Consider the following 72,089-nt stretch of genomic DNA (forward strand, 5'->3'; position numbering starts at 1 on the left):
GTTGCATCTTGGCCCTGTCCCTGGCCAGATTTGTATAGTCGTCTCTAAGAAGTCGGAGGCGGTGCATTGCCTCCGAAGTGGCATTTGTCAATATCTCCTTCTCCGAGGCCAGCAACTCAGCCTCAACCCTATCGACCTCAGCCCTAATCTTCTTCTTTTTCCCTGAAATAATCAACAGCAATTCCCCTCTAAGAACAGTTTTGTAAGCTTCCCACTGGGAACATTGTGAGTCCACCGTGCCCACGTTATCTTGGAAGTACCTGTCAGCAATCCGTACAATCTCCTTCTTAGTGTTCGAGTCCCTTAGTCGCCAAGCACTTATCGGGGCGATCCTAGCCACATCCCCCCACCAAGCTCCAAGCCAAGCCAGACCGGCGAGTGATCAGAGACTCCTCTAGCCAAATGTCGCACCTCCCGGACCCATACCGCCTGTGACGCTGGCAGCAAGACATAATCTAGCCTCGAGAGGGAATTATGAGCCGCAGAGGCATGCGTGTAGTGATGTTCACCAGGATTTTTCAACCTCCACCCATCAACCAGGACAGTAGTTTCCACAAAATCAGACAACCACCTGTGGGACGGCAGCAGGGCCCGGGCTGGGTGTCTGTCCATGCCCCCATTCATCACCGCCTTAAAGTCACCCCCCACAATCAGCACCCCAACAGGCAACGTCAAAAAAATCTTGCACAGATCACGAAAGGTGTCGGTCTGAAGAGCCGGTGGAACATAAACAGAGAGAAAGGTAACGGTTCTCCCCTCCCACAGCCCCGAAATGACAACATATCTTCCTCTATTGTCGGCCCATGTGGCCTGTATTGCTAGAGGAAAGGAGTTCTTGACCAGAATCCCCACCCCTCTCGATCCGGTAGTGAAGCCAGCATGTGCCGCCAGTTTGTACCCCCCTTTGTGTAGTGCCATACAACGCTTACCCATGAGATGCGTCTCCTGTAGTAAGACCACATCCGGTGAGTGCCTCCGGATCAACTGACCAACCATACCTCTTTATATCTTATCCCCCAGCCCATTCACATTCCAACTGATCGCGGAAATCCCCAAACCCCGCCTACCAATAGACATTGTAATAGTACGACATTTCCAAAGCAAATGACGGCACCCAATGCAAAAGAAAAAACACACAATAAAAACTAAACAATCCCAATACTGAAACCCCCGCCCCCCCCTCCCTGCACCCCTGCGTGTAGCTTACGCTCATCCCCAACTAGCAGTGTGCCTGTCGCCCCCAACTAGTCTACAAATAACTAAAAGTAGAAAACAGAGGAGGGCCTATCAACTGGCCCACCACCCCTCCCCCCCCCCGACTCAATGAGGATATCCCTGCATATACCAATTCACAACAATAAGCATTATAAACGCATCCAGGCAGGGAAACCCATTACGGGCCCCCCTTGGACCGAAGTTCAAACCCCACAAGCTACTGCCCCCGATCGATCCCACACTCAGCAACATCATTGTTCATCCGCCTCCCCTTGGTCTCGAGTCTCAGAGTCCGGCCGCTGGACGCCGTCCAACCAGTCCACCGCCACTTCAGGCTTATCGAAAAACCAGGCTTTCCCGTTAAGCTCCACTCCCAGGCGGGCCGGAAACATCATAGCACACCTTATACCCTTGTCCCTCAGTTTCTTTTTAACCGCCAAAAACCGCTGTTGTTGCTTCTGCACCGCCTGGGTAAAGTCTGGGAAGAACAAAAGGGTCGCATTCTCGAACTCCAAAGGATCCGCAGCCCGAGCCGCCTGGAGGATCACATCCTGGTCTCGGAAATTAAGGACCCGAGTGATCATTGGGCGGGGGTTTGCTCCCGGCCGAGGCCTACCTCCCGGGTCCCTATGGGCCGGTTCAACCGTGAAAAAGTTGCTGAGACCCTTAGGCTTAAGATGGTTAAGGATAAGATTTTCGACAAACAGATCCGTCGTCTGACCCTCCAACTTCTCCGGCACTCCCAGGATGCTGATGTTGTTGCGTCTTGCCCGCCCTTCATATTCCTCGAGCCACCGGTCAGTAGATTCCCTGGAGGCCTTAAGATCACTCACTTCCTGCTGCAACAAATTGACGTCATCTATGAGGCTAGTTGTTTTGACCTCCAGCAATTGACTTTCTCGCTTGCTTTTTTTTTTTTTTTTTAGTTTTTGGAAACTTGTATTTCTCTTTTACTTATGGACTAAGTGCTTCCCATTAAATCACTCGCTTGACTTCTAGGTTTTCAACACAGGCTATAGAAACACTTGTCTTAAAGTTCAGCAGTTTTTAAAGATTCCATTCCATGAGTTCTCACTTTCTCCCAAACTGGCCTGCAAAGAGGTGCTCCCTCCTCCGTTTATCTTCTTGAAATCGGTTCCATTGCGTGCATTCCCCAACATACACAATATATAAGGAGGAGAAACAAGCTCAGTGTGAGGAAATGTTCCAGGGGGTGTGGGTGTCTGTTGCGAGCAGCAGAGAAAAGGTTCGATCAAGACACCAGCAACACCACTAAATTTACTAACCGACAAGGAAGGAAGGACAAGGTCTACTTTCATTTGTGAGAGATGCATAAATTAAAGGTGGCAGAGAGTACAGAGTAGCAAGTCACCACCATTAACAGTTTGTGGTGCCTCAATAACATGATGCAAGCACTGGTCTTCTGCTACTGATCCCCATGTGGTGCCACTGTGGGTTAGCCATTGGAAAAGATTTCCCAAGAGCAGCTTTCAGGAGGCAAAGTAATCTCAATTCTCACTACAAAAACTCCCCAGCTACTGCTCTGTCCTGCCCACAGCACACCTTTGCTGACCTAAACTTAATTTTATTGCATGAGAAAAAAAGTTTAGTTCTAAGGCAACACCAAAAACTAGAAGCCAGTGGGACTAAACAAAAAAAAAGTTACATCATGTATTGAGACCTTGGACTGTAGCTAGATAGCGTAAGTAAAGGACATCCGTGTTCAAGGAGGCCGAAAGAATGAGTCTCTCTGCTTGTAGCCTGGGTGCTCTGCAGCGCTCCCTCCTGTTCCCTTCACTTCCTGCTCTCCCAGCTCCATCTGTACAAGTCATGTTGCGGTCTTCAGTCATGGAGCATGCCGTGCCAGTCTGTCAGTTTAGCGGATAGTGTAGCGGACATATGGCACCTCCACATCCGCTTTTGTGAGATCTGCTCTGATCAGCCCCATTTCAATCGTGACATTGTCCAGTTTGCAGTCCAAGACCTCGATTTTCTGGCCCAGGGAGGTTCGTACCCCAGTTATGGCCACCATAAGGTCCTTCAGCGTCTGCTCTTCCCCTGCAGGAGGGTCGTCGGAACTTCCGCTCGAGCCCCTCCTCGAATCGATTGGAGACCCTTTAGGCAGCGTGTAACGATCCAATTTATTGGACTGGATTAGCCTGGCACCTCTAGTTGACTTAGAGATTTATCCGACTCTGCCTTCGCCGCCATCTCGTCCCCTAAAGAACTGCGCTTCGTCCGGCAGGCAATTGCGATAGGGCGCAGGCGACAGACCTCTTCGCGAACCAGTCAAACGGTGCCAAGGATGTCCGAAATCCCCTGTGAGCCCCAGGCACACAGCTCCAGAAGTCTACACAGTCTAGGAGCCTCACCGTGGCCACCCAGGCCTGCTGTTCCATCCTTGGGTCCACCCGGTTCCGCAGGGCAGCCACGGCTCTCCTCTCTTACCCCAGGTACACGGCACACCGTCAGGCAGGCCGCCGTGGCAGGCAATAGTATATTCAAGCATCACCTCTTCTTATTGGGGTGCTTCCAGGAGCCTCAGTCCCACCGCCACAGAAGCCTGCACAGCCTAGGATCCTCACCGCAACCACCCGGGCCTGTTGTTACGACCTTGGGTCCACCCGGCACCGCTGGGCAGTCACGGCTCTCCTCACCACCCCCGGGGACACAACATACCGTCAGGCAGGCTGCTGTGGCAGGCAAAAAATAGTCAAGCGCAACTCTTCTTATGGTGGTGCTTCCGGCAAGTCCACTGCACAGGGGCGCCGAGGGGCAACCCCAGTATATTCCCAACACTGAGCGGCTCCCCCGAGGCTACCGCTCCTCTGTCACTGTGGTTTATATGTACACCAGCGTGTGCAAGTAGCGGGGCCCTCCTCTTCTCCCGAGGCAGACACCTCCCTGGCTGAATGGCCGCCGGGTCTCCCCCTCGACCGGCAGGCAGAACAAGGAAGCAGCGAGACGTCCACCGTAGGGCGCCCTCACCCGCAGATCGGCAGGCAAGGAGCGGAGCGCCCGCCACAACTCCATTCCGCGTCCCCCATAACTTCCGAACCGGGCCGACTCGAGCCGGCCCCGGCAGCCGAGGTTTATGCACTTGAGCCAGGGACCGTAATTAATCGAGGCCCCGGCTTCCGATCTCAGTGGGCCGCAAGTCTACGGGCGGTGTAACTCAGCCGCCAAAGCCCCAAAACGATCCGGGGTTGCGGTCGAGGTCGCCGCATCAGTTCCCCCACCCGAGGGTGGGACGGGGCCAAGGATAATTCACAGGATGGCGAGTAAGGTGGACGAGGTCGGCTGGAGCCGACCTCTAGGCGGCCATCTTGGTCGCTGGCGCGGCTCCTGCTCTATACTTGCTCTTCTTAAACAATCTTTGCTCCTCATGTAACAAAGCCGCAAATAAAGCTTCCGGGTACAGACAGGTTTTAGAGCGCAGCTGATACGATAAAAACATCAGTGCTGAGCCACTTGCAGCAATAACAGAAGCTTTCAATAAGCATTGGCAACATTCCAGTAAGAGGTAAGGCACTACTTGATGGGAGGGATACACATGCATGTATGATTCAATATCTGGGGACTTCCTCTTCATAGAAACATCACTGCAGCCTCTGTAACTGATTATCAAAGCATCCACCAACCTCAAACTATCAGCATAAAGATTACACGGAAGAGAACTCGTGCTTCAATCTTGCGGAGCACGTGCAGTACCCTGCTCTCAGTGAAGAACTGCAGCAGAGTAGCCTTGAAGCGCTATGTGCCCTCTGCAGTGCCAGGAGATCTGTTACCAGGATTCCCGGATTTGTAATACGATGTACTATTAACTACAGCCGCAGCCTCCCCGGAGGCTGCAAGGAAACCAAGACATGTGTCTTTTATTCAGTACCAATAAATTCAGAGAGTGACAGAGATAGAGCGCAAGAGAGAGTGCAGAGAGGTCTCGGAAGGCTTGTTTCCCTATTTTCAAACTAGGCGAGCGAACAACTTGGACCCTACCGTTGTGACTGCTTAGTTGAGGTGAAATGATCCTGACTCCACCATCATGCACAAGCTTTATACAACTGACCTTGTAGGAAGGCAATCCACGTCTCAAAGCTGAGAAACAGACCACCAAAACACAGCTGGGCTGGGAAACAGACCACAAAAACACAGCTGGGCTGAGAAACAGACTACAAAAACACAGCTGGGATGAGAAACAGACCACCAAAACACAGCTGGGCTGAGAAACAGACCACAAAAACACAGCTGGGCTGAGAAACAGACTACAAAAACACAGCTGGGCTGAGAAACAGACCACCAAAACACAGCTGGGCTGAGAAACAGACTACAAAAACACAGCTGGGCTGAGAAACAGACCACAAAAACACAGCTGGGCTGAGAAACAGACCACCAAAACACAGCTGGGCTGAGAAACAGACTACAAAAACACAGCTGGGCTGAGAAACAGACCACCAAAACACAGCTGGGCTGAGAAACAGACCACAAAAACACAGCTGGGCTAAATTTAAGAATCCAGTACAGGAATTTGCTCACTTTGGATTTCAACAGCACGGTACATTTTGCCCAGCGACAAGTAATGGTGGCCCTTTTGTAACTACTACAAACACCATAAACCCGTGGCTGGTACATGTGTGTTGACAGAATTCTGGGTCCGTTTGTAGGTTTTTTGGTGCAGCTGATGATTAAACTTTCAGTGGCTGTCGGTCTTCTTCGGGCGTCTTAGGCGTCACATCTCTCTCTGACTGAAGCTCTTTACCTACGTGGCAAAGTGCAATAGTGAAACGCCGACCCTGCACATGGCTTCATTATGATAAGTAAACGCTGGTCTGCAGCATGGAAGTTTCCATCCGCAATGACTCTGAGTGACACACATACTACACTTTGATCATCAGCACATCTAATTAATGGTTGCCGGCTATACCACTACCATGCAGACTCTGTAGGCACGGTTTTTGAACAGAAAACTACCATGATTAGAAACCTATGCAAGTGCATGCCATTGAATGCCTGACACATGTGTTGCATCCTGCTTTCATTTCTTCTCTGTCCTTCTTTAGTGTTTGTCATTACTTGCTCAGCAGGCATCTATGATGTCACTTAGTGTTCCAATTGTGTATGCTTGAAAGCAGGGACAGTTACATCAGAGGCTGAGCTGGAGTCCATCTGCTCCAGGTGGGGTTTCAATTATTGGATCTACTTTATTCTATTTTATCTACCTGACCTGAACCTTATCTTCAATAAACCTAATCTGTTTCATATACTGGACTTAAGGACTTCAATTTGTTACAACATGTTAGCGCCTAGTAGCGCTGCTCTAAGCACAATGCAAGTTGTAGCACCAAGTATAATGTGCTGCATTGCTAAATACGTATAAGGTCCCAAAGGCGAGACCTGTTAGCTATGCCAATGTTTTTTTTTAAACGATATTGGGGCAGCCCTCACACTCCGTAGCGCACACACATGGCGCTGCCTCTCCTCAGGTTTCAGCCAGCTCTCCTGCAGCTGCCCAACACCCACCTTCACCTCTTTCATATCGAGGGGCAGGTGAAAGAGGAAGGATCGGGGAACCTCCCGAGGGGCGGGCACAATGCATTAAACTAGAAAGTACACACACAAGACTTTTGCATGCATAGCAGGTATTTTGTTTAATCTATATTGAGTTCATTAACTGTTCAAAAATATTTTGTTACTTTGAGCGTGTTTCACATGGTAAACATGCCCCCCTCCCCCTTGTATGGAAGCTGCGGGAAGCGGGCACTGTGGTAATCATGGAAATCTCCTTGGATGCCTCCTCATTGTTGTCCCCCCTCCATGCCCTTCGTGTGGCTTGCGTTTTTTAACCCCATCGCTGTAGAGGTTATTCCCCTGCTGTGCTGGGGGGGGGGGGGGGGGGAGGGTGCGCGCACAGCGCCCACATGCTCATGACGAGCTCAGCTCGTCATGAGGCACGGCGCTCCTGTGCTCATGACGAGCTGAGCTCGTCACAGGTGCATTGGCTCCCGTGGAACGCTCAGCACAGCGGGGGAATTCTCCCCGCACCTGAGAGTTCCACAGGCCATGACGAGCTGAGCTCGTCATGAGCACCCGAGCGCCGTGGCTCATGACGAGCTCAGCTCGTCATGAGCATGGGAGGGGTTAACAGACACTGTGCCAGCTTCATGGTTCCTTAACATATCAGAGTTGGAAGTTACACTATTTACTACTGAATGTTAGTTATAACTAAAACAATAAAAGCGTGTATGTTGTACACACATGAGCTTGCCGAATGTGCCGGCTTCCACCCAGAATCCCTCAGCCTCAATATTTTGGCAAAGCAACCCCCCCTCAAGGCTGTGATTTAAAACTACGTTCCACTTAATGGTTTTTCTAACGTGCGCCCGAGAGTTTCTTGGCACAGTAGAACATATGTTTATTACACCACCATCACTAATTGCTAGTGTGTGCCTACATTGGCTAAATAATACAATCATGCCATGATCTATCTCTCCCAAACCACCATTAGAGTGTCTGAAAGAGTCCAGTTTGAAAACAAACTTGGTGCTTTTTAAGTTCTTCCAAATCCCCTGTGCAGCTACAGGAATTTACCGAAGCATCTCTGCTGTGAAAGGTCATTCCGGGGTCCTTAAAGCAGTGGTTAACTTGTAAAGGACTACGTGCCAGTGCCCAAGTGTTAACACTGAACAATGTTGGGGATTACAAATAGCAAAGATTGCTCGTCTTGATTTCGCCTCATGGTTCTTCCATCCACCATCTGAAACTCCCTGTCCCTTTATTTTGCTCTTATACGTTCTTTTTCCTCCCTGTTTTCTGACTTAGTCATTGAGTTTCCAAATTTCTCTTCCTCTTTCTTTCCCCCTTTTGTGTTTTCTTTGCTCTTGCTCAGGGTCGAGGATGGATGAGCAAAAACAAGTGCCGGTCCAGAAAAAAAACATTGAAAATGTAATAGGTCTTGGTTTGGATTAAGGTAAATCCATTTGCTTTGCTAATGGGATTGTATAGCAAAGCAAATGGCTTTAACTTAATAAAAGGCGAGACCTATTGCATTTTTAATGCTAGTTTCATAAGATCCCGGATAGTCCATGATTTGCTTCTTTGTAGATAGTGGCACCTCAGGTGATTAGATTCTTGCGTTTTTAAAACCCTTCGCTGCGGGGGTTATTCCCTTGCTGTGCTGGGAGGGGAGGGGGGGGGGTGCACGCATAGCACCCACATGCTCATGACACAGGTGCACTGGCTCCTATGAAACGCACAGGACAGCAGGGGAATTCTCCCCGCACCTGAGCGTTCCATGGGCCATGACGAGCTGAGCTCGTCATGAGCACCCGAGCGCCGTGGCTCATGACGAGCTCAGCTCGTCATGAGCAGCTTCATGGTTCCTTAACATATCAGAGTTGGAAGTTACACTATTTACTACTGAATGTTAGTTATAACTAAAACAATAAAAGCGTGTACGACATACTGTATTTTTAATGCTTGTTTCATAAGATCCCGGATAGTCCATGATTTGCTTCTTTGTAGATAGTGGCACCTCAGGTGGTTAGATTCTTATGGAGATAAGTGGTTTGAAAGAGCTATGTGTACAATACAGCTCTTCTTTTTCAGTTTTTTCAACAGTAAAGACGTTATTGCTGATTGATAAAAAAACATTGCAAACAAAAAATTGCAAGATTAGAAATGGAAAAAAAGAAAACACAAACTCATGCTATAATGAGCATTAATAAATACAGGTATCCAAAGGTTTAGTTACACGTGGTTTTAAAAATTGGCTAGGGGAATGTTGGTGTGTGCAGGACCTTCAGTCCCACAAAAGATGATGGGAGGAATGCTTGCAAAAAGTCTAACCACTGGCAATCGGTTGAGGTAGCATTCAATCCCATCGTTTTTTGCCTATGGTGCTACTCTAGTTGTTGCGCTGCTTCCTCACCCGCACTCCGACACCAGCAGTGAACACTGGCCGTGGGAGAGATGTTTGCAGTGGCATATCGCACACTACCCAGTGCTATCAGTGGGGAAAAGCCTGTCGCGGGCAAGTCGCGTGGCTGGCTGTGCGCTTTGTGAGACACGGAGAGAGCGCATCGGCAGGCCACCATCGCACACTATTTTACTTTATAGCAGCCATCCTGCTGGGGCTACCATCTATATCGTCATTCATCTCCCTGGGTCCATGTTGGGAGGCAAAGTGTCCTCCTCAGAACTTCTTCACAGAGTATCTTGCTCATTCCTTTGAGAAGACTTATAGCTTTCAAATCTAAGATGGAGATCTATAGAGGCTTGAAGGAAGATGCCCAATTTAAGATGGCGAATTAAATACTTATTTCCCTATATAAGGAGCAACAATGCTGGTTACTCATTGAGTTGCAACGCTTCGAGTATCTCAGTCGTAGGGCTCTCGCTCTTCCTCGAGCTGGGTCGTGATTCCTGATCACTTACTCTGCTTCCTTTTCCAGTGTACTACTCCGATGCTTGGCCATCCTCCAGCCTGCATCCAATTCTTGTCTTTGGAGGCTTTTCACACCAGGGCTTTTTCTTCCTATTCCTGTGGCCTTTTATGTAGGACACTTTTCTGCCTGGTGCTACCCTGTGTCGGCGGCAATGTGACTACTGGTAGGGGTCGCCCAGATCTCTGGCAGACATGGACTATGAAGTCCTGGAGGTTAAGGTCAAGAAGAACACAAATGCCTGGAACATAGCATCTAATCCCTGAACCTGACACCAGTCAAAGGCACACCTGGACCCTGCTACTCGCAGAAACAGTCCATCCCAAACTGCCAGACGATGCACAGTCGAGAAGGGAACACAAGCAGCCCCAGACCGGTTTCTGCCTGGTTAGGCTTGGTCAGTAAAGTATAGCTTGGATCCTATGGCACATTGAGCAAAGCTCCAACATCTGGGGATACCCAGTTATGTAGCTTACATTTAGTCTCCATTTTAGCTTTTCGATTCAACTTAGCATTGTTTTCAAATGATGGTTTGCACATATTTTTCCTAATATCAAAATGTGCCAAGTAAGCATTTATTTCTGATCGCCATTGTCACCCTGTAGTCTGCACATTTAGTTACAGGGTTGCAAACTGAGAACATGATGCCCCATTTTATTTTTCTTAATTGGTTGTTTATTGGAGACAACTATTTCTCCCCAGACAAAGTAAGATGCTTCTCTGCACCTTTGGCACAGTGGGATAAGCTTGCAGTTATATTATTTGAACAGCATCCATGTTAAAATCGGTGAGAGGTTCACTTGCTGCGGAGTCATTATGGAACGCTGCTATAAGCTGTGACTGAGATGCAGTTCCACTGTCCCTGAACTTTCATCCTGAGAAGGAAGACAATCGCTCAGAAGAAGTGTGCAGGCCAGTACACTTGGATGGGTGCATTCATTAGTGCACAGAGGCTGGCTTCCTGACATACAGTACAAAGGTTTGGGGTTAGGTCATTTCACGAGACCTGTCAGAAGTGTACTTCCGACATGCTCTCTATTTAGCATAGGGAAATTATTGATATCTTAGTAACATTATGAAAATTAACATAGTTGAATTGTTCTTGTTTTTCACCATTCTAATAATGCTTATAATGATGTGTCTCATCTTTCTGATGATCGAAGTTCATGTTTTACTTACAAAGAGCTTTTCAACAAACATTTGAAAATGCAATACCATATATTTTCTTTATGATTAACTTAGGCATGTAAAAGTGACAAACAAAAGGGTTAGATTTGTTTCCTCAATTTTCTTGGGAATCAGAGTGGTCATGTTGGAGGTTATCAGTAACATCTATAACTCTGAAAGTTTAGGGGTTTGGATATAATACTTTTAGGTAGCCAAAATACAAACAATTACTGATTTTATGTGAAAACTCAGTCTCTGTATTATGAAGTTTTGATGTTTTATATACAGTCCCACTAAATTAGTAGGAACCATATAAACCCTAGCCACCTACGCTGTAACATCAGTCATACAAAAGATGTGCAGGACCAGCGTCATGAATTTGATAAAGTGCCCTGTAAGCTGTGGGCACCATTATTCAAACATGCTAACACTGCTTCTTTACATTTCCTCATGCCCAGGCAGTTAACAATTTGTTTCAGAAAGATTCTTGGAGGTGATTTAATTTATAACAGATCCATGAAATAAAAGTCAGGGCTTCAAAACCATTGATGTAAATACTGAAAATTGATTTACATCCGACTTCCTTTCTGCCGGCTCTAAATTCTAATAATCGAAATAGCAGAAAACAAAGTCGGGCTAATTTACACTTTTTCAGTAATGGTAAGCTTAGATATTTTTGTGGCTGGATAAAAGTATAAGAATTGTAAGAGGTGCCGTGAATTCTTACTTGCACCTGTGCGTTGTTACCAGATTTAATTAGGGCGAGCTATTTTTAGGTCCTACTCGCCCTTTCTTTGGCATAGAAGGAAGACTGACATTTGAAATCTGTCTCTGAAAGCAGAGCAAATGTGACAAGATAGCAAAATTTAAAGGTATCTTTATTTCTCATAAAGTGATTGAGCAATAAAAATGCCTTTGAATCTTATTAACTTGTCACATTTGATCACGGAGGTCAAGTGCAAAAAAATTAAGTCAAGTAGATTTTTGAAGTTACTAGACCTGCAGGTCTAGGGAGAATATTTTGATTTTTCGAGCCCCGATTGCATTAGAGGGAGTCTAGAAGATGTCAGTTTTGAGTCTAGGAAAGGCTAAAGGGCAAGAAAGCTTTTTTCTCAGGTGCAGGAATGAATTTGCATTAGAACATCACCCACTTGAAACTTGATTTTAGGGTACAAACCACTGATAAGAGGAGTGGGCCTTGCAGGTAGTTTTAGGGATAATATTTTTGTTTGCAGCACATTATCTGGAGGTAACTCCCACCACAATTACCTTCATCCCAGATAAATGGTGCGCTGATGCACTAAACGTTGCTTTGGTAAGGACTTTTGGTAGAATGCTTCCAACAAAATATATATTCATTATTAATGCACCATTTGATCCATTTAAAGTTATGGAAATGTTAACTGGTCTATTTATTCTTTAAATACTCATGTTTGCCTATGTTCTTCGCCTTTGGAATCTTGATATCTTCACTATTTAAATACGGGCAATGGTGCCTGTTCTCTGAATAGCAGTATGCCTACCCATTACACTTTAATTATTTGAAGTGGGCGCACAAGTTATACATGGCCTACCAAGCCTCGATGGCACCCTCTATGGTTCCAAATCACCCATACAATATAAACATGAGAATTAAAGTCACTATTAGAAATTGCTAATTTTGTAACTCAATCTTGTGACACATAGATCCACAACTCCAGTTATTTAGGTGTTGGGGTATCTTAGTACTGATTGTACCTGTTGCACAATGAAGTAACATTACAGGCCGCCGGTTAGTTTATTTATTTTAGAGGTTTTATATAGCGCTGGCTGGACCCGGGGGTATCAGAGCGCTTTACATTTTAGAGACAAGAAAGGTCATTAATACAGGGGACATACATAGCATCAATGGATGTAAACAACATAAAAGTCTCCGCCTGACAGATTTCAAAAAGATAAATATGGGAAATAAGCACAACAAAATGTATAAAATGTGATAAATCAAAAATATCAAAAGGCACAAATTGAGAAAAAAAATAACAAAAGCCGTAAAATTGCAGGGTCAGGATAGGGAGGTTAGTGGTCCATTAGGTTGGTAAGGAAGAGAAGCGGGAGGGGCAGAAATGAGGGGGGTGGGTTGAAGGGGATGCGGGCTGAGGCTGGAAGGGGGGGCAAGGAGGAGGGAAGGGGGGAGCAAGGAGGAGGGAAGGGGGGGAGCAAGGAGGAGTGAAGGTGGTAAACAGGGAGGGGGAAGCGATGTGGAGAAAGGGCGAGTAAGGCTAAAAACAAGGGAGGGCGAATGCATCTAGGGTCGGACAGATGCAGTCAGTGGAAAAGAACAGATATGTATTAGGGTCCCCAGTATTTATTGAGGAGATGTAGTTTGAGTTCTTTTTTGAAACTGGAGTAGGAAGGGTTGCAGCGAAGGTCAGTTGGAAGGGCATTCCAAATGCAAGGAGCGTTGCCAGAAAAGGATCGAGACTGGGTGGTTTTCTTTTTTAGAAGGGGGGGGATAAGAAGGAGGGTGTTAGTACTTCTCAAGGAACGGGAGCAACCAGCTTTCATGAGTTTGCTAGCGAGGTAGGTCGGTGTATTCTGATGGAGAATTTTGTGTGTAATGCAGGCTGTTTTGTAAATGGATCTACCTTCAATGGGGAGCCATTTAAGGGTTTTAAGGGCAGGGGATATGTGGTCAAATCGCTTGCAGTCTGCGGTAAGCCTAGCTGCAAAGTTAAGCACAGATTTAAGAGGTGCTAGGTGGATCTTGGGAATTCCAGTGAGAATGGCATTGCCATAGTCGATGCGAGAAAGAACAAGGGATTGGACTGCTAGTTTGAAATCATCGATCGGGATGAAGGGCTTGATTTTCTTAAGGTGGCGGAGAGTGAAGAGGGCTCCTTTGGCAGATTTATTAATGTGTACCTTGAGGGTTAGGAGGTTGTCAAGGGAGATCCCTAGAGATTTGACTGAGGAGGACAAAGATAAGGAGCAGTTGAGGGCGTTAAGGTCAGAGATCCACTTCTGAATGGGGAGCTGGTTATTTTTAGGGGAAACAAGAATGATTTCAGTTTTTTTAGGGTTGAGTTTGAGGTGGTTACTGTGGAACCAGGATTGGATCTTGATGAGTGTTGAGTTGAAGGATGTCAGCATGAGTTTTAATCTTATAATAGAGTTGGGTGTCGTCAGCATAGAGATGGTAGTTGATTCCGACTTGTTTAAGAATGAGTGTGAGGGGTTCCATGAAAAGGTTAAAGAGAGTGGGAGAGAGGATGGATCCTTGCGGAACTCCTAAGGAGATGGAGGTAGGGTTAGATGGGCAATTTTGGATTTTGATTTGTCGAGAACGGTGTTGTAGGTATGAGACAAACCATTTGTGTGTCGTACCATTCAGGCCGAATCGATCTCTAAGAACATTTAGTAGAGCAGAGTGGTTAACAGTATCAAACGCTGCAGAGAGATCAAGGAGGATCAGCAGGCTAGATTCACCATTGTCAAGTGAGTGGTGGATGTCGTCAACAAGGTTTAGCATGGCGGTTTCAGTGCTGCATCCTTTCCTAAAGCCAGATTGGAAGGGGTCTAGTAAGTTGAAGTGTTCAATGTGTCTATCTAGTTGGAGAAGGACACATATTTGCAGGGCTTTAGAAAGAAGGGGAAGGTTGGAGATGGGACGAAGGTTATTGAGGTCGTTTGGGTCTGCCAAAGGGTTTTTGATAATGGGGGTGACTTGGCCTAGTTGCAATGAAGTGGGGACACAGCCGGTGGCAAGGGAGCTGTTGATAATGGAGGTCCAGGAAGGGGTGATGATGTGTTTGAGGTTTTGGACAAGTTTGGAGGGGAGAGGGTCTTTGGTGTGGGAGGAGGGCTTGAGTTTTGGAGATGATGTTAAAGACGTCTCTTTCAGTGACTGGCTGGAAGTTAAGCCACGTGGCATTTTTAGTAAGAGAGTTAGGATGATTGGAGTCAAGGAAATTGGAGGGCATGGGGCGGTGAGGGAGATCAGAGTTTAGAAGGGCAGAAGTGGGTGTAGGGGGAGTTATGGTGGAGGGTGTGATATTAAGAGATGTTCGGATTGGTGGGAGGGATCACAGTAGAGAGGAAGGATTGCTCAATAAATTTAATTTTGTCTGAAAAAAATAGCTATTTCTTCACACCTAGTCGTCGAGGCCAGTGGGACAGGGGAGGGCGGGGAGCAGTTTGATTGCGCACAATGTTGAATAGTTCTCTTGGCCTATTCTGAGCTCGATCTAGTTGTGATCTAAAGGAAGTTTTTGTCTACAGATGTGTTTTTTATAGGACGATCTAGCAAGTCTGAGATGGGTCAGGTTAGAGGGAGAGGGGTGCCGTCTCCATAATCTTTCAGTCAGAGTCTACGTCTTTCATTATTCAGGTCTGTGTTAAACCATGATTTGGAGGGGATATTTCTTTGTTTTTTGAGTTTGAGAGGGGCAAGAAGGTCAAGGGTAGCAGTGACAGCTTTGTTATATTGTTCGGTTAGTTCATTCGTGTTAAGGGAGGGTGGGATAGCGAGAAGCTGGGCATGAAGTTTGGATTCAAGTAAATCGGGAGGGATAAGACAGATTTCGGATCAGTTTCATGGGTTTAATAGTTTTGGAAGGGGGGGGGGCAGAGGTGGTTATGGTGAACAGGATAAGGTGATGGTCGGACCAGTCAATGGGAATGATGTTAGACAGGAGGGCTAGATCTTTGCTGGTTATGATAGCGTCGAGGGTGGCTCCTTTGGAATGGGTTGGCGACAGACAGATTTGTTTGAGGTCATTAATTTCGAGAAGGTCAGAGAGGAGGGAGATTGAGGGATCTTTAGTATCATTGCAATGGAGATTAAAGTCTCCCAGGAAGATGTTTTTAGATTTGGAAATTGAGGTTTGGGTAAGAAGGTTAGATAGCTCATCAATGAATGGGTAGGGATTTCCAGGCGGATTATATAAATTGTGAAGGCGGATGGGGGGAACCCTGTATTTTGAGTTCGGCTACGAGGTATTCAAAGGAGGCATATTCGGCGTTATTGATAAGGGAGAGCTGTAATTAGTCTTTAAAGTTGATAGCTACACCACCGCCTTTTCGGATGGGTCTATCTTTCCTAATGATGGAGTAGCCCGGGGGTGAGCGCATGTCAAGAATGCTTGTGGAGTGGTCATTAAGCCAGGATTCTGTAAGGAACGCAATGTCGATGGATTCGCTAAGGATGGTTTCAGAGATTTCTATGGCATGTCGGGCAGCGGAGCGGCAGTTAACAAGCATGCAGGTGAGGGGTTTGGGAGATGGGAGGGCATGGATGGAGGTGAGGAGAGGAGGGGGTCTAGGCGAGACAGGTAAAAGGGGAATACGGCTAGTCCCCAGTATGACGGGGATGTTTGAGAAGGGGGAGGCGTGTTAACGGTTGAAGAGTATGGAGGGTAGGAATTTTGAAGGTCGGAGATCTCCCGGAGAGAGAGGGTGCAGGTGGTGCGGAGTGGTCTTTGAGCCCGGCAAAGCAAGGGAGTTGTTTTCCACGGTTTGGAGGTGGTGGGGTTTATTAGACCAGGGTTAGCGGTGTTTCTTTGGGGAGGGGGAAATCGCTGGATTTGAGGTTGAGGAAATCGTTCCTAAGACGAGAGAGATCTCTGGTAAGAGTGGAGATGTTAAGTTCGATGTTGCAAAGGGAGTTTGAGATAAGAGTGAGGGGGTATCTAGAGTGTGGGGGGGGGGGAAGAGGACAAATGGGGTTCGGAGTTAGCTGCAGAGGGGGGTCTGCTCTGAGGAGGTAGTGAGCAGATGCAGGCAGGCAGGCAGGCCTGTTCTGAGGAGGGGATGAGCCGAGACAGGCAGGAGAGCAGGGAGGGCTGTAGTTAAAAGGGAGAAGGAGTGGCATGTCGGGGTAGAGGGGAGAGGAGACCTCTGTGGAAGAGAAGTTTGGGGATAGCAAGGAGGTACAGTTGCGGATTGGTGTAGGAGTGAGGGGGGAGCTAATGGGAAGAGTATAGTTCAGGGAGGGAGAGGAAGAGTTGGGAGAAGAAGGGTGTGGGGTAGTGTGATTCAGAGGGTGTGAGGCTGAATTGGGAGGAGAGGAATAAGGGGGGATGGAGGAGGAAGGGAAGGGGAATCTGGGTGAGGAGTATTGTGATTCTGCGTGAGTGAGGAGGAGTTGGGAGAGGAGGAGTGAGGGGGTGTTGGAGGAGGAATGGAAGGAGAGACTGTAAAAGAGGGCCAGGAGGGTGGAGTAATAGGGAGGGGAATGGGTGGGCTGGCTGGGAGCAAGGGGTTGAGGGGAGGATCAAGGGGACAGGGGAGGTCAGTGAGGGGAGAGGGGAGGTCATAGTGAGGAAAGAGGGGATAGGTGACAACGTATGCATAGTGTCATTGGATGTTGAAAGGTCAGGGGCGGGAGAGGTGGGCTCGTGGGGCGAGAGGAGGTGGAGGGTATGGGGGGCTGTTGGTGGAATTGGAAAGTTGGATGGCCAAGGATCTGAAATGGAGTTTGAAGGTGTTAAGATGGGGTACGGACGCTTGGATGAGGATGTTACCAGTTTTGAAAATGGAGATGTTGATTTCCCCACAAAAGGTTGGAGAGGGAGTGGTGGAAAGTTTGTCGCCATGGGGTATTTTGGAGGTTTTAGTGACTGGGAGATGTTGTGTTAAGATTCTTTTCCATTTAGAGGGGCGTTTGGAGTAGAAGATGCAATTCGTTTTAATGGGGGCAGTAGGGCTGTAATAGTTGTCAATAATAAGTGTTTCCGGATTTCGAATGAGGAGGTTGTGTTTGAGTTTTTTTCTAGCGTGTTTAGAAAGATTGGGGGGGTACGGAATGGACCAGGATTTGGGACAATGATTAGATAGAGAGAGATCCTGGAAGGGGGAAGGGATATTGAGGAGGCATAGTGTGCAAAGGAAAAAGTAGGGGAGAGGAGAGTCAGATAATCAGATAAGGCTTCAAAATACTCCATCACTAGAATTTTAATTTGCCTCCACCAGTATTTCCTTGTTTCAGCAGAGTGGACACTGAAAATCTGGAGTTTCTACCAAACTCTAGCTTGCAAGCGTTGTGCTTTTTTCTGGACATTCGTTATGTAGTTATATTGCGTTATTCTCCATTTCAAACTAACAAACAGGATGCAGAAATACAACCATCGGGAAAATACTTAATTTTCCAGCACTGGCAATTCCCTAATGTGGCATTACCACGCCAAAAAACGCAGCACTCGTGATGACCGCCAGGGCATTTTTAGTGTTCTCATAATACTTTCTGGGATGGCAAGGGATGTGTGACCGCTTCCTTTCTGGGCCCCCTCCCTCAGTGAGATGCATGCGGGCAGCATGTCACCACAGGGCACCAGTTCCCTATCTTTAATCACCCAACAGGATAATTGCTACATCACCTACTGGTACCCTCGATGCTCCTAGTCCCACTTTTGTTCATCCCCAGTCTTTATGGTGGGCTTAACCTTCAAGACAGGGAACTTTGGCTGAACATTGTTGGAATGCAAGCCTATCCATCCTAATTGAATGCCACAAATAAGTCTGGACTTTCCAGCATTCTTCTGAACATATCTAAACTCGCCAGAATAGGATTTGCCAAATCCGGCAGAATGAAAGGGACTGATTAGTAAAATACGAGGGAGGGACAGAATGAATTATCGATTTTTTTTTAAAAAGCATGGTTTAATTTGCAATAAAGTTGAAGTGCAGTGGTCCAAAGTTTTGCTTAAGAGTTTGCTGCCAAATGCTAGGGTTCTGAAAGAATAAATCTACCCTTTTCTTCCACCTCCCAAGTCAAGTATCTTTCAGCTCCCTCTTTCTTTTTTACTTTTCCTCCTTGCTTTCTTCACTTTCAGTCTTTTTTCCATTATTTTTTCCATTATTTTTTTCCCTGTCCTTTTCTTTCTCATTCTTTCTTCTGGTCTACATTACTCCCTCTTGCTTGCAGTCAAAGTCTGATTGTATATAATCTAGGTATTCTCTTTACGTTTCTCTTCATACTACTTACTATGAGGTTCACCAATGCCATTTTAATTTGCACATCAGAGAGTATATCTTGCTTTCTCTGGGACGACACATTGGCTTTGCTACAAGCCAGGATAAAATTGCTCCTTACACATAAAACAGTCTATGGTAGTGGCTAGGAGTATGCCTTTGAAAGCAAGATTAGAGTTCTTTCGACTAGGTCACTTCAATTCAGTGGTGAAAGATTTCTTGCAGCCCTAATCATTGGTAGTGTTAGGCCACAAGAAAGGTGGTTCACGCATCGGGCATATTTGCTATGGAACATACTGCCTGAAGATGTAATGACGACAAACTCCCTTTGCCATTTAAACGGGGGGGGGGAACTCTCGTGATTTCACTTAACCAACCCGTCCACAGGCACCTGGATACCCATATTTGTTGAATAACAGACTTCAGTGCATGATTTTCTGAACTGCAACTGCCTAAGTGAAGTGTTGCATCACCTTGGAAACACACGTTTGAGCAGACATGTCTTTCAGTGATAACAGTTTGCGGCACTCTCTCACCAAAGTTAGATTCAACATTCACCAAACCCTGTAATGACAAAAACCCGCGAGCTGAAACCCAGATGGCTGCTCTGCATATCATCATCAATAGACCACCCACTGCTATTGGCCAGAAACCTATCCTCTAGGTGGATTTCCCCTATATGTTAGTTGGCAGAGGTGTCCGTGGAGTAAGTCAGGGCAATAGCAACCTGATCTGCAGCCAATGACTTCTGATCTTTACAGAGATGGTAAAAGTAACAAAAAAAAAAAAATTCAGAGGTAGACGGTCTTCCGCATAGCTGAATGAGTAGGACTTCCACTGCAGCCCCACCCTTTCAACTTCCAAACGTAGTAGGCCAGATTGAGGAGTTTGTTTCTCCACTCTGCCTCAGTTAAATCACAGACGGAACCTGCATTGCTCTCATACCAGTGCAACCCCTAGAGTCTGAAATTAATGGACCCCTAGAGGGCATTTAAGCCTCCACCAGTATAACCAATGCCTGCTGTACTCAAATCCCTCTAGGTAGAGGTGAAATCCCAGGGAAACAGACATCGTAAATGTATTCCTTTAGTCAACGAAGACATTGATGTAGCAAGAAGCTTGGCATCAAACGAGTAAGTAAACCGTTGGAGAAAAAAAAAACCACACTGCACATCCCATATGACCTGGAATACTCAGAATTGCATCTCTTGGGATCAACCCATCTGGGAACATACCAGTATAGCCTGTTCGACGGGTCATGTGGCAATTGTTGGTAGCTATATATATATATATATATATATATATATATATATACATACATACATACATACATACATATACACATAGCTACCAAAGATTTTAACTTCACAACCTTTATTTTGTGGGACTCTGCTTCTGCCCACAGGCAGGCGGAGAGACAAGTTTGCTTTTTCATTTTAGACCTTACAGAAGTATACCACTATGCATTGATCACCAGATTCAAAACTGTTAAATTGTACCCGTGTTAGAATTATCAGTCAGTCCAGTGAATGTCCCAAGATAAACCCAGCAACAAACTTGATAGCCTTTGAAGTTTGAGTGTGCTCAGGGGATCAGTATGGATACTCAATAAGGCGCTTATACAAATATAGCCCCCTGTAAATTTATGCTATAAGAAACAATGTACAGACATGTTGAAATTTCACTAGAGCAAGAGCACAGTCCAAGACATGAATGTATTGTTTTTCCACTCGTCTTTCACACTTTCTTGGCAGATACGCCTTGACAAATGATTGAGAACACATCCTTTACACTACTTTACTGGCTAAAAAGCCTAAGGCTTTAGGGTCTCTCGAATTTGCAACAAGGTCCTACAACAATAAGTACACAGTAAAAGATTTGTGGTCTCATGCAGTCGGTTGCATTACAAATGTTGAAATCTGCGTTGGGTCAGGACTGGCTTAAACTGTTAACTGGTATTACTCTTAAACACACACACACCACAACAAACAAGACGTATGTTGGGAAACACTGTCAATACAGTCAATTTGTGGAAATGTTCCGAGTCTGGCTTACAAAAGGGTCTGTGGAACAAATACAACATGGTTGACTCAATTTGTGTTTTCTAAAGTCTCGACTTAACGAATGCCATTTGCCCTCCCGATAGAGCGTTCATATTCCTTAGCAGGTGATACTAGAGTGGTTCAACAATATTTCAGCAGACCGGTGGAAGGAGCATACCTTCTGCAAAGAACCTTAAGGCATGGTCTGCACAGATTCTGAGATATTAACGGGAGCAGATGTCCACATTTTAATGCCCCTCTCAGCATCCCATAATGTTATAAAATACGAACACACACCAGGTCATCAAACAATAACGTTTACTGGTATTTTACCTTTGAATAAGTTACATATAGTCTAAACACTGTAAAAACAACCTTTGATGGGAGCAACAATTATACAAATCTACTACAAAAGTTTCATATACAAAAACACTTTCTTTAATAATAGTTTAGCGTACACCATCAAGTCTTATTGTTTTGCTAGGCTACATTCTGTAGAACGCGAAGTTGACTTCTTTTATTTCAAAGAACAATACATTTGCCTTAGGAAGGCACTTGAAACAGCAAATTACTGAAAATACAAAATACTAGATGGGATCAGTATAAAAAAAAATATAGCACATAATAGATGTATGATTTGATTTTGCTCTTCAAGCAGATGCCAGCTTGAAACGGGCATCTGATGATTTAAAATGTATTTGTACCTGAAGTAACAAAACAAACATTAGCTGATGTACCGAGCGTAAATAGAACCTAATTCAGGTGCTCTAGTTCACAAATTAAATTTGTGTATACAGTATGGCTACTCTAAAACATGTTGTAAGGAAGGACAGGCTCGGACATTCCCATGGCATGGTTTAGTTACATACGTTTCAGCACAATGTAAACTTTAAGTCATTTAATATGCTTCTTACTTGCACCAAATAGTTTACTGAACTGTACTTTAACCCTTGAAGTGGCATTTTCCGGAATACAGAAAATGTGCCCAAGGGTGTAAAGTAATGCACTCCATAAAATGGATAGACTACCGAGTAGTAAATACTTCAACATCTTCAAGTCAGCTAGAAAGTCATGTTGATGGCCTGGATGAAATCTCTGGGCAATGTGCACCAAGGAGAAAACTACCGCCTAAGGATCCTTCATGGAAATCAAAGAGCCATATATTTAGGGTAAATACTTCATTTAACTGGTAGTCCTGGACACTGTGGAAGGGACTTCTCTATAAGAAATGTATACAACCATATTTCATATTATACAATGTTCTGCGCCTCTTCTGAACAGTTTTAATTTTGCACACTGATCAGAATTCCGTACTGCCTAGTTGCGCTTTTGTAATATCACCAATTACATGACTTAAGCACACTTGGAGTGGTTAACTTGGAATTTTTAACATGCCTTTTCTTATTCTTAAGAGATTGCAGTCATCACTCAAATTAGTTATGCAGCATGGATTCTTGCCGCATAAGTTGTATACCTCACCATTGAATCAGAAAAGGTACGAGACAAACTACTGGATTTATATTTTATGGTTACAACGGTTTCTGAAAATTGAATCTGATCAGTCACTTCCGTTGGTACTATACAAACCAACTGAACTGCCTGGTCCAGAGAAATGCATGGGTCCGAATGGCTGCACACAAGTATCAAGCAGAAAATTCAACACATCACATCAATAGATCCACCCACATCCCACGATCAGAGAGATGCAGATACTAGGATGAGAGTAAGGTTATCACTGCAATTATTTTTCTTGTTGAACATCACATATACTGTGATTAGCAAAGAGAGATTCTGTGAACAAGAGCCAAGTTGGCGCCGTTTGACTTTAGTTTACAAATGAAAAATTGTTGTCTGTCCCTCGTCCTCAAAAACTATGCTGCAACAGGCGGCACAAGTCAGTTAAATGTCGTCTAAAAAAATATTTAACAATTTTTGTTTAATATAGACCATAACCAGAGACTGGGCATTGGTGCAAGCCACTGCAAAACACCCGTTGGACTGCATCTCCGCAAGCTCTGTACGAGAGCCATAAGCCAGCTAAATGGCCTTCTTAGCAGTAAGGCCTCCACTTGGAGGTCACGAAACACTGGCTTGACACTTAGAAGTAGGTAGGTGGAGAAGGCATGTTTGAAAGGGCAGAATCCCATAGGGCACGTTTACCAACAGGTCGACTAACTGCTGACCTCCAGTTCCATAAGCCAAACATTTAGGATTAGAAGGAGATTGTTATAAGTATAAGGGAATAGATTAAATAGATTTACCATACATCAATGGGTTATCTGCTTGACTGTCTAGCTGCAAAGTTGCTCTGCATGAAACCACCAGACAGATACATATTGATGACTTAATTCACATATGTAGACACTGGTCTCGCATTGGCAACCCCAAGGAAAAGGCGTTACATTTTGAAGACAATGTAATCGGAAGATAAAGTATGTTAAGGCACCACAATCGACCATTTGCTATTCAGTTAAATGCTTGGCAAAACTGTGCATGTTTACCTTAAAAAAATAAAAATAAAGACTAGAATGTTAGCAGTCAATAAAAAAATAGTTGTATACAAATAAATACCACTTACAGTACGTATTTCATTTCAAGGGAGCCGTTTACAAACTAACCCAGACTAAGTGTATGCATGTTTTTCTCGGAGGCAAAGGATCCTGCACAATGGATAGCTCAAAACATGTAATCAAGTGAAGAAGCAAACAAAATTTCAAGTTTTGATGTGAGTCTAAGTGCTTGTAAATTTTTTCCAATGTGGGGCTGGACGTCAAGGCGAGCCATGTGCCCGAATATGCAGTGCAGGCAACATCTCGCTAACCTGATTCGGCGTCTGTGGCTACACCTTCAAGGAGTAACCAATTTGCTGAGAATAGCAACACAGCCCAGCAATGACCACAACGATGGTGGAGGAAAACAAGCCATTGCCCTTACATTAGGCCATACAAATTCACTTGGAGACCAAACGCCAGTCAGTTTGTGGCCGCGTATGCATACAAGAAATCAAATCAACAAACAAGACCCAGAAAAATGTACTCTAGGTTCAAATTCACCGCTCTCCCTTTGAAGGATTCAAGTAAACCTTTCTTTCAACCAATGCAGATAACAAAATTAACTAACCAACGGTTTAAATGGAGATTATTGAAATGAGTGGCTGGTCCCAAAACAACCATGATAGGTTAATAACGAATAAATGGCAATGTATACTCATAACTGGTCACAACCACAACTGTAGTCTTGAAAGCAGCCTTTATTTACCCTTGCCAGTACTAGGGTATGTCTTGGTGAAAGGGCTTTCTATCATATTTGTGGTCATCTGCACATAGTGCAACGAACTTGTTGTGCTCTGCAAAGTCTGTACTCCAGTTGACCCCGCAAAACGTTCAAGCTCCGACAGGTTCTCCAAGTGTTCCATAAGACAGCAGCTTCTCTCCATACGTCCATTATTAAAAACTTCTTTATATTAGATATGTCTTTAAATAACAAAATATAAATAAATAGCTTTATGGCATGGAAGGAAGCTGCAATGGTTTACTTCTGGATCCTACACCTTGCTACTTCTTGCAGGTCCTCGTCATCATTCATCCACAAATGCTGCTGCTGCTATGGAAGCCCGCATGCCTCCCCGTGCCGATGCTTTCAGATCTTCAATTTCAGAATTCAACTTACTGATCACCCATTCCATCGCATCACGACCCTGAAACAAGGAGGTACATGGTACATTAGATATCTTCTACAAGCAAATGGAATCTTCTATGCCTTGTGGCCACAAAGTCGACGATGGTCAAGACCACCATATTTAGACCAAAAAGTTGCCCATTTTTTGTTTTAAAAAACCACACAAAACAACAAGACAAAACCCCCCCAAAACACAAACAGACAATGTTAAAAGATCCGATATATTTATTTACACAGGCAGACTGGAGGTAAACTTTGCAGTCACGTTTGTATGCATGATGCAAATAGTGCGAAAGTCATACAAAACATTAAGGAGGGTTGAAGTCAATTATAAGTGACACATTACTCTTTAATTAGTGATAACCAGCGCTCAATAGCCCATGACAGTTAAGTTTACCAAATCCTTAAAACCCAAGTTGTTCTTAGAACTTTGAACTTCTGCTTAACAATTGGAAACTTCCAAAACGCATGTGGAAATACTTAAATATGTTAATTCATCATCTTTATTCAACATTTTGCAGAATATAGAAGCAGCTCAAAATGGATTGTGTAAGGTCATGGCCAGGTGATCAGAAGAGGTGTTTAGCAACCAGTGTAAAAAGACCTTCAACACAGTCCTAACCGTGTTGTGTCCTCTGCAAACTAGCAGTTCAAAGCACATAGCTAGATTTTAAGCTAATGAAGATTTGAGTGTCAGGGAACAAGCATAAGAAAAAAATAGACATCTACTATAAAATGTAAAGCAGCTGATACATATGTTACATTGCAGGGTTCAGGCAACAGCATACTGCTTAAATTCTATAAGACACCAGCAATGCTGGACCTTCGGCTGCAACACCATCAGACTAATTTAGGTAACCGTTGTTCTAGGTAAAAAGAGCTGCAGCAAAATGGCTTGGGGTTGTATACACACACACCCCTACGCCCTACTGCACATAAACCAGGCTGAAATAGAGTGACGGTGGATACTAATGATGAAAGGGAGCTATGCTTAGCTGGCGCAGTCGCATTTCAGCAAGGGTATCCTGGCAGGATTCATGAGTGCTGAATATCTTTATTGGCAGTCAAGGAGATTACTTTCTGGAGAAAAGACGCATAAAAATACATATACAAGCATTTATAATGCAACGGTCTCGCCTTAGCAAAAGTTAGAGCTATTGGCATTGTAAATGACACATTTTTTATATGTGTTGCTTTTGAAAACAGATAAATGGCATGGTCATCAATGCCAATAGCTTAATCTCTTGTAAATGCAAGACCTATTGCATTTGCGCACACACACACACAAACACACACACACAGACTATGCTCACAACCTACTCTCTCCCAAACCAAAAAGTTACATAAAAAGCAACCATTCCATATTTTAATCCCTCTGTTCCATTACGCACTGAAGCACGGGGTAAAAGAACAGCTCTAGTCTTCCTGCAAGACAACAAACGCCGCCCCCCCCCCCCCACACACACACACACATACAGGCCACACGGCAACTCAACATCCAGCAAAACACACTATGGAACAGCATGCTACCCTTTTGCTTAGGTGTCAGGCACGTGAAAAGCTATTTGTATAAACCTGCAATACAAGAAGCTGCCACCATAACACCCTGCCACAAGAGGCAGAGTAAACTGAAACAGTAGGCAAACAACGAAGTAGCCTGAAGAAAAACTGCTGCTTTAATGTTCAGAAATGCAAACAGTGCTCGAGGCAACTGTCAAACAAGCATTTGCAATGCAATAGGTCTCGCATTAGGAAAGTTTGAGCTATTGGTATTGTAAATGACAATTTTTTTTATATGTGTTGGTAGTGAAAATAGCAAAATTAATAGCTTTGTAATTTACAATGCCAATAGTTTTAACTTTCGCAAATGTGACACCTATCGCATTTGTAATGCAATATGTGTATTATTTACGTGACTAAGATGTATTGATATTACAAATAAAAATGGCTTTTATTTGTTTAATAATTAATACTTAAATAAAAGTTATGGTAATTTATAATGGCAATAGCTTAAACTTTTGTAAATAACTTGTGAAGATTAGTGTATTTTATTGTGACGAAATACACAAGAACAGAAGTGAAATATTAACATCTTTTTTGTGACATTTGTAATAAAGCTTGAAACATTAAGAGAACATATTTGAACCAGTTGTTGTTAAATGATGGCGTTGAGTGAAGCTGTGGCGCTGAGTGATGCTGTGGCGTTGAGTGATGCTGTGGGATAGACAATACCTAAAAAACTAGGATCGGCCGATGAGAAACAAGCGACAGCCATCCCCCTCCAGGGTGCTTGGAAATCGTGCATGACTCAAGGTTGTGACTCCAACATTTCCTGCACTGCATGAAAAATCTCATAAGAAGATGCTAAATAAACCAGAGTCTTGTGTGTCATTGACAAAAACCCTTAGGGTAGGTAGCATATGTTCACAATGCTGTGTTTTTCTTGCACACTTCTTAGAATATGTAAGCATCGACTGGTGGTGGCTTTCCCAAGCATGTTTAAATAACATCTAACAATGACGCTACCGGACTTAAAATGTGGGCGGGTGACATTCCTACCAGAATAAGAGGTGCATACATTGGTCTTCTAGGTTGGTTTTAGGAAGCAGCTCGACTACTGGCAAGTATGTTCTTGCTGACTTCTCATCCTTGTCACTAGTGTTCCAAAAGAGCTCCTGGCTGACATGACCGAAGCCAGGTGGAATATTCAACTGATGAGTTGTTACTGGAATAATTTAGAAGGTACTGGTGTTCAGACCAGTAAAACACATTTATATTAAGAGGCCGTTAAATGGCAGTGCGGTATATAAATGCAAGTCAGTAACTAGCATTTTAATGGAAACCACGGCACGTCTGGCCGAAAGGAGGAAGAAGCTCGAGACTGAGACAGGAGGGATGTAGACTGCCAAATCCATGCGGATTAGGTAAGCGGAACGTGTCAACTTTACTTTATCTTTAATCAGTTTACAAGCAACTGACAACTTCTTTGCGGGGAAAGGGGCTGTAATGATAATCCACGACAAGCAAATAGGGAGACATAACGGGGGTGGGGACACGGAGTGTGTAGGGAGACATGACGTCAGACACCGATGATGAACCCTAGACTTTACAGGCAGCTGGGGTAAATTAAACAGGCAGCCTGTTTGTGGTGGTGGGAGGGAGAGCACCCGGGGAGATGGAGCTTTGAAGCAGGAAGCACTGCATTTGTTTAAAGTTATTTGATAAAAAAATTGAGGTGGGCGAGCCGTGCCCTACAACGTTAAATCAAATCCAAAGCAGCTAAAGGATTCTCCCTTTCTCTTGTGCGTCGCGGAGACGGAGAGCCACTGCTGCCTAGCATTACATATGTATATGGAATCGGGCACCAGGCTGAAACAAGTGGCATGGTTTAACAAGTTAAAAAACAAGAACTACAGCAGGCAAAAGCAATAAAAGGCTTCGTCAGTAAACAAGCAAAACTTGTGTCAAGTGAAAGACGGAACGCCTTAAACTCGCCATGATTTGATTTTTAAAAAACGTTCTGATATGCGGAGAGGATGAAGCTCTTCTGAAAGCACGAGAGCTCAGGCCAGAGAAAGCCAAAGTAGGAAGGCTGGAGAAGCGTGAGCCTGGTGGGGGGGCGGGATGCGAGTGGGAGGCAAAGCGGCCACAAAATGAAACGAGTCACGGCCTAGCGGCCGTGAAGTGTGTAGCAGTGGGCGGGGAAGCAGATCCCTTTGAAGCTCTCTGAGGCAGGAGCAAATGGTAAGGGGAGGGCAAGCTCGTGCACGAGGACGTGCACTTCTGAAAATCCACTTTTGGTTTAGCTTTCTGGTTTCACCTCAATAGGTCTTCTGCGAGACCTAAAAAGAGTAGCATCAAATGGATTAGTACAAAAGGAGGCTGAGTCTGGCAGGGGTAAGTCGGTAGTTTGAGGCATTTTTGGAGGGTGCAATTACCGCTGAGGAATGTGGCGGGTTCTGCATGAATAGAGAGGAAGGTAGAGAGGTACCCCTTCCCCCTCCCTCACACACAAACAAACAAGCAATCCTACTTCATAGAAAGCTAGAAGAGGGAAGAGCTCCAAGGATGCCGGCCACACCCAGTTTGACCCACTTTAAAGGTCTGGCACGAACAACCTCCAGTAGAGCCTAAAGTTATATATTGAAAACACAGTAAATCGTTATTAATCCAGTCGACATAGCTTTATAAAAGATGGTAAGGGCAAAAAACATGTTACATGAATATAAAGTTCATTAAAATCGTGCCTAACAGATATGCATTCTCTGATGCTACCCGGTGCAAATCATTGACTAGGACACGTTGTTTCCTGCAGAGGCGGAGGTTCCTTTTAAAAACCAGGGAACTTTACCTCCAACCTCCCGGCCCTAACCGTACCCCTCTCTCCCTGCAACACACTGGCCAACACTACCCTTCTATAACAGGATCATTTAGCGCCCAGACAGCAGATCTTCGCGCTAGACAGAACCTTAAAGGGCCTCAACTGAAATCAAAACAAAGCCCTGGTCACAAACATCACAAGGCGCCTAGAGGAGCGCCACTCCTAAACGCCAAGAAAGGCTTTAGCTGCACAAACCAGTAATTAAGCTGCATCCTAGGTTGGGCAGGAGCTGCTGGTTAGCAATGAGATTGTGTGCAGCGGCAATGCATCCAGTTACGCGGCCTCGCTCCTGTCCCCCAACGCGGGAATTCATTTGGTGAGCCCCACACGCGAAGCGATGTAGGTACAAGGCGCGCATTCAGTGAGCCAAATGCGCTCATGAAGCGCTGTGAGCCCAAGGAAAAGAGCATAAAGCGCTCCGTCGCAAAATTCATTTACTGAGATCAAGGCTAGGTGTGATGGGAAGGCGGCTGCACCAACATTGAACGGTAATCTGGCCGGCTGGAGATGACAGCTTCCGGGCTGGGGGGCACACACTGCCGCTGCAGCGATGTCGGGCCTCGCTCCTGGCACCCAACGCTGGAATTTATTCAGTGAGCCCCACATGTGTCGAAGCAATGTAGGTGCAAGGCGTGCATGAAGCACTTCATCTCAGAACGCACTCAGTCAGCCAAGTGCGCTCATGAAGCGCTGTGAGCTCCAGGAAAAGCGCATAAAGCGTTGTCGCAAAATTCAGTAAGCATGACCATGCCATCTATTCGAATTCATTCAGCGAGCCCACAGCGCGTATTAAGCTGTTGATCGCAGAAAGTGCTCCATGCAGAATTCATTCAGTGTGCCAGATGCAGAAAGCGCCCGATCACCACAGAATTCATTGAGTGACCCAAAGCGAGCATGTAGCGCTCTGTCGCGCCATTCACTCGCTGAGTACAAGGCATGCATGAAGCGCTCCATCACTGAGACACAGGAGCAGCTCCTCTGCATGCCTTACCCTTCTGCCCTTTCACACTCATTACTTCAAAGGGATGCACGTTCCCTTTACTAATCTGTTTCCTTTGTGACACTGGCAGTTTTTAATTGAGGCGCCTTTAAATAATAAAGTATCCGTTTACACGATTAACATTCTATTGTTTAGGGGGTAACCATTGCCTACAAGTCGCCTCCAGCGGAGTTTTTTTTTTTTCTTTCAAAGTAGCGCATGCAGCCTAGGACATGAGGCTGAGTTATAAAGCCCCCAACCCCGCGCTCAGTATCATAGCAACCCTTCCATAAATAAGTACTGGCCAAAACAACTGCGGCTGTAGCTCACCCGTGTCTTCGCTCTTGACAGCCTCATCTTGCATTTTCTCCAAATCACCTTGCAGCCTGTCTATTTTGCGTCCCCGGGCTCCTTTCTTTGTTGCTCTGAACTCTATGCACCGACTTCCTCGCTCTATGGTCAAGGAGAGATGGATGGAGGGTCGGAGCTGCTGCACGCAATGCCCTAAAAGCACCTCGAGTGAAGTTTACTCGGCTGGGGGGCACATGTACGTCTAACAGCGGCAGCGCAGAGCCCACGATGACCTCAGGGCCGGCCTCGCAGAGCTGTCGCTCCTCTCCCGCCAGCAGAACCACCGACAGCTGCAGGCTGTCTTCTTTAATGTTGGTATAATGAGCAGCGATTATACTAACATGATAATGCGCAGCGATTATACTAACATGAAAGAAGTTTCTCTTTAAGCCCCGTCTTTTTCAGATAGAGTTCCCCAACTTCCTGCTGTGGTAAAAGGTTCCTTATCTTCTCTATGGGGCCATCTGGATCCATAAAGACGATAAGAAACATTTTACGCCAGCAGTAAGTCGGGGAAGTCAATCTGAAAAAGACGAGGCTTAAAGAGAAAGAAGAACGTCACTTGGACCTCTTCTCCATTGGCTGGCCACTGTTTAGGAGGCCAGCCAATGGAGAAGAAGGGCGGGGCTTAACCTCGCTAGTGAGGTTCTCTATCCCATCAAGTCTCGCCAGCTCGACTGCGCAGTCTTTCGCAGGCGGAGACCTAAAAAGACGGGGGTGAGGTTTTTGGCCGGAATAATATATTAAGCATCACCAAGACCCAAGGAGAATGGAGGCCTCAGATTTACCACAATTTTTTTTCATTTATAGACTAAGTCTCATGTATTTTTGACTGCTCATGCCACCTTATAAAAGGCCCATGAAAAGTTATGTTTTCTACTATATTTCTAATATATATTAGAAACTGGGTGGAAATATAGCTAGCCTGCAGCAAACACCTTGTGAGTGATCCATACTGATAGTTTGTACTCACTTCTAAAAATTAGGGGACCGTCAAACCTCATACCAGACCAATATTCCCATTTTTCCAGGTTGAGCAATGTTTCCTACGGCAAATGACTTAAATGCCTTGCAGCATATGACCTTACAAAAATGTGCTGTCGCGTAATAGCGGAGCAGAGACCCAAGATCCCTTTTCAAACCTTCACATCCTGCAGAACAGGAGCACCTTTATATGGGAATCTTTTGCATGATAACCTGGATGTAAAGTTCAGGCGGAATAGTGGATGTGTTGATTAGACACCTTTAAACTTACTTTATGAGCATTAGAAGATATTGTGTTAGCCATTAACCCTTCGAGATAACTGCTGAGACTGACCCCCTTCACAGAGATGATTGCTTCTTGAGTTAGCACCGTCCTGGTGGATATAAAAATGAGGCAAATAAACATCAAGACTAAATTCAATTATAACAGCAAATTAATATGAAGGCAAGTACAGTAATAAAACTGCAGTTTTTTCCCCAGACCTCCGCTGCACCTCAAATCCAACAATGTCTCCAACTTAAACTCTAAAAGCATAACTTCTCAGTGCTGATCCACTTGATTTAACAGTAAGCACATCTCTTTTCCAAAAATTCAGAAACAAATGCAAAAATTAAAACTAAGCCACTCAATAGGCTAGAAGTGTGCATACGATGAACAGGTGAGTGCGAAGGGAGAAAAGGGCCAACAAATTGATGTGGACGGTACATGTTCAACATGACGTGGAACAAGATAACTTCTATAGTATATGAACAGGAACGCACACTGACCATCTACAAGAGACCAGCCAAAATTTAACGTGCCCGTTCTTTTTACTTTTCCTCCTGTTCTTACGTGTCTGCAAACTGAACATACAGACACGCCTTTGTAGGAGGTGTTAACAAGGCAGAGATGACAGTCCATCTCTTAGCACCACTGATTAGAGCAGAGAGAAACCTGTTGCCTCATCACATTTCAATACCAAACATCAACCAGTTTAAGTTAATACTGGGGTTGGGGGGGGGGGGAGGGGGGGAGAAGGCAGCTCAGAAGCAGCACGAGTTCTTTATGAAACTGGGCGACTGATCGAATCTTCTCCATATCATGAAAAAGACAGTGCCTTAGTAAGTATTAAGGGAATGGTAATTTACGATATGCCAGTGACCAATACCATCATGAACAACATCTAAATCATCTCAGTCATTAAAAATCACAAAGATAAATCTTGGTATGCCTATAGGCTCTTCACATTTTATCCACTGGATACTGGGATTTCATGTCACACTGAAAAGAAAAACATATACTCACTTTCCCGGATCTTGTGGATGTGGCTTGTATATCAACCTCTCATCTACAGACACCAAATTTGTGAATGTGATCTGTTGACAAAATGGAATAAATACAAGGCGTTACATGGGTACCTGGCACAACAATCCATCAGCAATGACCAGGCATTTGAAGCTCCCCAGCAGTGCTATTTACTAAAAGAATTATGTACTTATTTAATGACCACAGAGGGTTAGAAAGTGGAACAGTTTTTGTTATCGAATACAAATACACTGACATAGATGGCTGAGAAAGGCCCCGATTTCTGGATCTGAACCACAAGACAAGCCTTTTGTCAAGTATAAGAGGTCAATCAGAATTAGAACTCTGCTCTGGAGGTTAGACATTCAACAATTTAACCTATAAATCATTTCCAAATATAACAGATCACTTCTACAATGAATGAAGAGATGTACAGACTGGACATCTACAAGAGAACAGCCAAAACGTAACACCTCCATATATTTTGTTCTACCTCTTGTTTTACGTGCAAGCACACTGAACACATACATGGATGGGCATGAAGGAGGAATATGGCAAAAAAAAAAAAAAAAAAAAAAAAAAACAATCATGGCCCCTTTCAGGTCATCACTAAGAATTCGAGAGAAAGACACTACCCTCACCTAAAATGTCTCTTTCTGGATCAAATTATCCCCAGTCTCTATATAGAGATGGATACTACTACTTCCTACAATGACATCAGGCAATCAAATATCACTTCAAAAAAGCCTAGTTCCACAGTGCCTTCAAGGTAAACACAAACAAAGCATGTATTTCTACTGCTTTACATTTAATTTCCTTTGATATATTTTAGTCAAGATAGTACCATAGTGGAGAAGTGTGGCTCAATGATTAGAGCGGCAGACCATGTTGCAGAGGTCTAGCCCGGGACCAGGGTTCAATTCCCCACCTCGGTGGGTCTTGGGCTCAAAAAATTCCACGGACCTGATAATTCTTGCCTCGGTGCCTATTCCAATCACAGAGTCCCACTCTGCAACTCTGGGCAATAGCTTGCTTAATCTCCACAACGGCCCCCACAACGCTAAGGATGCCTGGCCTCCACCTTGGGGGTGCCCATGAGTGGACACCTCACAGGGAAAGCCAGGATGGGTTCCACAGCGGTATTCGTACAAGCGCCTTGAGACCCTTGCGGGCGAGTAGTGCGCCATACAAGTATCAATTTACATTTACCATTTTTACCTTAGTCTTGCAATTTGATTTGTTATTCCTCAAATAATTGGAGCATGTTATTGTATAAGGGGCACTTATCACAGAGTAAATACTAGCCAGGTCACAATAAGCTTCCCATAACTAGCATGTTCCTTATTCTGTTTTTTAAATGTGTGTCACGACTTACATTAGCCGACTTGAGTTCCATAGTTTTTGCCACAGGATCAACAACTGAATGCTCCTGGATGTAGGTCTTTGTTCTTGTGGCACCAATTAGCTACGAGAGAAAAACCCAATATTATTTACTACATGTGAGAGCATACAAAATTACCCGAAACCTCACGAGGTAGCAATTTCAATACCTGCCCTAATGAATGTCAAAACCATGCTTACCGATTTGACCACAGAGGGCATGCCCCATTCTGTACTCAGCAGCCTGTCGCTGTGCAGCTTTCCTGTGGTGTCTACCTTCCTTTCTAGCACATCAACTCCAACCACACTGGTGTTCATAGGGTTGGGATATTTCTGCATAGCGGCAGTTGTGACGGTCTCCCATGGGTGGCTGTGGGGTGACCCAAAGAAAGTAATCAGTATCCCCAGAGACCAAAGTGCATTTGCAGCCGTTACATTTAAAGTTTCTTAATTAATGATAAAGTAAAATGCAAAACTAAACACATACACAACATTCACAAGCTACCAGGATGCTTGGTGGTGCTTCAGTGCTGAACAGTAGCCCTAAAAGACAGAGTAGCATCTACCAACTAATGGTGTCTGAGATTAGAAGTTAAATTCACTTGACTTCTTTTATTGGAATGTGTGTTCCTGGGAGTAAACAACTAAAAGAACTCTGCGTACCACCTTCCTTGTGAGCAAAATGCACTTGAAGCATGTTTAATGCCTGCTTTAATAACGCGGCTGTGTATCTCCGGAGCGAGAATGAACACCAACTCACCTACATATTTAGGAAAAAAAAAACATTAGCACAGACTACAGGGAAAGCACGAAAATGACCACGAGGAGAGATAGAGCAGTTGTTAGCAGTCATTGTGGTTTTCAGACAATAATGGATCATTTCTTCGCTCACCACGAGAATAAATGGGGCATTCCTGATTTGTAACTAAATCAGTGATTAATTTGAGTCTCCCTACCCTCCACCGCAGTCAGCGTTGTGATTGGTGAGGCGGCGCCCCACCCGGGTCATTTTCTTCATGTATAAGGAACAGGGAGAGCCGGCGGTGTTGCTTGAGGGCAGGGGGGGGGGTGGCTTGCCCATTGTTGTTCATACTGACTGTTCGGGCAGCCAGAGGCTGCCCGAACAGGCAGTATGAACCACAGTGGGCAAGCCACTCCCCCCCCCCCCCCCACCACCCTCGAGCAGGACCGCCCACCCACAACCAGGAACTACTGCTCTCTCGCTGTGCGAGAAGGCAGAAACAAATGGTAGTTATTACCATTTATGTTTCTGCCTTCTCGCACTGCGAGAAAGCAGGGCGGTGGCGCCTAAACGCCCCTATAGAGGAGCCGCCACTGGCAAAACCATTCACATCTATGGGCCTTTAGGGCCATAAAACTAATGTAGTATTACTTAATAGCGATTACCTATTTACTAAATCGATATTAGGTAATATATCTCTAGATCCTTAGCGAATCCCTATGTAGATAGCATTTTGCGATTACCAAATAGCAATTAGGAAAAAAAAAAAAAAAAAAAAAAAAAAAAAAAAAAATCAAAAAATGTCGCTATGTGGTAATCGCAAAATGCTTTTTTGATACATGCAAGAATAGTGTGTGCAACATATAACCACAATTAAATTCCAATATGGCCTTTCTTTTAAAATCCCTACAATCATGTAGAAATTACCGTACAAGCCACGGAAAATCCCTTTTCCCACTAATTTACGTCTAATAGATTTACTTCAAACCACACAGACGATAAGCTAGGCAGGTTCACTCAGTACTTCTGCGACATAGCATCGCACAAAAAAACGCTGCAAGTCAAGTTTTGGAGAAATGTGATTATAAAATAGCAAACGTTCGTCGTTTGGTGAATCAACAAAGCGGTTCTGGCGGCACTCGACAAATAAAAAAAAAATGTTGGCAGCGTCAACGTTTGAATAGCCCTCTTTGCTCACTGGAATGACTCATGGGTCAGCATCGTCACAGTGACTAGTACACAGTGAATCAAGCGCAGAATTCGTGTTCCCTTAAAGGTCAGCACTTTGTTGCTTTGTCAGCAGAGCATCAAAGAAGGGAATACCAGGTTACATGTACACCATTTTAATATGGCCGTCCACAAAATGCTGCTCTTGTCTGACCGAGAGGACACCTACCCAGGGCTGAAGGTGACCTTTCCTTTGTTCCACATTTAAAGCCTCGGGTGAGGTGAACTACGTGTATTGTTTGCTTTTACCCGCTGACGTAAAGATTATTCGCGATAGTTACACAGCCCTGTACTAGCCATAACTCACTGGCAAACAAGACAGACTGGACCCCGCAAGGTCACCTTCTAAGGTGTCACAACCGGCTTGCATTCAGAGAGGAGACACGCCCACAAGAAAAGAGAGTTGCTATGTGACAGGAGTCTACAAACGACATAAAATGTGAACACGGACAGCTGCACTAAGGCCTTTCACAGCTGGATACTTGATCTACCGGTTATTACAGAGTGGCAGACAACACCCTGACAAGGGGACAGGCTTCCCTGGGAACTGTACGTTCTTCCACTCTCCTGAGAGACAGTATGAGGGGAGGACGGAAGGTTGCGTCATCTGAAGCACGAGGGAAGACCTCGGGCGCACTGGGAGTGCACGCGCGGGATCATGGAAAGAACAGCATGGCCCGAGACACCGGACCCGCCTTCCGCATTCCGGCCGTGGCCTCACAAGAGCGACGCCCTGCGGCCACCGATACTTGCACTATGCCGCCCGCAGCTGGTTTCAAGTCACGCGGAAGCTCCACGTGTGAGGAGGGTGTGTGACGGGTCCGACTGGACCTTAAGAGTAGCCATGTGCTGTGCCCGACTTGAACGAGGAAGCTTCAGGAAAGGAAGGCTCATTTATTAGCCTTTACAATTAAATTGGGTTATAGGAGCATACGTTGTTGTCACGCCTAGAAACAACTTGAGTGTTGTAATGCCTTATCGCACAGGTGGTGGAGAAGAAACTGAAAGACAGTTGTGCTTTTCACAATTAACAGGACTGTAGATAGTTCTCGTGGAGGTTGTTGGGCCAGTCGTTCAGGCAACGATTATCAAACGATGTGGGAAATATGAATGTATTGAAACAGAAGCGTGGGACAGGTGGGTTTTAAGGACTTCGGAATTAAAGATGCCTAGCTGCAGTTTTGGAAGCTGGGTGGGAGAAGCGGGGAGGGTGGCTATGGTACCAAGGTGGGAGTACTTTTATTCAGAAAAAGTGTTACCCAAAGCAAGAAAATAATGGACAGATGTACCAAACTAATAAATAAAAATATATAATAAAAATTCGGCCCATTTGCGATCGCTAAAAATGGTTGTAGCATGCACCAAACTTATTTTGAGGAGCGTCAACCTGTTAGACTCTTCACTATTAGAAAGAGGCGTGCCAAGGGAGTACCTTCCTAATAGTGAGTCACAGGAGGATGAAAGATTGTTTTCCACCAAAATTGCATTTACCACCAAATTCAAATTGGTGGTAAGCCAGTCCCAGGGGACCCTTTCCCCTTAGTGATTGACAATGAAAAAGCTTTTTAAGAGCAGGCATAGACCTTTGCCCGCTCATAAAAAAATGAAACTGAAAACTATATTTTTTGTTTAAAAACATCTTGTTTTCCTTTAACTCCTCCCATGCTGGTGACGAACCCCAGCCGTCAGCCCCGCGGTAGGATTTGCTGATGACGGCTGGGGTTCATCACGGCCCGCCCTGTTTTTGTTTACCGCACAGCGGTAAAATCGCGGCTGCAGCGAAAGGGTTAAAGAAAAACTGGCTGCATATATAAAACTTCTTTATTAAATTATTGAAAAATCAGTCACAGACATACTGGTCTTTTGCAATCCATTTGATTTTGCAAACAGTGTCACACTGTTGTACATCAGTGTTGGCAATTTGCAAAACAATGCCAATTGCAGGTCTCAACTATGGAGGGTCATAATTCTGGCCCTATGTCTTCAAGAAATGGTAGGAACTCAGTCCATTTGCTGGCCTAATGATTTGTTTCAATTTGGTGAAAGATCCATTTATGTGAAGGTGAGGGGTATGTCCAAAAGAAAGGTTTATAACCAGTGCATTAAATGGGCAGGCACTGTCTGGTACCGAGTACCTGCACTTCTTTGATTTCAAAGGGAGAGTACTTTTACTTTTCAGCCCTGTTGCAGTACATTTAATGTGAGCACCAGCACTTCTCATGACCAAGCATGTACTATGGATAGTGGGTACCAGCACTTCTACATTTCCCTTTAAACACTCTTTATAACATGTCTTTGCACGGGGACTGCAGAAAAACAGTTAAAATAAATTATCAGTGGATTACAGACAAACGAATACATGGATCCACTAAAAACATCACTACAGCTCATTTATATATTTAAAACGCTTATAAGAGGGTAACTTGGTGCTAGTCGTTTGTACTAGGAACCTGTCTAGTGATAAGCACCGACTGCCAATTATGAATCTGCTATTGCAGCAAACAGCCAGGTTTTCAAAGATCTTCCCAAGAATAAAGAACCCTAGAAAACAGGCGTCCTTCCATTATGACAAAGCAAGGGAATTTCAAAACTTAGGGTGTATTGGCAAAGACAATCGCCAATAGGCAGGCCTCCCTAGACCTCAGAGTGCGCCTTGGTTTATAAAATGAGAAAAATCCCCTCAGCTGGTCTCTGTAGACTTGTTTACTAGACTTAGTGCTTTCAATTTTAGTCGTTGGGCACTTTCATAAGAGATTTTAGCGGCAGAACTAAGTAGAATGTTTTGCAGCAGCCAAAACCAGCAAATATAAAAGCATTCATTTTTTGGATTATTTGAGAATATTAAAAAAAGGAAAATAGTTCTTTTCAGGATCCGCATGCAAATGTTTTTAATTACTTACTTAATGTGATTCTCTATTTGCAGGTTTCAGTCTAACAATATTCCTAATTTTTTCACCTTTGGCTCCAGTACTGGATTAATTCCCATCAATGGTAGCCATAATTCGTAGCTGCAAATATGTGTCAGTCTTAGTGGTAGCAAAATCCCTGTATTTTACACCATTTAAATGGAACCTATTATATGGCACCCAGGTTTACACGTTAACCTTTGGATATTACATAATTATAACAATCATTGGCAAGTCAAGTCAAGTCAAAAGATTTATATAGCGCGCTACATACCCATAGGGTCTCAAGGCGCTTGAGGAGGGGTGGGGAATTACTTGTCGAATATCCAAGTTTTAAGTTGCTTTCTGAATGCTAGGTGGTTCTGAGTAAGGCGAAGGTGAGTAGGAAGAGAGTTCCAAGTTTTAGCTGCCAGGTAGGAGAAGGATCTGCCTCCCATGGTGGTTTTGTTGATGCGAGGTACAGTGGCAAGAGCTTGGTTGGAGGATCGTAGCTGACGGGAGGGGGTGTAGAAGGACAGTCGTGTGTTGAGGCATTCAGGGCCAAGTTCGTAAAGTGCTTTGTGTGCGTGGGTTAGGAGGCAGAAAGTAATCCTCTTATTTACGGGGAGCCAGTGGAGGTTTTTCAGGTGACCAGAGATGTGTTCCTTACGCGGGATGTCTAGTATGAGCCTGGCAGAAGCGTTCTGGATGCGTAGAGGGTGTTTCCGTAGTCCAGGCGGCTAGTGACCAGTGCGTGGGTGACCGTTTTACGAGTTTCGGTGGGGATCCAGCGAAATGTTTTTTTGAGCATGCGAAGAATGTTGAAACAAGATGATGAAACAGCGTTGACTTGTCTGGTCATCGAGAGGGAGGAGTCCAGGATGACGCCCAGGTTCCGTGCGTGGTCTGTCGGGATGGGTGCCTTTCCAAGGGCCTCTGGCCACCAAGAGTCGTCCCAGGCGGAGGGGGAGGTGCCTAAGATGAGGACTTCTGTTGTGTCGGAGTTCAGTTTCAGACGGCTGTGCTTCATCCACTCGGCTACTTCTTTCATTCCTTCGTGTAAGTTGGTTTTGGCGGGGTTAGGGTCTTTGGTGAGTGAGAGGATCAGTTGAGTGTCGTCAGCGTAGGAGATGATGTTGAGGTTGTGTTGGCGAGCGATGGTCGCAAGGGGGCTCATGTATACGTTGAAGAGGGTGGGGCTGAGAGAAGATCCTTGTGGCACGCCACAAATGACTTCAGTGGCCTCTGACTTGAATGGTGGGAGGCGGACTCTCTGGGTTCTTCCGGTGAGGAACGAAGTGATCCATTCCAGTGCTTTTCCTTGGATTCCGACGTTTCTGAGGCGCTGTAGAAGGGTGCTATGACAGACTGTGTCGAAGGCAGCGGAGAGGTCGAGGAGGATGAGGGCGACTGTGTCTCCGTTGTCCAGTAGAGTTCGAATGCCGTCAGTTGCAGCGATGAGTGCGGTCTCAATGCTGTGTTTGGCTCGGAAGCCGGACTGTGAGGAGTCAAGGGATTTGTTGGTTTCGAGGAAGGCGGCGAGTTGGTTGTTGACAGCTTTCTCGATTACTTTGGCCGGGAATGGAAGAAGCGAGATGGGGGCAGTAGTTTTTGAGTTCGGTGGGGTCAGCTGTGGGTTTTTTCAGAAGGGCGCTGAGTTCTGCGTGTTTCCAGCTTTCCGGGAAGGTGGCGGAGTTGAGGGAGCAGTTGATGACATCTCGGAGGTGTGGTGCTATGATGGAGTCTGCTTTGTTGAAGATGTGATGAGGGCATGGATCAGTTGGGGATCCTGAGTGGATGGAGTTCATCAGGCGGATGGTGTCTTCAGTGGAGATTGGGTTCCAGTCGTTGAGGGTGTTCAGGGGGGGTGAAGGTCCTGCAGAAGGTTGGGTGGGTTGGTCTCCGGGTCGGTTGTCGAAGCTGTTGTGGATGTCTGCGATTTTGTTGTGGAAGAAGGAAGCTAGGGAGTCGCATAGGGCTTGGGAAGGGGTGATGTCGTTGGAGTTGGCTGATGGGTTGGTGAATTCTTTGACGATGTTGAATAGTTCCTTGCTGTTGTGGGCGTTGTCGTCTAGTCGGTCTTTGAGTGCGGCTTTCTTGGCAGACCGGATTAGTTGGTGGTGTATGCGGGCGGCATTTTTGAAGGCGTCCCTGGTGCTGGTGTTTGGGTCTTTTTTTCCAGGCCTTCGAGGGAGCGACAGAGTTTCTTCGATTTCTTAAGATCATCGTTGAACCAGGAGGCGTTTTTGCTGCCTGGTTTGCTTTGACGTTTTTTCAACGGGGCTAGGATGTCGGCGCTGTTGGATATCCATTGGGTGAGGTTAGTGGCTGCTTGGTCGGGGTTTGAGGAGTGGACAGGAGGGTTTTGAAGAAGCGATGAGGAGATCTGGTTGATGGTGATTTTGTTCCAGTTTCTTCGCATGGTGGGTTGAGGATGGTTGTAGATTGTGGACTTGTTGTATATGAAGTGAACGCAGCTGTGGTCCGTCCAGTGAAGAGCTGTGATGTGACTGAAGGAGACATGTTTGCTGGAAGTGAAGATAGGGTCTAGTGTGTGGCCAGCAATGTGCGTGGGGGGTGGTGACCAGTTGTTTGAGTCCGAGGTTGGCAAGATTGTCCAGAAGGGTGGTGGTGCTGCCGTCGTTTCTCTTTTCCAGGTGAAAATTGAGGTCTCTCAATAGAATGTAATCCTCGGAGGGGAGGGCGTGTGGAGTGATAACGTCAGTGATGTCGTCACTGAATTGTGCACAGGGTCCTGGACGTCGGTAGAGGAGGGTGCCTCTGAGTGTGGTTTTGGGGTCGATGTGGATCTGGAAGTGGAGGTGTTCGGCGTTGGCGAGGTAGGCGTCAGAGCTGGTTGAGATGCGGATGGAGTTCTTATGGACGATAGCGATGCCTCCTCCTGTTTGCTCAAAGCAAAACTTTATTATTGGGTGAAGCTACCAGACTCAATTGGAAAATAAATAAATAGCTGACACCAAAAATAGTCTCAAAAAGCACACCTCGCCACAGTTATCCTGACACTTAAGAGAACTCCTTTGTGTAAGGATGTGCTCTCTAATGTGCTCTTGGTGACTAGTAATATTCGATCTCATTTTTTTCTTCAATTATATAAATCTTATACCATAAAAACTCAGTTTATAAAATACATTCACAATGTGTAACCTAAGACTAAAACCAGTCCTTCTAAAACTGCACAACAGGTTTATATTATCATTAAAAAAGTATAAGCTCATCTCTCACTGAAGTTAGATATTGGATGAATTAAAAGGTGAATGGCACAGTAACATATCGATGAATGAAGAGCGCTGGCCGAAAGCTCTATAAGTAGGTATTTTAGAAACATAATTTTAGTAACACTAAGAGGCCCTGGATAGACAGACCTAAAAAAAATCTGCAATCTGTGAAACGATTGAAAGAACACCTCCCTACCTCACGCCCCCCCCCCCCCAAAAAAAAACCAGCACGTGCGAGAAAAGGTATCCCTTCCTACCAGACACCCAAACCAAGGGGAAAAAAATGGGTCTGTGTGCGTTCATCATCATGCTGTGGTATTGCTAGTGTACGAACTTGGCAAGTCGACCATCTACAAGACCATAAATAAGCCAAACTTGACGCCTCCATTCATTTTGCTTTACCTCCAGTTCTTACGTGGCCGCACACTAATAGCACAGGCACGCCTTTGTAGGAGGACAGGAACAGGACAGCGAAATCTCAATCTGACCCACATAAGAAGGTTGGCCACAAATTGCACAGGATGAAGAAATAAAAATACGGCTTAAAGTACATTAAAATAATACATATTATTGAGACAGGACATAGCTCCTAGAATCCTACACGTTTGACATCGATGACACTATGTATCGATCGTGGGGAAATACACTACTCCATTACTTTGGGCAGCGGAATATTAACACCTCACCTAATTGAAACGTGGGTGAGAGCATTTACGTAATCTACGGTGAAACCAGCAGACCAAATTTCTAATTCAGCTGACAAAACATTAAACTGTGCGACTCAAAATCAAAAAACAGGAAGCCCAAACCGTTGTGAATAAACGCGTGAAGTAACACTTAAGGTTTGATACACTTCAACTCACAAGAAACGTAAAAGTGTGGGGATTTTGCCTGGAAAACACCAATCAAGCATATTTATTTTGTGGCACAGTACTACATGCAGAAGCCTCAAGGCGCATTGCATTGGCACCGTGTCAGGGTACGTGCACGTACATGTAGGAAAACTAGTTGGGAGAGATTACCCATTACTGCAGAGTAATTTATACAGAACGTTAATATCCTGATCTCGAAAAAAGAATTGCTGAGATTTGCACTCGTGACATTCAGGTTACAGCAGATGTCAGCAGCAGGCTTTTAAGCCACTGAGCTCCAATTGACCCATAACGGCCAACCCACAGACAACTTGATCACAAGGCATTGTGGGCACGATGACCTACGTGGGTGCCCTTCCTTTTAAACGGATCCAACAACCCCCTATCCATAGCGTATCGAGTCTACTTATGTTTACAGTAGAATAAATAATGTAAAATCTACACAGATAACGGCCCAACGGCCGCAACACGCAAACCGATATGTCATGTTTTCATTTAAAATGAGCTAGTTTTCTGAGTCAGCTACTGGTTATTCTAATGGACTCCAGATGTCTACCAGCCTGAACCTCACTCGAGTTCCCCGTGAGGCCTCCTACAGCCAGCCGGAGAGAGCCCCAAGGCTGGGCCGCCTGGTCTCCACTGCGAAGCTGCAGCCCGCGCTCCCCTATACCTTGAAACTCTCCTGCGGCGGCCATGTTACGCCGGGAGAGAGGACCGGCAGACAGACACTCTCCCTCCAGTCAACCGGCTCCCTACTACCCCCTGGGACTTACTCAAAGACGTGCTCGGAGGCCCAGATCTTCATGGCTGGACGGGGGGATGAGAACGCCGCCGCTGCCTCACACTGCAGGCTGGGTCGTCACGAGCCGAAAGACTGGTGCGCAGCGTCACCCGGAGACGGAATGAAATATTCCAGTGACGTCGCGGCGCTCTCAGTGCGTCAGAGCGTACGCCCCTTAAGGGCGCCGTCGGCCTGGAGACATGGAGTGTCCTTGAAGCGAAAGCAATGGGTTGGCGGGCTGCTGTAGTGCAAGAGGGGCGGGAGGGCAAACCAGACGAATGGGAGGCGGAGAGTATTAGTAGGGCAAGTGGACATATGACTTTCTCGAGGACCATCACACAAGTTTCAAGTCTCGTGCTTTTATAGCCATAATCAGTTACCATGCAGTTATGTCAAAGTAATTACCATGTTGTATGACTATCAAGGTTTGTGTATTTCTTTAGTTGAGGTGTGTGACCGCACTGTCCGACAGTGTCGACTTTAAGCTCGTTGCACATTTGCAAAATCATTTGCTACAATATTTGTAGGTATAAAAACGTAATCATGACATAACCGTTACATTACCATGCCAGATTGAATTGTGTTTTCTTGCCATCATTGTCCCAAGAATGATAGGTATTTTCGCTTAGTTTGTCTGAATTGGGAGAGTTTGCTACCTTGCTGCATTTTGTGGACTAGGATGGATGCTTAATTCGATTGCTTACCAGTAGTCTTAACCCCTTGCATGCTCGTGACGGAACCATTCCGTCACAAGCCACAGTGGTGCTGTGCTGGTGACAGAATGGTTCCGTCACGGCCCGGCTGCCGCGCCTGCACGGCGCTGATTTTGCGCCTGCGCTGAGCCTTCTATTAGGCGGGCGGAGCCGTGACGGAACCATTCCGTCACAAGCACAGCGCCACCGCTTCTCGTGACGGAGTAGTTCTGTCATGAGCATGGCGGCGCCCAGCGGCCCCCCTCCCCCCTAGCGCCGCGGCTGAATTACCGCAGAGGCCAAGGGGTTAATTACTCCGAATCCTGGTCTCCGTCAATAGGATCTTATCACTGGAGCACTCATGTGTGTCCCCGTCAGTGGTGTGATATTTATTATACCAGATGAAATCCCAATGTAGTGAGTAGGACTTTATCCGGTGCAATACATTCCATCCATTTACTAGTTTTTGAGAGACAACACGCAGATTTTGGTGCCTATTACATGTCCCCGGCAAAACTAATACTTTTATTGAAGAATGTTTAAAAACGATCACTTTTATTTATTTATTTATTTAAAGAGTTTTATATAGCGCTGGCTAGACCCGGAGGTATCGGAGCGCTTTACATGAGGATCAACAATATAACAGAAAATCAACGATGTAACAGAAAAAGTTCTACAATTACACAATAAATCCCCCAAAAATATGCAATGCAATTAGGAAAGGAGAGAAAGGAGAGAGAAAAGTAGTGGAGGTAGCAGGGGAGGTGGGAAAGGGAGGATAAGGGAAGAGACAATACGGAGGGACGAAAAGAAGACTGTCTAAAGACCGACTGGGTAGGTGATGACCAAGGAGGGAATCCACTGCCCATCTCCCTATAGCTAAACCAGGCAAGCATGAAATGGTAGCACACTTGTTGTAAATAAATAATGACGGAGTGATTCAGCAGTGGTAACTCCGTTTATTTTGACAAGTAAACAGCGTAGAAAACCCGCCCAGCAGTGCCAGGCTCCCCACTCCTTCTAAAGGCTCCGCAACAGAACACTAAGCTCATAGGCACGTGACTCGCGCTGGGCTCGTGTCGACGAGCCCAGCACTAGTCACAAGCCTAGGTAGAGATTAAGCACAATATAAACATAACACATATCCTTTCCTTTGACATAAAACAATGGCAAAAATAAACATAAGTTTGGATACATAACAATTGGATAACTTAAATACCGTAAGATGAAAAAACAGAAATGTGGTAAAATGAGAATCACAAAAACAACAATGATTCATTCTTTAGCAGTGGCAGTAATTACAATTCTACCCACTCCTTTCTTAAACACTTAAACAAAATCGTTTAAATACGCAGGTATCATTTTCTCGCAAACAGGTCTATTCCCCTCTACACCAATAATTTCTCAAGGACGTGACCTCTGTAACTGTGACCCCAGACTCTTATCTTTCTTCTGATATAACGCTACCCTCCGGAGATTGCATGTCTGGCCATTTTGTAATCTGACATAATTACCACACACAGATTTTACCTGAAAAGGTCCCCTGAACTGGTTAACATTTTATGGTTCCCGCTAGGTTTGATCTTAACTAGATCACCCTCAGATATATTTGTTCTGCTAAACGTGACAGTGTGATGGTCCGTTAACAAATCTGGTTTTTGCAGCCATGTCGGAAGCAATTTTGCGCCAGCTAATCTCCCTCTCATAAACTCAAAATGTGTTTTATTCATGTTCTGGTGTATAGTTGTGCGATATGCCCAAAGCATTTCCTTTATCTCCCTCTGGACAGACCAATTGGAAGCCAAAGCAAGTTGCATAGTGCCCTTGACTAATCTATTCACTCTCTCGTATAGGCCATTGCTTTGGGGATTGTAAAGTAAAGTACGCAAGTGTTTCAAGCCTACATGAGCAAAATAATTCTCCATCTCTCTAGACGTGAACTGTGTGCCATTATCTGATAAAGTCATGATAGGAATTCCCTCTCTTCTGAAAATGTCTGTAAGTACTTTGATAGTGGACTGTGCATTAATACTTTTCATGAATGCAACCTCAACCCACCTTGAAGTTGAGTCTACTAGTACCATCGCAAATTTCTCACTCTCCTGTAGTTCATGAAAAATGACCTATAAAGTCAATGCAAACTTTTTTCCATACCCCCTCCTCAGATACCACCTGTCCACAAGAATGGATATTTGCTCCTACTTGAAGCCTCTTCTCAGACTCCCTACATGGCTCACAGCGTTCTACCCAAGACCTAACCTGGGAGTCTATACCCGGCCACTAAAAATTCTCTTTGAGGCGTCTAGCAGTGAGGGTCTGGCTCAAATGACCCTCATGAGCCAAGCCAATGATGCAAGGCCTAAGGGATTCTGGTGGAATATACTTCTCGCCTCTTACTAAAATGAAATCCCCGTGCATTGAAATTTTATCTTGTAGTTGGACATAAGGTCTAAGATTGGGTGACACTGTGCTTTGTCTGGACACACCTTCCCTACACACCCTAACTAAATTTCCCATGAGCTGGTCTTCCTTCATGGCTTGTATCCACTCGTCTTTTGAAATTGATTTAGAAAGATCCTCCGTAAGGTCTTCCAAATAAGCAACTACATTCTCAGTTACTAACTCCTCTGGTTTAACCTTTGTATCTGGCAGCCTCGATAAACAATCTGCAACACTATTACACCAGCCAGGTACATATTCAGCTTTGCACGTGAAGTCTTGAACACTGACCGCCAATCTGGCCAGTCTGCCTGAACAATTTTTGATGCCGCCAGGAGCCAACACCTTAAATAGAGGTTTGTGGTCGGTCCTGAGTGTGAATTGGACCCCAAAATAACAAATTAGAGAGACAGGGAAACTCAGGAACACTCTCTTGATCCCCGGTTTAATGCAAGTAAACAAGATAAGAGAGGTTGAAGTATCAAAAAAGCCACATAGATGGAGCGAAACAACTAGTGGAACTCACACCCTATTTGGGTGGAGAAGAAAGCCCTCACACACCGACCTAGTCAGTGTCATGCTTCATCATTGGGCCCCATGGAAGAGGCCGAGTGCCTCTTCGATGTGCTGCGACGCCAGACACACTGCGGAGCTGGTTGTGTGAAATGGGCGTGTTGTGAGGTAAATTAAAGGTAAAAAGTGTCTAAAGGGTATCTACAAAAAAGTTTAATGAATGATCCCTAGGACACAGTTAAAAGGTGTATGTGTCTGAATTTAGTGCCACAGGTAATGGATGGTTAATTCAGAACTTAATCAGTCAACATGTTTCAGCCTTAAGGGTAGTTTCAATTTACCTAGGCATTTGTCAGGACGGAAATAAACCCCAGCGGTATGGACTCTCTAATCGTCCACCCTGACCTGGGGATGTGAAAGTGAAAAATTAATAAAAAAGTGATAAAGTGCATCAAAAAGGGTGGAAGAGCGGGATGCTCATTCCAAAAATACCCCTAGTTATGGAGTGTATCAGCACCTGTGGAGCGAAAAGACAAAAACAGACACAGAAGACATACAAACAATTAGTTGCAAATATGTGCCATTACGTTTTTGTCCATGGTGCTCCATAGTTGTGGCATCAATGTGTTCCCAAATACTGTGAATTGGACCACCCCACAAATAAACTCTGAAATACCTTGTTGCCCATGCAGCCGCCAACGCCTCTCGCTCGATGACAGAATCATTTCTCTCACTCGCAGTCGAAGAACGAGATGCGAAAGCAACTGTGTTTAACTGACCAGCACGTTTTTGCGTTAAGACAGCCCCAATGCCCACAGAGCTTGCATCCACAGTCAGAATCGTAGGTAAGGAATGTACAAAACTAGAAAGGATATTAGCATTCACAATATTTTCCTTAATTAAGTTAAAAGCATCTCTTTGTGCAGTTCCCCATGTAAACATTTTCCCTTTCCTCAAGATATCCCTTAATGGTTCAACCTTCTCTGCAACATTTTTTACGAATTTTGCATAGTATTCCACCATGCCCATAAACAATTGCAGTTTTTCTTTATCATTTGGCTCTGCCACATTGAGTATTGCACTAACAAGATCTTGTTTAGGTTGGATTCCATTCCCAGTAACATGGTATCCTAGATAGTCTACTTCTATGGCTGCAGAAACTCATTTGTCCCTACGTAACGTTAGGCCAGCTTTAGCTAGACATGACAAAACTTTATCTAAGATGTGATTGTGATCGTTGGAATCTAGCCGTAGATTAAAATGTCATCTTGGAAAAAGACTACACGTTCAATATTCTTGAGGATGTCCGTAATGATCCTTTGACAAGTGCTTGCGGCTGAACATAGTCCAAAAGGTAGCCTTTTGAACTGGTAGGTGCCCTCAGGGGTGATGAATGAAGTGTATTCTTTTGAATCCTGGTGAAGTTTGATTTGATGGTAAGCGCTTCGTAAGTCGAGCTTTGAAAACACCTTCCCACCACCCAACCCTAAAACGATCTCATTGATGTTGGGCAGAAGGAAATTGTCCATTATTACTGCCTTGTTTAAGCTTCTCATGTCCACACAGAAGCGCAAAGATCCATCCTGTTTCTGTGTGATGACAACTGGAGATAACCATTGTGTTGCTTCTACCGGCTCAATAATATCATCATCAAGCATTTGTTGGATAATTTTCCTCACCTCAACCCTAGTAGACAAAGGTATTTTACGTGCAACATGTTTGACAGGTACAACATTCTTTTTAATCATAATAATATGTTGATACCCTAATGCCTCTCCCAACACTGTATTGAACACTTTCCCATGTTTGCTCAAAATAGTTTCTAAATCGCAATCATCACCGTCAACGCACATGACTGGTGGATCAGCCCTGGGGTCTACTCTAATATTTAAATCATACTGGTGTAACCAACCTGAAATGGCAGGACCATGAGGTGAAACATAGATTTTGCCACGGGTAACTCTTCCTTTGAATGTAATACATGCTTCAAAATAACCTAATACTCCAATGCTTGCCCCTTGATAACCTTTCAAAATGACGTCTGATGTAGTTAACTTGTCTGTACTGCAAGAAGTATCATACAATTTCTTGGGAATGATTGTGTATAATGAGCCCGTATCCACCATAAGCAATAGGGTTTTCCCATTTACATCGAAATCTGCTTTTGGGCGGGATAAGACAATATTGTCAGTGTTTCTAAGGTCATTCTCAGATACAATCATCATGGCTTCTGCCTCATCAGGTGTGTCACACTCTATCATTGCAATTTTCTTTATTGTACTTGTCCTACACATACGTGCAAAGTGGCCCTTTCTCCCGCATTTTAAGCACTCTTTTGTCAAGGCAAAACAATTCTTGGGATCTGCCAAATGGAAAGGACTACCGCACATATTGCATGAGCGTGTGTTTTGTTTATACCTATTTGACATTGTGGGTCTGATATATGAAGTGGTACCTCTATTACCTGGCTTAGTTTGTAAACTTTGTGCATGTTTCTTGCGTATGGGATTTACTGTCACGCTAGAGTCAATTTGTACTGCTGAAACATCAGAAGAGTTACCTTGTTGAATTGTTTTCAACTCTTTCATGCACCTATCACTTTCTTCTGCCACTTTTGCTATGGTGATAGCCTCAGTAATTGAGGGATTCTTTGCAGCCCATAACTTCTCCTGAGTCTTTTTACTATAACACTGAACATTTAACTGATCCCTAATCATTTTGTCTTGCATGTTACCAAATTGGCATTTCATAGACAATTCCCTTAACCTTGAAACAAACTCGTCAATGGATTCATTCTGTTTCTGTGGTTGAGTATAGAACTTGTGCCTTCGCATTACAATATTTTCCTGTTTTGCAAACCTAGTATATAATCTAAAGAAGGCATCTTAGTAAATGTCATCAAATCTCGACTGGTGGAGGTGGTAAATATTTAACAATTCTTTGACCCTCCTTTCCTAATGCTCCTCATAATAATGCCTTCTTTCTAGCAGCAGAAAATGTAGTGCCATCTAAGGCTACAATGTAACTTCGAATGCCTCACACCAGTCATCCCAATCCATAGAAGGCTCCCCTGGAACAACTAAAAACTGGACTGGCGCTTGAATTGCATTATTAATTATAAACCAAAAGCGGCACCAATATTGCCACACTGCTTGAATAATGGATCACGGGTGATCGCTTGAATCACTGAATAAAACAGTAATTCTCAAAGAATCTTATTTCAGAATGAATTAATTTTGTTTTATTTTTTACTTAATGCATGTATCAAATCAATGTGCACCTTTTTTCTTTTTTCAAATAGAACACATTTCTTTAGTTCCACATAATAGATCACAATGAACACGACTTAAACAAGAGACAAGAATAATGTAATGTTTTCACAAAAATCACGACTTGCATTCAACATTCATACCACACAACATATCATATCTACATACATTACAGTTTTTTACAAATATTTACAATATCACAATTTGAAAAACAAACAAAGCATTGGAAATGAGCAAGTAAACAATGTTGGTATGTTTCCGAGTTAATCAAGGGTTCCTAATGCTGAGTAGAAGAGGTCTACGCGTTTCGATAACCCCTGGTTATGGGGAAATCTCATCAGGACCATATGCCTCTCCGTTGCTGGCTTCACTTTTGTGGTTGTAAATAGTCTTACGCCTGCTGTGGCTGTGTTATTAACTGGAAATTCAGGTGGAAGTGGAAATTGTTGATTGTTAGCGCGGGGAGTTCACGGGTGTTTGTGTCCGCATGAAGCAATGTTGCGGCGTGCTCCAGTCTCCTGTTTGGGTTGTGTCCGCTGTATTAATCGGGGGGTCCGCGCTCTTCGGTCCCCCCGGAGACCGAAGAGCGCGGACCCCCCGATTAATACAGCGGACACAACCCAAACAGGAGACCGGAGCACGCCGCAACATTGCTTCATGCGGACACAAACACCCGTGAACTCCCCGCGCTAAAAATCAACAATTTCCACTTCCACCTGAATTTCCAGTTAATAACACAGCCACAGCAGGCGTAAGACTATTTACAACCACAAAAGTGAAGCCAGCAACGGAGAGGCATATGGTCCTGATGAGATTTCCCCATAACCAGGGGTTATCGAAACGCGTAGACCTCTTCTACTCAGCATTAGGAACCCTTGATTAACTCGGAAACATACCAACATTGTTTACTTGCTCATTTCCAATGCTTTGTTTGTTTTTCAAATTGTGATATTGTAAATATTTGTAAAAAACTGTAATGTATGTAGATATGATATGTTGTGTGGTATGAATGTTGAATGCAAGTCGTGATTTTTGTGAAAACATTACATTATTCTTGTCTCTTGTTTAAGTCGTGTTCATTGTGATCTATTATGTGGAACTAAAGAAATGTTTTCTATTTGAAAAAAGAAAAAAGGTGCACATTGATTTGATACATGCATTAAGTAAAAAATAAAACAAAATTGATTCATTCTGAAATAAGATTCTTTGAGAATTACTGTTTTATTCAGTGATTCAAGCGATCACCCGTGATCCATTATTCAAGCAGTGTGGCAATATTGGTGCCGCTTTTGGTTTATAATTGTTCTGGTGAGGCTTGTCCTTATTGCCAGTGAGCCCAGACCCTGTTTTTGGTGTTGAATTGCATTATTGACATTCATTTTAAATGACACTATATAAGGTGATACACGTAGTATTGTGTGTGTATCACAGCCTTAGAGAATGTGGCACTCTTGATGACAGTGTGTGTATCACAGTTCTCAGAATATGACACTCTTGATGACAGTGTGTGTGTATCACAGTTGTCAAATAGATATAATAGAGTCTAGTTGAGGTTGAAGATGCACCGATACAAAGCACAATGAATGGTTAATTTATCCCTCAGCAGAAAGTAGCCATCAATTTTCTTAAAGTATGCAGAAATTCCCTTAATTTCCTCGCAGCAGAGCTTTAGTTTCCACTTGTGGGCCCACTAATTGTGCTTCGCCGCTTTAAGCAATGGCCTTGAGTGAATTGCCCTTTAATTCAGTTCAAAAGCGGTGGGGGCGCTGTATCGTGTTATTCATATTTCATTCCTCAGGCGGAGAGATCGTATCTCTGTTGCCGGCGCCTACGCATAAATTTGAGCCTCTGTGCATTGCAGTGTGCTGCAGTAAGGTTCTGTCTTTCTCGGCTTTAAATATTTTAAATAACGTACCTTGTCCTCACAAGAGTGTCGCTTCCACTCTGTACCTGACTCTTGTGATCGGCACGCTGTCGGGTTTCCGTTGAGCTGCTAATTTCTTTCGAGTTCTCGTCCGTTGTCGGGAGATTTAGGCAAACGGACTTCGGCAGACAATCACCTCCTCTTCCCCTTTTCAGGAATGAGCTCTACATTGCGTGGGCCAAGTCGTTGTAAATAAATAATGACGTAGTGATTCAGCAGTGGTAGCTCCATTTATTTTGACGAGTAAACTGCGTAGAAAACCCGACCAGCAGTGCCAGGCTCCCCACTCCTTCTAACGGCTCCGTGACAGCTCATAGGCACGAGAACATGCCGACACGAACCCAGCGCGAGTCACGAGCCTAGGTAGAGATTAAGCACAATATAAACATCAGGATCAGTAATCACCAAGCATTGGAAATGCAATAGGTCTCGGATTTATTTGAGTTAGAGCTAATGGCATTGTAAATTGCAATGTCTTTTAGCCATGTATTATGGAGTGTATGCATGTGGTGTGTAATGGAATTATGTGGTTTGGATTGGAATTGTTCACTCTGCACTCTCACACACTCACCACTCTGCACTCACCACTCACTACTCTGCACTCACCACTCACTACTCTGCACTCACCACTCACTACTCTGCACTCACCACACACCACTCTGCACTCACCACTCTGCACGCACTACTCACTACTCTGCACTCACTACTCACTACTCTGCACTCACTACTCTGCACTCACTACTCTGCACTCACCACTCACTACTCTGCACTCACCACTCACTACTCTGCACTCACCACTCACCACTCTGCACTCACCACTCACCACTCTGCACTCACCACTCCCAACTCTGCACTCACCACTCACCACTCTGCACTCACCACTCTGCACTCACTACTCTGCACTCACTTCTCTGCACTCACTACTCACTACTCTGCACTCACTACTCTGCACTCACCACTCTGCACTCACTACTCACTACTCTGCACTCACTACTCACTACTCTGCACTCACTACTCTGCACTCACTACTCTGCACTCACTACTTTGCACTCACTACTCTGCACTCACTACTCACTACTCTGCACTCACTACTCTGCACTCACTACTCACTACTCTGCACTCACCACTCTGCACTCACCACTCTGCACTCACTACTCACTACTCTGCACTCACTACTCACTTCTCTGCACTCACTACTCTGCACTCACTACTCTGCACTCACTACTTTGCACTCACTACTCTGCACTCACTACTCACTACTCTGCACTCACTACTCTGCACTCACTACTCACTACTCTGCACTCACTACTCTGCACTCACTACTCTGCACTCACTACTCACTACTCTGCACTCACTACTCTGCACTCACTACTCTGCACTCACTACTCACTACTCTGCACTCACTACTCACTACTCTGCACTCACTACTCTGCACTCACTACTCACTACTCTGCACTCACTACTCACTACTCTGCACTCACTACTCTGCACTCACCACTCTGCACTCACCACTCTGCACTCACCACTCTGCACTCACTACTCTGCACTCACCACTCTGCACTCACTACTCTGCACTCACTACTCACTACTCTGCACTCACTACTCACTACTCTGCACTCACTACTCACTACTCTGCACTCACTACTCTGCACTCACTACTCTGCACTCACTACTCACTACTCTGCACTCACTACTCACTACTCTGCACCCACTACTCTGCACTCACTACTCTGCACTCACTACTCACTACTCACTACTCACCACTCTGCACTCACCACTCTGCACTCACCACTCTGCACTCACCACTCACTACTCACCACTCACTACTCACCACTCTGCACTCACTACTCTGCACTCACCACTCTGCACTCACCACTCTGCACTCACCACTCTGCACTCACCACTCTGCACTCACCACTCACTACTCACCACTCACTACTCACCACTCTGCACTCACTACTCACTACTCTGAAAGCAGGCAAGGCTACTGATTAATTTTACACTGGTCACGGTTAACACTCTTTTCTAGAAGAGAATAGACACGTTTATCTTGGTGGGTTGAATTAAAAAAAACACATGGTGTCCAATAAAGAATAGGTGATCAGTAACGTGCATGCTCAGAGAGCAGACTGTACTGAATGTTCTGTGTACATTAGCAGAATCCTTCAAAGCACATCTGACATCATTCTTTGCTCCCGCCATTCCGGTACTTTACACTGCAAACACTCCTGCAAGTCCATGCAATTAGAGGACATAACATTCTGAACAAGCACCTACCTCTCAGTGCCCTCACTGCCTTGCGAAACTTCGCGATGCCGGCCAGGAAGAGAGCAGTGATCGGCGCGCGGCGGGCACGCTGGCGCCGTGAGCGTGCGCGCGACTGAATCCGCGCGTGGCCAGCACTTGTCGCACCTCTCCCATTGAGAATGCTGGGCGCGTGCCCAGCTCTTGTCTCCTTTTGTCGGCTTTGGAGACTGAAACGATTGCAATAATTCTCTGCCGAGAACACGCTTTCAGCGCGTCTCTAGGCCGAGACCTAACAAGAGGGCAAGGCGGGGGAAGATGGCGGCCGGCTGAGACGCTTGGTCGCGAGCTCCGACAAGACTCCAGGGTAACGAATCTAAAAAAGGCTTCTCAATGCAGAATTAGCTGAATAAGGATGTGTTAATAATAATCTACTAAACGCTAACACGCCTTGCTGACACGTTCACGGAAAACCCTTTCCCCAGCAGACGAGTAGACAGAGCCCGCTTACCTGACCGGCGAGAGCGGTGAGGCGCGGGCGGCGGCGACGGCAGTTTTTGGCAGCGGCAGCATTTCCAGGCTCGGGCTGTTACGCCCCTCACTTCGGCTGACCGTTGACCTGCTGAGAGATACCTTCGGAGACTTGCATGACGGGGTGGGTCGAAGCTGTAGTGCGGAGAAGTTTGGACCCGGCGGCCAACTTCACAAGCAGCGACGGGCTGTGGGAGAGAGTGCGAGAGGCTGCCCGGGGCTACAGGAAGAAACTCGGCAAGATCAATTTCTCCTTCCGGGGTAAGAGCAGCAGAGACTGCAACCCTGCAGTGTGTGTTTGTGTAGATGGGGCGGTGCAGGCACGGGAGACTCAGAGAAGGCTCAACAAGGCAATAGCAACAAGGTAACCAGCGCAGGGTTTTGGGAAAGAGAGGAAAGCTCTAACTTGCACGAAAATCGATTGGCTTCACTAGGAGAAAAGCGCAACGAGAGACATTGTGAGACTGTTATAAATATAAAATCGCCGATAATTCCTTGCTGGATGAATGAAAGGAGTGGTGAAAATCTCTCCCCTAAGGAAGCATTCGAAGAAGGGGGACATACACACAGCAGGCAGCAAAGCGGAACTGAGGCAGAGGCAGCAAAGGCTGAATTAGAAAATCAAGAAAAAAAAGATCTGTTATCACAAAATTCAGGGAAAACGGATAACAATTACACTACTTCACCGCTGGGAAAAGACAAATTTGCCAAAGATAAAAAAGAAAAAGGTCCCCCACATTTCCCTTATTCCACAAGATCTAGAGCGAAGAAGATACAAGTAGCAGGAGCTTTGTTTTCTGTGTTAGGGAGATCGGAAGAGGGAGGAGCAAGGTCTGCATACTGCCTCAGAAATCAAAACCTAGGTAAACAGAGCCTTTTACAGCCTACAAAAAGGTGTATGACCCCGAAAAGCACAAAGAAAAATGTGAAACATCCCCCACGCTTAGAGGAATTAACAGAGAATATAAAAAGCAGAGGGCCTAGAAAAAACAAAGACCAGAAAATCAAGATTACACCTTCTCTAAGATCATACTTCAAGGTACAACAAGTAGTACAAGCAAGAGGAGGGGGTCACTGTCTTGAAATTAATACGACTGACGTAACAAACACAGCAATCATAGCGGGCACGGCGCCCCTGCAAGTATCAGTACCAGTATCAGACAATCAGTGTGTCAGCCCAGTTTCCGAAGAAGAAGTGGTGGTGTTTACAGACAAAGAGACATCAGTGAGAGCAGATATGCAGTCATCTCCAGCTCCAGCTCCAGCTCCAGTTCCAAATATAAATGTAACTCTCCCAGTGAAACAATCAATACTCCCAAACGAGTCTCCTCAACCAATACATTTACCACAAGCAGGTTCAATGACCACATCGCGAGTTGAAAATGATCAAGAAATCGACTTAGAGTTTCAAGAGGATGAACCAGAACCAGAACAAGAACAAATGGAGTATATAGCTAAAAATAAGACAGAAAAAATCCTGGAGGTTTGCCTGGACAAAATGATGGAAAAGATAACGGGGGAAATGAGAGAAAAATTCTCAATTTCAGAAGGAAACCAGAACAAAATACAGGAAGTCGTTGAAAGTCTTGACCAGAAACTAAATGATTTAGGGGTCAGAGTCACAGCGGTCGAAAATGAGCTCGGCTCCTTAAGCAAAAAAATAGACACAAACCAAAGAGAAATAAGACATCTAAAAGACAGTGAGAAAGCCATTAAGGAGAAACTAGAATCTTTGGAAAATCAAGGAAAAAGGAACAACATTAGAGTACTGAATGTCCCTGAAAACTCAGAGGGATCTGATATCAAGGCCTACGTTATATCTCTCCTAGAAGAATTCCTCCCCTGGACGAAAGACTGTGACTTGGCAGCAGACATTCAACGAGCCCACAGAGATCCATTCAGAAAGAGTAAGGAGAGAAAAACTCAGAGAAAAATCTTGGTAAATTTCAGAACCTATTCTCTGAAGGAAAAAATATTGAGTGAGGGTCTAAAGATTGGGAATTTCAATAAAGAAAATTGGTCATTTCGTATACGTTCAGACATTTGTAAAGCCACGCAAGACAGGCAATGGGAGCTGGGACAATATATGCAGGAACTTAAAGCTCTGGGAGCAAGTGTACAACTGAAATTTCCCGCCTTCCTAAGAATAATGTGGCGAAATAAAATGCACAATCTAAGGGAGCCAAAAGAGGTAGAAAACCTTATTCAATTGATAAAAGACCAAATCGAGATCGACAAATTAAACAGGGAATAATGCAGCAAGGAAGGATTAGTAGGAACTAACTTACTTTTACTAAAAAGTGTAAGAAGGAATTAGGAAATTGGGAAAACGGAAATACATATATATGTACAAAACACAAAACAGGACAGGACAGAGCTTTAATAAGTAGGATATATACTGGGAAGCACATACGTAATAAAGAACAAAAGAAAAGAATACCTGGAGAATCAGAGCACGAAATCAGGTGTAATAACACCTGAAAGAAAAAAAGGGAGGCTTCCCCAGGGAGGGAATCTCAAGTAACATTCAAACACAAAAATGCTAATTTGTAAATACACACGGGTGGGGAGCAAGGTAGGGAAAAAAGAAAAAAAATCCTCAAAATTGGAATACAAAAGGAATAGTAAGGGAGTTAACGGCTGCCTCAATCGAAATAACAACTTAAGATGATAAAAGAGAAATCAATAAAAATTCTAACATGGAATGTTAATGGGCTTAGAACCCCCTCAAGAAGAAGAAGGATTGTGGAATACCTGAAAGAAATAGAAAGTGAAATTATCATTTTGCAAGAAACACATTTAATAAATGCAGAGTGGACTCAACTGGTAAAAAATCTTTATTGGATTGGATCAAGCGTACATACAACACAAGAGTGCAACATAAAGGGGGTAGCAATCATCATAAAAAAATCCCTCAATGCCAAAATAGAATCTAATGAAGTAGATAGCAATGGTAGATGGGCAATTGCTAAAGTCAGAATTGAAGTCTGCATCCTTACAATTGTGGGATATTATGGCCCAAACAGGGACGACCCAGCGCCCCTAAAAAACTGTACTCTGAACTTCTAACATTTCCACCCCCGATAGTTATGGGAGGAGATTTCAATATTATAGAGGATCCTAAAACAGACAGAATGCCTCCAACTAAACAAGGGAATCTACCAAAAATGAGGGAATGGCTAGGGATCTACAAAAAAGATTTAATTCTGGAAGACATGTGGAAGTTAAAAGGTGTAAAAAACTATCCGTACACCTACCATAACAAAAAATTAGGACACAAATCGAGAATAGATTTCTTTTTAATGAACAAATCTTTGCGAGCTAATGTAAAAAGTATTGAACACCTAGCTGCGCACTTATCAGACCACTCTGCGGTACAGTTAACCATAACACTTCCACAGCCACAGTTAGTCAATAGGTGGACAGTTGACCGATCAATCCTTAGAGATGAACAAAGTGTGGAGCAACTCATAATAACTTCCCTTCAATACTTTGAAGATAATGCTATCGGGACATCAAAAAGAGTAATGTGGGATGCCTATAAAGCGGTAATAAGAGGTAAACTGCTCAGCTTGGGAGCACACAAACATAAAACAAAAAAAATGGATATAAAGAAATTGGAACTGGAAATTAAGGAAGTAGAACTACAGCTTCAGTGCGACACAACTCAAGAATCGAGGAAATACCTAGAAGAAAAGCATCGCAATTCGAAAGACAATCTGACGGATTACCTGGAGAACATAGTCAAAGAAAAATGGGAGAATAGCAAATTAGCAAATCATGAATATGGAGAAGGTTGCGGGAAAATGCTAGCCTGGAAAATGAAAACGGATCAGACTAGAAATAACATACTAAGCATTCACATCCAAGATCAATCAACCACCTGCTCAGTTGATGTCTCAATAAGGCAAGAATTCTCGAAATTTTTCACCTCAATATACAAAGAAGACATAAATCCTTCAGATGATGATATAAAGAACTATTTAGAGAATATTCCCCTTCCAAGCCTAACAGAGGAAGAAGTGAATCTCTTGAACTCCGAAATAACACCAGAAGAAGTAAGAAATGCCATAGGTAACCTAAAGAGAGGAACAGCAGCGGGGCCAGATGCGCTGCCCAATGAATTTTACATCGCATTAAAAGAAACATTAATTGATCACCTAACAGAAATAATGAATAAGACTTATTTGTGTCACAAAATGATACCTGACTCATGGAATGATGCGACGATCAGCATCCTATTAAAACCAGGAAAAAATCCAAAGAATTGCGCATCGTATAGGCCAATATCACTCCTTAACTGTGATTACAAGCTGTTTATGAACATAATAGCTAAAAGATTATCAAAGGTTATGGCTAAATTAATCAACCCGGATCAAAAGGGTTTCATAAAGGGCAGACAAATCCAGGAAATCACGCACGAATTAGTGGCAACAATTGACGTAGCTGTTTGCGAAAAGCTACCTCTAACGATTGTCACATACGATGCTGCCAAAGCCTTTGACCGTGTTAACTGGGCCTTTCTAAATAAAATCATAGAAAAAAACAAATTAGGGACCAACTTTAGCTACATGGTAAAAGAAATCTACACTAACCCAAGAGCTAAGATAGCAGTCAACGGGAACCTCACGGACAATATCGAGATCCAGAGAGGCACAAGACAAGGTTGCCCCTTGTCTCCGCTACTTTTTAATCTATATATTGAGCCCTTGGCCTGCTCTATAACAAATCAACCGCTTATAACACCTTTTAGATATCAAAATTGGACAAAGAAAGTTGCGCTTTACGCTGATGAGCTTATGGTGTTCACTGATAACTATAACTTCTCTAAATTAGCGATTGAGGACGTAATGAATAAATTTGGTAAGGTTTCAGGTTATCTGATAAATATCGATAAAACAGAGGTAATGAGCTGGAACACCAATTTAAACTCATCTCTTCTAAAGGATAAAATGAAATACTTAGGTATCACTATAACAAAAGATCTTGGAAAACTATCGGAAACAAACTTAAACATAGCGGTGAAAGAAATGAGAAGACTCCTTAAAATTTGGTCAAGTCTGCCGCTAAGTTTTTTAGGGAAATCTCATATAATAAAAATGTCAATCATTCCCAAATTCACTTATCTCTTCAATAACATTCCGTTAGAATTTAAAAAAGAAGCCCTAAAAAAAATACAAGGAGAAATATCTAGCTTTATTTGGTCAGCAAAAAGCACAAGAATCTCATGGAACAAGCTCAGGAGAAAGAAGGAACAAGGAGGAATAGCAAGCCCTGACATATATGAATACTATAGACCCTTCCAATTTAAAAATTTCAGAGTCTTGTTAAAGGTACATCATGCCTATCCAACTTACTTACAACATCTAACAAACGGTGAAGATCATTTCCTCTTCAAATTTGGTCACCCAAAATTCTTCAAAAAAGTAAAATTGAAGGTTTTGAATAACGCCGTTAAGCTCTGGAATCAGATAAGAGTTGCTACAAAGATCCCGTATTACAGTAGTATGGCTCCAATATGGGACTCGCCAGGCACCCCAGAATGCTTAAAGCCCACTCAGACAATCTGGAATTGAAAAATGGGGACAACTCCTGGTTGAAAATGCTTTAATATCATGGGAACATTTGCCAACAATAACAGAACGAAAAATGTCAAAGTTTAAATATTACCAATTAAGCAGTTGGCAAATACCATTCCGAAAGGAGCAACAGACCCGAATAACTTAGAAACAGAAATGACGAATGAAATGGTATTAAAAAAAGAAGTCTCAAAATGGTATTGGACTCTAATTGAATCCGGTGAAGAAAATTTTACTATCCCTGAAAAAATATGGAGGAAAGATCTACCAAACGAGGCTCTGGATCTAAATCAAATCTGGAAAAAATCAGTAGAGAAATGCTGGCGGTATGTAAAGCCTGCAGCCCTAAAAAGAAACCATCTTTTCTCTATACATAGAGCGTATTGGACACCCAAAAGACTATCAAAATTCAAAGGCTCGGCAGTAAAATTGTGTAGCAAATGTGGCGAAGAAAAGGTGAATGATATACACATGTTTTGCGGCTGTTCAGCGCTTACGCAATTTTGGCAAGAAATTGGTAAGACACTAACTGCAGTACTGGCAACACCTATAACTGTGAGTATTCTTTTAATTATTTTTGGGATCCACTGTACTACTCAACCAAATCTGCTTAAGTTAAGTAAACATCAAGAAAACTTTTTGTTTGTTATGATCCTGCTAGCACGTAGAGAGATTTGTATTAACTGGATAAAACCGGTTCCACCAACTCATGAAAATTGGCTAAATGCTGTAATAAAAACTAGCAGATTGGATAGAAAAGGGAAACAACTCAAAAGAATGAAGTATTGGGAGATCTGGGAAAATTATATCACCTCCAGATGACAAATTAGAACCCATCCTTGATTGAAGTTCTTTGGCTTCTTTTTCTTTTCTTTTTTTTCTTCTTTTTTCTTTTTCTATTCCAATGATTAAGCGGAACAATAATTCCAGGCATGACTTGAAGTCTGTCAAACATCCCAAGGGCCAGACATCCCAAGAACCAATGGAATTATTGAAGCAAGATAAAGGTGTATGGAAGGAATTTGACTGGTAAGAACAAAGAATGAGTAACTCCCCTTGTATCCATCGATAGACGATTAGGGGCAGTTTGGAGGTACAATCGCTCAAAGCCTGTCAAACTCCCAAATACCTTTCCTTTTTTTTCTGCATAAACCGCAATATGAGGAGAAAAAAAAACAAAAAAAAAACAACGATATAAACATAACAACACTCATTTGCAATCAGCAGATTTTCCATTGAAATGGCCACAAAAGTTCCCACTGACATGCAGTTTTACTGATAGAACTATATAGTACACAAACAGTAATGTTTCTGCAAATATTTGTCATTTGCACATCACCAAGTAAAGTGTTCTGATTTGTTTTGCCCCTATTCAAATCTTCATTTGCATCCCACTTCTGAATTACAAAAAAAGTGCATTCGTAATTCCTAATATATTTTGAAATATTTGTAATATTCATTTACAAGTTACTGCTTTATGTTTTTCAATGATTGTGAGACAGCTCAATTGACAAGAAACTCTAACTTCAGTAAGAGAAAGAAAAATAAATCCCAATTTCCAGGAAAAGATAAGTTATTGAAAAAACAAGGGGACCCAATTTGCGATTGGTCAGGGACTTTCGGTGAGTTAACTATTTCTAAAGACAGTGGTCCCTAGACAGTAATCTAGTACATAACAAATTAATATAGACTCAATCAGTACTATATTACTCTGTCAGGCCGGACCGTAGTGAATTGAATCCCGAGATTGGCACAAGAATGGGGGGAGACTGCGTTTGTGATATCAATGCTGGTTAAGCCTGTAAATAAAAAACATAATTAGAAAGCATTAAAGGTTGCCAATGGTCCTAGTAATCCAAGTGCGCTGTGATGGTGCGCGCGCTTACCTTAGTGTTAAAATTGCCAGGATCGGCATAAGGATTAAAGGGAGCTGCAATCGCGGTCTCAGTACTGGGCAAACCTGAAATATTGGAATAAGCGGGAGCTGGGGTAGCACCAGAGCAAGTGGTCCTGATAACAATTTCTACGGGGAGGGATCAGAACCAGCGTGTTTACTGTAGGAAGGTGGATACCTGACTATGGTTATCCCAGATTTTTTGCCTAGTGTTTAGCTGGTTTTCGACTTAGTTGGCCTGGGATCCTGCTAATCAGGGCCCCAGGCTATCTGCTCTCTCTGTAAAATGGACTCCATGTACTCTAGGTACATCTCCAATTGGATACTGGGTCACCTTATGAGCCCCTGTACGGTGTACTATAGGTACCCAGGGCATAGGTGCATACAAGGCCTAGCAGGAGCTGCAGCATATCTTTTGCCACCCCTGGCTGGCCATTCAAATTGACACAACTGGCTGATCACTCAGCTGGGGCAAGGTGGTGTAATCACCCCTTGCTTAGATATAGTATACCTATATCTAACCTTATATCTGGACACATATACACCTATAAGTCACTCCTATGGCAGGCCTTAACAATCCTGAACCACCCCTTTTGTACCGCTTTAACAATCCTGAAGGCAGAGTGCTTGGTTTTATGTGAGATGGTGCTCTAGCATGAGCTGAGCCTGTCTGCAGCTTTCGAAACCATGTCCTTATAGCTGTTCTAGGATATTGCCATACCATATACTCTTAAGTGCATTATGAACCTCGCGGTTAAATGCTAACTATGGTTTGGCTTTATCAAAACATGTCGAGTAAGGTGTCATACAATTTGGAATACTACCCCCTCGCCAGTCCTGGCAACGGGGGTAGCATTCCACCCTTCTAGAGGGAGAAGACATGTTGTTCCTACTATTCCCGGTTAAAGTTAACCAGAGCCTCAGCATCACAAAATGGATGTTGCTGCCACAGACACAAGTCTGACCTCCTGCTGCTGGGAGTCCTTCCAGCGAGGGAGGCTTGGACAATAGGCTTCCTGCCTTGGGAATTTTTTTTTTTTTTTTGTGGTTTTTCAGGTACCGCCCCTGACGAAGGGCCAGGTGGCCCGAAATGCATTGGGCAGGGAAAAATTGTTTTAAATTATTTTTACCTTGATGTGATGCAAACATTTATGTTATATAAAAAAAGTTTTTTTTGAAAGAATCATGAATTCACGGTATCTACCTACATCAAATGTATACCATGTTTGATACAAATGACGTGTCAGTAAAAATATTAATTTGATAAACCAGAAAGTTTGAAGTGTTTTCATACATAATGTGGTAAATATGTGTCATATTTAGATTTATGCAGTAAGCAACTTCCAATTTTGGAATCGCAACAGTGCGTAGAGGTTTCGCTTGATCTTTTGCTTGTTTATTTCATTGGCGCAGTATGGACATAGCGTCTTCCTCCACAGCACGCGTAGTGGATTAATGTTTAGAAGTCTTAATTTGAGTATTGATTTGTTAAAACTAAAGGAGTGCCTCTCCCATTACTAATAGGTGCTAGCACCACCCCAGACAGGATTTTGTGTATTGGGACTGGGAGGGCTGAAAGGATTGAGACACTGCCTGGGGCACGCAAGGTGTCCCATGCATAGGCCAGTTCAAACCGGTGCTGGGGCACTCCAGCCCCAGCTCTGGCGCGATACTGGACCAAGGGAAAGGGGTGTAACCACCCCCTTCCCTGGTCCCACCCATAGGAGGGACCTAGCAAGTAATCCAGCCCCTAAGATTGGTATATAGGTTGGAGCTGAGTCCCAAGATTATCCTGACTGAAACTTTGAACCTAAACTCTGGACATTCATCACTCTACTTTGGAAGAAGACGACTGAAGAATCTCCCTTGTGGTCAAGGAGTGACTACCCTGCACAAGCAGGCACCATCCAGCGATCGACGACTTGCTTTGCCGCCGCCTCCCCCCGGAGCCCGAGCCCAGAGCCTGACAAGAACCGGATTCCCAGACATCCAACAGCCCGATCCACAGTCCCTGCAAAGCTGAGACCCGTGGAGGCGACGAGAGACGTGGGACCGGCCATCTTGAAAAGCCTGAAACCTGCTAACTGTGCAGTCCCCGAGGCCTCCTCGAAGCTGTGCATTGGGGATTGAGAAGCCCCAGCCCCGAGCAGCATCTGCACCAAAGATCAGCCCTGCACACTCCACGAGTTCTGCGTGTGGCCCTTTTGCATTTTCCTGCTCGACGCGTCTGCCCGGTCACTTGCCCGTTGGCTAGTGGCCATCTTGGCGACGATTCTGTGAAACTATACCGCTGGTCTGGTTGCTCCAGACTGGTCCTTGCTTCCCTCACAAGAAGCAGCCCCTCAGACCTTGCTGGTCTGAGTAAGAAGCCTACATCGATTCCTGCGTGGGTTGCCTTTGCCAAGGCTGTTGACTCCAATCTTGAATCCGACACCGCCAACAGCGAGAGCCTTTGTGGGACAGTCCGTGCCTGCCTCCTGGTCGTCGTCGACGCCTCCTGGTCCACGTGGCTGCAGAGACAAGCTTCCCATCAGCACCTGATTGCAACACGACATCACCTGGTTCCATCCTGGTCACTGGCTAGTGACCCAGACTCTGTCCCCTCTGCTTTCAGGTCTTCTACATCTTCGATCCACCCTTGGATCCACCCGGACTCTTCTCTTCTGGCCGCCTGTAGCATCTTTCCTCCAAGGCTCCATAGATCTCCACGACGAAACCCGACACACTTTGGGACACATGCGCCCGCTTCCTGTGGGTTAGGTAACGCGAGTACTACGGTGCTCCTGTAAAGGTTTACACTCCTACTGTCCTAGTTTCCAGTGGTTAAGTTCTAGTCCAGTCGGAAGACTCCCAAACCTTTAACTTTTAACTTTTACGCACGCATTGACTTCTATGTGTGAACGCGTGTGCCTTTAGACACTGCACAAGCATCCTGTGGGCCTCCTGCTCCCTAATCATTGTTAGTCCAGTGTAGCCCCAGCGATTCCCAAGGCCCTAGGCCTTACCATTGTTCGTGACGTGGTACTTATACCACTTTTTAAATATATGGTTTAGCGGGCCACCCGGCCCTATCCATAATTGTGCAACTTTTGTCTATTCTATTAAGTTACTTGTTTTGTGCTTGTGCTTCCGTGCTCATAAAGAGTTCAGGGGTTTGTTTAGAAATAAATACCTATATATTTTGAATATATATCCTGTGTGGTGTCCTTTCATTTGGTATTAAAGGGATTTCATATGGTAAAACAGATGGCTTCACATGCCCTCTTGAGTTTAGCATAAGACTGCTTTGTCCATGCTACCCCTAGGATAGCTGGTCTATAAGGTTGACTTTACAACCATCACCATAAGGGTTGTTTGGACTAGGGCAAGGTGCTCACTAGAATAGTGAACATCATATACCAGGCCAACTTCTCACACTTACCGAGTGAGTCTCAGCGTCTGTCTCCGGTCGCGAGAAGCGATATGGCCGGAAAGCAGAGTATAAAGAGTGACAGTTTTTACCTTCATGTTCTTTTTTGCTTCCTCCCTATTTTTTCCATGGTTTTCACAATTACAGTTTATTAAATACAGGCATGTTACTCTAATGTCCTGAAATGATCCCACTATTCATTTAAGGGATCGAAACGCCGTCAACACAATGTACACCATATACATTTACTAAACTGTTATGTTTAATATGTAATGGTGTCTCTACAATATTCTGTCTGTTCCATTTGTAATGTGCTCATAAACAGACACCATTTTTTGCCTGAACCCTTTACTTAATGTTGTTTGCCCATTTGTGTTAGTAGGATGCAGGCTGTGTCCCACTTGAATTATTTCACATATTTTGTGTTATACTTTTATTGCATATTAAATACCTGTCCGGCTGGACAGAGAAATATAGTACTGATTGAGTCTATATTAATTTGTTATGTACTAGATTACTGTCTAGGGACCACTGTTTTTAGAAATGGGAAAGGATAAGCAGCAATTAGTGTAAAGACAAACTGATAGTTGACCTATGTCCATGAACAGACAGCAAACATGTCAAGATAAACACAAGATTTAAAGGCATCTTTATTGCTCATTCACTTTCTGAAAGAGCAGAACACCTGTTCCTTTGCAGCTTAAGTTCACTTGCCAGACCGGAAAAGTTGGTCCTAAAAATAGCTTGATCTTAAAAAATCTGACTCCCCATAGCGAGTGGGTGAGTAGATTTTTCGAGGCCTGAACTTGTATGCCTTTCTCACCGTTAAGACCTTCAATAGCCCTGCCAGAAACCCACACAGTACAAAGCCTCCACTCTGAATCTAATAAAATCCAGAGCTTCCCACTTATCTACCATTGATCCCAGTAGATTGATTCTAGTAGATAGCCTAACTACTTTATTTTTATTTATTTTATTTTATGTAGTTTATAGAGCGCACAGCTACCCCCGAAGGGGTGTCCCGGCGCTAAAAACCTGAGCCTCCAAGGGAGAAGAGGGAGCAAAGAGCAAGGAGAAGCAGTAGGGTGACTCAAAGTCCGGAGAAGAGCCAGGTTTTGAGTTTGGCTCGGAAGATGGGTTCGGAGGGACAGAATCTCAACTCGATTGGTAGGGAGTTCCACAGTTTAGCAGCAATGACGCTGAACCCTCTGCCACCCGTTCTAGATAATCTAAAACGGGGCGAGATCAGGAGGCGGAGGTCATTGGATCTCAAGGATCTGGTGGAACGGGATATCGAGACACGTTTTTTCAAATAGTTGGGTCTGCAGTCGTTGACGGCTCGATAGGTGAGGGTAAGGACCTTGAACTGGATGCGGCTAGCCACTGGAAGCCAGTGGAGTTCTTTACGATACGCAGAGACAGATTGGCGGTAGGGAATGTTGCCAATCAGTCTGGCCGCAGCATTCTGGACAATCTGCAGCCGGCCTACCAAATACTGGGGGGCACCAGCATAGAGGCTGTTAGCATAGTCCAGGTGGGACGTGATGAGGGCTTGGGTAACTGTGCGGCGAGAATCCATGGGGAGATAGGGAAGAATTTTTCTGATCATGCGCAACTTCAGGAAACAGGCAGACGACACTCTATTAACCTGAGTTTTGCATGAGAGGGAGTCATCAAACTGGAAGCCCAGATTCCGAGCCGAATGAACGGGAGATGGGGCGGGATCAAGCGCCGTGGGCCACCACCAAGAAGAGGGGATGGAGGCTTTCTGATTGAAAAACAGTACCTCCGTTTTATCTGCATTCAGTCTGAGATGGTTAGCGGTCATCCAGGTGCTGATGTTGTTGAGGCACTGGCGGAAGTTGGCGAATGCGGAGTCAGAGTGGTCCCTAAAGGAAAACACCAGCTGAGTGTCGTCAGCATAGGAGACCACCCTGACTCCGCAAGATTCCACCACGTCAGCCAGTGGGGCAAGATAGACGTTGAAGAACAGGGGGCTGAGGGCAGAACCTTGTGGCACCCCGCATGACAGGGGTTTTTTCTCTGACTTGAAGGGCCGCAACAATACCCTCTGACTTCTTGTCGAGAGGAAGGACTCGATCCAACTGAAAGCAGTGCCACCAATGCCTATCTGTTTGAGTCGGTCAAGAAGGATAGGGTGGGAGACCGTATCGAAAGCTGCGGACAGGTCGAGGAGGACCAACATGGCCTCCTCGCCCCTGTCCACGCATTCCCGGATTGATTCGGATACTTCCAGCAATGCCGTCTCAGTGCTAAATCCAGCTCTGAATCCGGACTGTGATTTGTGGAGTAGGGAGTGGTTTTCCAGGTATTCCGTGAGTTGCAGCTGCACGGCTTTTTCGAGGACTTTTGCGGGTTTAGGAAGAAGGGAGATGGGGCGATAGTTAGCAAAGACAGTGGGATCCGCATCCGCTTTTTTTAGGATGGGAATCACTAAGGCCTCCTTCCAGGTGGTAGGGAAGAAGCCATGGTGGAGAGAGGCGTTCCAGATGGAAAGGAAGGGGCAGGCTAGCGAAGGCGCCAGTTCTCCCATAAGTTTCGCAGGCACAGGATCGGAGGGGGCGCCGGATTTGCAGTGGGTGAGTAGCCTAATAGCATCATCCCGGTTGAGTTTATTAAAAGAGAGAAAGGACGGGGAATCTGGGGGCCTGGTGGGGGAAGGCAGGGGGGCAGGTCCTATGGGGAAGGAGACACAAAGTTTGTTTATCTTTTCGAGGAAGTAGTCTGAAAGTCCCTCGCAAAGAGCCTGACTCGCGGTGTTTTGAGGAGCCCTGGCCGGAGGATTAATAAAATCTTTAACAATGCTAAAAAGGGTTTTAGATGAGTTTTTGGCCTTGGTAATTTGAGAGGAGAAGTGATCTTTCATAGCGGTTTTTTTTTGTTTAAGGAAAATTTTCAGGGCAGATCTATATAAGAGTTTGGCTTCAGGGTCGTAGTTTAATCTCCACTTACGTTCAAGGGCTTTGCATCTGCTTTTCTCCTCACGAAGGGAGGTAGAAAACCAGGGAGCAGAGGGTCGCGATCTAGTGGAGGTGATGGTTTTCTGAGGAGCAATGGAGTCAATCGCATTGACGAGAGCCGCATTCAGCCTAGAGACATTTTCATCTATATCAGAGGAGAGGTACTCCGTCTGAAATTGGAATACCGGGTCCAAGGTGTCACAAGTAACCTTGTGCCACTTTCTTCCCAACTCCTTCCTAGGGGCTAGGGGGGCAGTTTTTCGTCCGAGGACAAGAGAGAAAGGAATGAGGTAATGGTCAGTCCAGGTGAGAGGGAGGGGTGGGAGGACAGTGATATTCGAGAAATTAGCGAATATAAGGTCCAAGGTGTGACCAGCCACATGAGTGGGGCCTACAACTAATTGCTTGAGATTCAGGCTTTCCATAGTTTCCAACAGATTGTTTGCCTTCACGCAGAGCGGATTGTCTACGTGGAGGTTAAAATCACCAAGGACTAAGAAGTATTGGTGTTTGAGGGATAAATCAGCCAGTTGTTGGAAGAGGGCAGAGAGAGAAGGGGAAATGGCGGTCGGGGGGTTGTAAACTAATATGCCAGCCAGGATAACTGCCGTGGAGTCAGATATCGAGAAGTACATGGCTTCAATTATACCAATATTAAAAAGTTTGGTAAAGGTCAGCTGGAGATAGGATTTGAGAATGACAGCTAGACCGCCTCCAGATTTACCACTAGCCCGGTTCAAACATTTTATCTCATATCCTGGGGGAATGGCCAGATAGAGATCCGGAGAGGAGGAGTCAGTGATCCAGGACTCGGTGAGGAATAAAATATCCCATTCGTCTGAGGAGATAGACATCCAGATGTCATTGGCATGACGGGGGAGAGAGCGGCAATTGATCAAGCCAGCTTTCAAGGTCCGCTGATTTGAAGAGGGTGGCTGAAATGGGGGACGAGAGGGGAGACAGGGTAGGAAGGGCGGGAGAGTGAAGTTGCACTGCGGGCAGAGAAAATGAGCAGACTCAAGGTGGTTTGGGATGCAGCAAGTATTAGGCGAGCAAGGGCGGGGGTTTAGTAGGTATAGTTGGGTGCTGGTCCAACACGTACGGGCAGAAACAGAGGAAAAGGCAGGGGGTCTGGCCCTGGGCCCGGTCCAGGCCCGGATGGGCCCAGACGGGCTTGCCTTTGGCGCGCCTTCGGCGCGCTGACGGCGCGCCCGCTGCGCCCGTCCGCTGCGCTTCCTAGCGAGACACATAATTTATGTCTGTGGGAATAGGCGTCATGGGGGTGTGGCCAGCTGAGGTGGGCGTGTCCGCCGTGGCGCCTCGCTCTCAGTGATGGCGAAATGGTAGCTTCGTTGCAGCGCTAGATCCGCTGTTTCAGTGCAGGGGTAAGTGATTAAAATGACAGAGTATCACACAGCAAAGTATTTTTAAAAATAGTAGGTTCACTCCCGGCTTCCGCCTCAGGAGACTCACGATCTAAAGTGACGCGCTTTCCAGCTGCGCGCACTTTATAAGACGAATAAGGGGGCGTGGCCAGCTGAGGTGGGCGTGTCCGCCGTGGCGCCTCGCTCTCAGTGATGGCGAAATGGTAGCTTCGTTGCAGCGCTAGATCCGCTGTTTCAGTGCAGGGGTAAGTGATTAAAATGACAGAGTATCACACAGCAAAGTATTTTTAAAAATAGTAGGTTCACTCCCGGCTTCCGCCTCAGGAGACTCACGATCTAAAGTGACGCGCTTTCCAGCTGCGCGCACTTTATAAGACGAATAAGGGGGCGTGGCCAGCTGAGGTGGGCGTGTCCGCCGTGGCGCCTCGCTCTCAGTGATGGGGAAATGGTAGCTTCGTTGCAGCGCTAGATCCGCTGTTTCAGTGCAGGGGTAAGTGATTAAAATGACAGAGTATCACACAGCAAAGTATTTTTAAAAATAGTAGGTTCACTCCCGGCTTCCGCCTCAGGAGACTCACGATCTAAAGTGACGCGCTTTCCAGCTGCGCACACTTTATAAGACGAATAAGGGGGCGTGGCCAGCTGAGGTGGGCGTGTCCGCCGTGGCGCCTCGCTCTCAGTGATGGCGAAATGGTAGCTTCGTTGCAGCGCTAGATCCGCTGTTTCAGTGCAGGGGTAAGTCCCCTTTCAAGTCCCCTTCACAATGTCCCTTCTCTACACCAATACGTCTGTCAAGCAAATATGGAGAACATTGAAGTCCTTGCGAACATGGCTCTTGCAAATTTATTTATTCATGGTTGATTACTTAAAATCATTGTATGATTAAATCATTGGCATTTAAATACATTTGCTAAACTATGGATCACCAATGCACGAACTGTTAAAGCTATAAAAAGCTTTGAGAAAACTTTACAGTTATTCAATTAATTTCCTTTCTGCTCACTTAAATCTTACCTCCATAGTTCCCCAATTTAACGTCCGCGAGGCCACAGGCATATGTAATAACTGATTGGAATCGTTGATAGAGGAATCCACAACCCCTCAAGAGCAAGTGCAGTAAACCCAAACCTTCTCTACCTTGGTTTTTAAAAGACCTCAATGCTGAAAGGAAGAATCTCAAAAAGCTTGAAAAAAAAATAGTGAAAATAGTGCCACCTCCCCCCGCCCCCCCCTCCCCTCTTGAGTGTGGATAGGCTAAGATCTGTGAGAAAAAGCTGCAAGGACCACATCTTTAGAGCCAAGTCATTACAAATCTGATCGCTCCTCGACACATCTAGGAACAGACCTAAACTCCATCTTGAAGTAATTTTCTTCCAATACCCCACCCAAGTCATCTGAGGCCTCATGCAACTTTGTACAGTTTTTTGATAAAATGTCAAAGACGTAAACATCTTCATACTGGCCACCTTTGACAATAAAGCAGAGAATAACTTATGTTGCAAAGTAGAGCGGCCCTGGTCCTCTTTTACCCCATTTTCTGAGACAGATTTACTGGTGACTATATCCAAGGTGAAACCCTCAAACCATATTTTATACACCATCTCTGGCTCCATAAGAAAAGACCTTGCCAAATAGTTAC

General features: G+C 44.7%; 1 protein-coding gene across 2 annotated transcripts; it reads right to left on the reverse strand.

The window, feature by feature from the left end:
* Positions 1-21,110: 21,110 nt before the first annotated feature.
* Positions 21,111-52,542, reverse strand: PRELID3B (PRELI domain containing 3B). 2 transcript variants are annotated; one of them, XM_086932644.1, is made up of 6 exons: positions 52,419-52,542; positions 34,049-34,217; positions 33,843-33,932; positions 32,468-32,538; positions 31,454-31,556; positions 21,111-24,506 (listed from the first exon to the last, which is right to left on the reverse strand). In XM_086932644.1, exons 2-6 carry the CDS (start codon positions 34,184-34,186, stop codon positions 24,387-24,389), a joined length of 522 nt encoding a protein of 173 aa, XP_086788770.1. In that variant the 5' UTR covers positions 34,187-34,217; positions 52,419-52,542; the 3' UTR covers positions 21,111-24,386. The 2 variants fall into 2 exon arrangements, with proteins under 2 accessions (XP_086788770.1, XP_086788769.1); XM_086932643.1 differs by lacking the exon at positions 52,419-52,542 and adding an exon at positions 43,583-43,907.
* Between the last annotated feature and the right edge of the window lie 19,547 nt (positions 52,543-72,089).

Source organism: Lissotriton vulgaris, chromosome 7 (assembly GCF_964263255.1).
Source record: "Lissotriton vulgaris chromosome 7, aLisVul1.2, whole genome shotgun sequence".
NCBI classification, from domain to species: Eukaryota; Metazoa; Chordata; class Amphibia; order Caudata; family Salamandridae; genus Lissotriton; species Lissotriton vulgaris.

What these genes read in the sequence shown, in the direction of transcription:
- PRELID3B (XM_086932643.1), bottom strand. Translation starts at nt 43,614, where the DNA reads ATGAAGATCTGGGCCTCCGAGCACGTCTTTGA. An exon ending in TGCCCTCTGTGGTCAAATCG is followed by an intron (nt 33,933 to 34,048) that starts GTAAGCATGGTT and finishes TTTCTCTCGTAG; the next exon opens with CTAATTGGTGCCACAAGAAC. An exon ending in TATCTTCTAATGCTCATAAA is followed by an intron (nt 24,507 to 31,453) that starts GTAAGTTTAAAG and finishes TCCTTGTTTCAG; the next exon opens with GGTCGTGATGCGATGGAATG.